At 38.3% G+C, this 72,089-nt stretch overlaps 1 protein-coding gene and 1 long non-coding RNA gene across 3 annotated transcripts; both read left to right on the top strand.

Moving 5' to 3' along the window:
* The first annotated feature begins 1,326 nt into the window (after positions 1-1,326).
* LOC308611300 lies at positions 1,327-44,695 on the top strand. 2 transcript variants are annotated; one of them, XR_014014830.1, is made up of 4 exons: positions 1,327-1,502; positions 38,891-39,111; positions 40,632-40,720; positions 44,319-44,695. It is a non-coding gene; the product is annotated as an uncharacterized lncRNA (long non-coding RNA). The 2 variants fall into 2 exon arrangements; XR_014014831.1 differs by lacking the exon at positions 44,319-44,695 and having other exon boundaries at positions 40,632-41,384.
* A 12,952-nt stretch (positions 44,696-57,647) lies between these two features.
* LOC308611295 (spermatogenesis-associated protein 31A6-like) lies at positions 57,648-62,875 on the top strand (the record flags this gene model as incomplete). Its single annotated transcript, XM_081260135.1, has 4 exons — positions 57,648-57,667; positions 59,966-60,048; positions 60,404-60,464; positions 60,693-62,875. The coding sequence occupies 4 exons, from the start codon at positions 57,648-57,650 to the stop codon at positions 62,713-62,715; spliced, it is 2,187 nt and encodes a 728-aa protein (XP_081116261.1). The 3' UTR covers positions 62,716-62,875.
* Positions 62,876-72,089: the final 9,214 nt, after the last annotated feature.

A 72,089-nucleotide genomic window follows, 5' to 3' on the forward strand; every position in this document is an offset into this window, starting at 1 on the left:
AGTCCATTTCTCTGGCCCCAGTGAATTGTGTGGTGATGGGCACACGACATGAAACAGTCCATTAGGAATGAATTCCATGACTTTGGACTAAAACTGTTGGGAAGAGAAGCTGTCTTTCTCCCAGGGTTACTAACCAGGTGCAGTATTTCTGGGGCTATCTTTAATCCCACTATTAGAGGATCTTTGAAGAAGGAAGCCAATATAGAGAAAACCAGACCCAAGGAATGGAGAAAGAAATTCTTATGTCCCTTTAAAAAGCCTGATCCGGGCTTCCCTGGTGGCGCAGTGGTTGAGAGTCTGCCTGCCGATGCAGGGGACATGGGTTCGTGCCCCGGTCTGGGAGGATTCCACATGCCGCGGAGCGGCTTGGCCCGTGAGCCATGGCCACTGAGCCCGTTCGTCCGGAGCCTGTGCTCCACAACGGGAGAGGCCACAACAGTGAGAGGCCCGCGTAGCAAAAAAACAAAAAACAAAAAAGCCTGATCCAACTGTGTCTGAAGCTGATATCAGGCTACACGTGTACCTTAGAACATACACAATTTCTGTCCTTCACTAAAAAGGACTACTGATTAAAATACTCACATGTGCAAAGATTCTGAAAAATACAAATTTCTGGTTTCCAAGGGTTTACAATAGATCAGAAAGAATAAAATAGAATCATATCAAGTTAGCATTACTCTTCAAAAGTATGCTATTTTTTCTCTCTATCCCTGAAATTATTCAGGATTGTTTGCATATATTCCTTTCTTCCAAGATAGATTGCAGAGAAGAGAGCCTGGTCTTCTATTCACCTCCTTTTTCTTAATATCTAGCAAAGTGCTTGTACATGGAAAATAGTCGATAAATTTTTATTGAATTTATCTGAAAAGACAACTAATGGTACTCAGGGATTTATGGTAAATGCCAAATGAGTAGTTTAGATCATGACATCCTATTTTATGTTAAATCACATTTTTTGTCCTCTGGGCCAGGTCTTCATTCAGATTGCTACCACTAGATAATCTGTGTTTTGTTTTGCTTTCTTGAGCAAAGCCATGGCTCAATACTAGACAGAGGCAGCTTTGTGGGGATAGAAGAAGGGGAATTGAGAAAGCCTCCAGGGATTTATGTTTTACAAGGAATATGCTCCATTATCAAAATAATGTTAAATTATCTTGTTCACTTAACTTTAAATTGATAAACCATAAAATTTTAATGAGGAAAAGAGAGAGGAAGATTCACTCCCAATAATCAAAAGTATATGCAATAATAACATCTTGATCATAATCATTGTTTTTGACCTTTCCTAGCTCAAATAACTCAGCCACTTTTACATAGTTGCAGTGTAGAACCATTTTGTCACTAGTTAATTAGAACCAAATGCCCTGACAAGGTCTGATTCTTTCTTTATTCTCAGAGCTGTGAATCTTTTTTCTTCCTGGACCAAACTAAAGTGAACTTCGTTCCTGTCTGATATTTATCCAGCTTCAAAAGTGGAAGCACCTGAAGCTACTTTGTTCAAGGTAAGTGAACTAGATATCTGCAGTTAATATTTGTTTCTTTTAAATTTTAATCGATACAGGCATGTGTGGTCTTATATGAGGATGCATATAAAACAATGCTCAAAACAATGCTTTTATTACAGTAGCTAAGATTCACAGAAGGAACTGAAAATGCATGAGTGATATTCAACACCTCTATCTTTTTCTCTTGGGTTATGTCATTCTATAGGATGAAATAATGATGGTTAAAGTTTAATTCGTTTCTATGTTTTTTTTAACAACTTTATTGGAGTATAATTGCTTCACAGTGGTGTGCTAGTTTCTGCTCTATAACAAAGTGAATCAGCTATACGTACACATATATCCCCATATCTCCTCCCTCTTGCGTCTCCCTCCCACCCTCCCTTCCCCACCCCTCTAGGTGGTCACAAAGCACTGAGCTGATCTCCCTGTGCTATGCGGCTGCTTCCCACTAGCTATCTATTTGACATTTGATAGTGTATATATGTCCATGCCACACTCTCACTTCACCCAGCTTACCCTTCTCCCTCCCTGTGTCCTCAAGTCCATTCTCTACGTCTGTGTCTTTATTCCTGTCCTGCTCCTAGGTTCTTCAGAACCTTTTTTTTTTTTTTTAGATTCCATATATATGTGTTAGCATATGGTATTTGTTTTTCTCTTTCTGACTTACTTCACTCTGTATGACAGACTCTAAGTCCATCCACCTCACTACAAATAACTCAATTTCGTTTCTTTTTATGGCTGAGTAATATTCCATTGTATATATGTGCCACATCTTCTTTATCCACTCATCTGTCGATGGACACTTAGGTCACTTCCATGTCCTGGCTATTGTAAATAGAGCTGCAATGAACATTGTGGTACATGACTCTTTTTGAATTATGGTTTTCTCAGGGTATATGCCCAGTAGTGGGATTGCTGGGCCATATGGTAGTTCTATTTTTCGTTTTTTAAGGAATCTCCATACTGTTCTCCATAGTGGCTGTATCAATTTACATTCCCACCAACAGTGCAAGAAGATTCCCTTTTCTCCACACCCTCTCCAGCATTTCTTGTTTCTAGATTGTTTGATGATGGCCCCTCTGACTGGTGTGAGGTGATAGGTCATTGTAGTTTTGATTTGCATTTCTCTAATGATTAGTGATGTTGAGCATCCTTTCATGTGTTTGTTGGCAATCTGTATATCTTCTTTGGAGAAATGTCTATTTAGGTCTTCTCATTTTTGGATGGGGTTGTTTTTTTGATATTGAGCTGCATGAGCTGCTTGTAAACTTTGGAGATTAATCCTTTGTCAGTTGCTTCAAATATTGGCAAATATTTTCTCCCATTCTGAGGGTTGTCTTTTCATCTTGTTTATGGTTTCCTTTGCTGTGCAAAAGCTTTTAAGTTTCATTAGGTCTCATTTGTTTATTTTTGTTTTTATTTCCATTTGTCTAGGAGGTGGGTCAGAAAGGTTCTTGCTGTGATTTATGTCATAGAGTGTTCTGCCTAGGTTTTCCTCCCTTTCTATGGTTTTATTAGATAACTAACATCATAGGTTTTTCATGAGACGGACCCCTGAAATAAGTTTGAATTTCAGCACCGCCATTTGTCAGAGCTGTTAATTGTAGACAAGTCACTTACCTTTGCCAGCCTGTTTTCTCATCTGTTCCTCATGGAGTTGCTGTGAGGACCAAGTATTCTAATGTACGTGAGGTCAAAGGACAATGGTAGTAGTAGCAAGAGCTACAGATTAGCTGGAGTGGTAATTCTGTACAAGCTTTCCCTATATCCTCCCTAGGAAACTTGATGTAAAGGCAATTCCATTTTTCCCCAATGTTGAATGGGCCATATGGCTGGCTAGGTCCCCTCTTTCTTCACATTCCGCCTGTGTCCCTCAGGGATGTGTATGCGGTTGAACTGGTATCCTTCCAGGATGGAGGGAAACTGTTCTTCAGTTCAGGGTACACCTCTAGGAGACATGAGAATGACAAATAATAAAAAAGAACCAGCCCCAAATGCTATCAAATTGTGAGTACAAAACTAATGTTGGTTTTCATGTCGCTGAATTTTTTGTTAAAGGAATTAAATTCTAACAAAACTAGCTTTGGTCAAAGAAGTTGACCCAATTTCATACAAGAAATAAGGATGTTACTGGGAATTGAACAGTTTATTGCTAGAATAATAAAGACGACAAGAGGAAGAATTATGGTCTCTTTTGTTCTCTCTTGAATCCCAGCTAGTAAAGTTGTGCCTGGACTATAAGAGGTGCTCAGTATATAATTATTGAATAAATGAGTGAATGCTGCTAAAAAAAAATAACAGGTGGACTTGGGCTGATTTTTAAGCATGATAAGTGTGCCATGTAAAATAAACTAGATAGAAGCAACATAGTTAAGCCAGGAAGCTGAAATTCCTCTTCTCTGAAGATCTCTAAGAGTAGGTTCAACTCCCATTTCTCCAAGATCCTGTCAGTTTACCTTTTGAAAAGAGGATAGGCCAGATATATTCTGAGGTTGAAAGGCTCTAGAACTCTCATGGGAAGTTCCACATATGTGTGAAAGGTCTTTCGTCATCTTGGAACTTGGAGAGCTTTGCCAGGCACCACAAATATTTATCCACAGTTAGTCTTTTACCCCCAATCATGCCTTAAGACAGATTTTCCTGCTACAGATCCATTTTGCTTCTGACACTCTTTTGTTGCAAGCCACCAGTTACCTGTGTGTGCAGGTGATAATGACCCCAGTGATATTTATTCATAGTTCACTTTTCCTTCACAGAAAGCAGGAAACAGTTCCTCATTAGTATCTGGGCCATATGTAAATAGCTGAATGACATTGTTGCTTTCTGTCCGCAAAGGAGAGAAATTTTGCTCAGGGTTTCACAGATAATACTGATTTTTTTGTGTCCCAGATCATGTTCAGGATATCATCATACATTGTGGTTCTACTTTCCTTTTGAAAATAATGTAGTAGATCAAAGTACTTATTTCTTTTATGTGAATAATGCTTTATTCATTTAAACTCCTAATATGAAACAAGAATATTTATTAAAAGATTTCATGGAAATTTGGGGTAGAAAACAGTGCTCCTTTTATAAGCAATTGGAAATCAAATGGTAATTATTTTGAGAAAGAACTTTCTTATTACCATGGTGGGCTACTGACAATTGTTTAGGATAAGGTAACTAATAATTAAGTGACTATATTTGTTGCCCAAATCTCTGAAAATGGACAGGTTTCATGTTAAATGGTCTAATGTATATGAAGCCAAAGCACAATTTTTGTTGTTTTTCTGGTTTGATTACTTAATAGATACAGTACCAGAAACAAACCACAGCCTAGAAGCCCCCATCATAGCTAGAATACGTCTCAGGAAGACATAATTGGAAGATAAGTTTGAACCAATGAAACCCACAGAGCAGAAAGATACCATTACTGATTTAAAGATCATATATCTTATACACTTTAAGATAAAGTTGATGAATCTGAAGGACCCAGATCAGTAAAACCAATTTAGTCACATTGCATATGTAAAGAAAAGACAATGGGTCTAGTGAAACTAAGATAACTAACATAACAAAAGACTTCAGTGCTCTCTAGTTTGCTTTGAAGGTATAATTTATGAAGATGCTTTAAGGTCATATGTAATACAAATGACAGTATTTCTAGAGATATATTTGTGCTCGGTAGGATTCATGAGTAATAATGCCTGGAGCACTCCAACAAAGGTAGTTGCATGAATTAATGGAGCAATCTGGGCATCAGTCCAATAAAAATGTTGGCTGAATGCTTCCTTGGGGGGAAAAGATGCTGAGAACAGGATAGTTATAAGCAATTGATGCGGGTTAAATAGAACATCTTCCTTACTCTTTTCAGCTTGCTTCTGAACTAAGTCAGCTGTGTGTCTTTGAGAGAGGAAGAAGAAGACTTTAAGGGGCAAGTTTACTTTAATGCAGAGTCAATTTTCAAGTAACGTACTTCTTTTTGGGTAGACTGACCTGAGTATGAAAACCCAGGCTTACTAGCAAGCCCTTAGTTATAAAGTCTCTGCATTTAATGCTGATATCTCAGATTTATGCTGCACACTTCCTATAAGATCAAAATACAATATGTAATTCTCAATTTCAATGCAACTACATATTTGAATAAATTTATTTTGTGTTGGGAACAGTGGGAAGAAATGGAATCAGTTAACCAGGTCTAATAGGAAGAGTTCCCTTCTCTCTTGGCTTGAGGTCTTCCATGGGGACATAAAGAAATAAAAACTCTAGGCTCATAAGAACTTCTGTGTCCCACTTGCCAATCAAAAATAGAAGGCAACTGGTTGTCTTTAAGTGATTGGTAGTGGGCATGGAAGAAAAGAGCATGCTGTGGAATAGCTGGGCTGGGTGGAGTGTCACATGCTTTTTAGAATTGGTCTGAAGGTCACTCTCTCCATTTATAGCCATGGAATGGATGGAGACCAAATTCAGTGTCAGAATGTTTGAAATCCATCCTTATTCTATAACTTTCTAGCCATGTTACTCAGGGCAGGTGGCTTAACTTCTCTGAGGAGAAGTTTAACTTTTTAAATTTACACAATTGGAAAAATAAAACTCTCCTCTGTGTCTTACAATCATTTCCTGAGACGCTATTGAAATAATGTATGCAGATGTGTTTTGCTGGTTGAGGAGAACTATGCCATTGTGAAGTGTGGACATTATTATTCTGTCTAATGGAAAGCTCCCTGAGGGTTTATACCGTTCATAAACCTCTTCCAGCTGCCTACTTTATTCCCCAAACCCTCCTCCTTTGGCTCTTCTTGTTGTTCTAATTACATCCAGGAGGACAACTCCATTAGGAATTAATGAGCTTGAGTACCTTCATTTGCCATCTGCTCCCCTCCCCCTTTTAACAAATGAAGGTGTGTCTCAGCCTCAAGACCTTATGTTGACTGTAGCCAGGCAGATGTAGCCAGCGTGATTCAGATGAGAAAGATTCTTTATTCCATGGTACCAAGGTCACATTTGGATTTGGTGCTGCTTTTGGAAGCCAGATGGCGACTGGAAGGTGAGAAGAGCCTCTGTTTAGAGCCCTGCTATGGAACACACTGGCCCCACTGGCATTCATTTATTCAAGCAGGCATTTATTCATTCAATTAACATTTACTGTGTCTGTTATATGCCAGACACTGTGCTAGATGGCAAGGATATAAAGTTGAATGAGACGGACTCTTTTCCTTGAATTGCTCACAGCCTACTGGAGGAGATAAATACATGTATCCAGGTAACTATAGTGCAATATTTGATGTGCTCTAATAGTCCTATAGCACTGAGTCTAGGTTCAGATATAGGGAAAGTTAGAAGAGCTGAATTGCTCTCACAATTGGGGCTTTTCAGAGAAAGGACTGTCTTCTCAGTTGCCTCCATGTCTATTAGCAAAAGGAACTGGTTTGTGGACCAGTAAGTATCTAGTTGATAACCCCCAATTGCACATCTCTCTTTTCCTTTATTCCTGTGTCTGCTGTGTCCAGTTTGGGAATCACCTAGGACATAACTGCAATACTGGAAAGATTTGCAAATGTAGAGAATAATAATCTCCCCATCTCTATTTATAATAACTGTGTACCATCTATTGTTTAATGAAGAGGGTGGTAATTAGGGTCCTAATAGATAACAGATGGCACACAAAACTGTTACAAGGGTGTGAGTACAGCCCCATAGGAGGGATTGTGCAGGAATCTGGGGCTAGGAGCAGCTGAGCTGAGACAATCTCTATGTCCAAAGGGAAGAAGAGAGGGATCAGTTTCAGGACCCCAGCAGAAAAAGGACCCCTGGAGAATTGGTCTTCTTGAGAGGTACAGTAACCTTCAGTAAAAGGTCATAGTTAGCCCACTTGGAGGCTATCTAGCAGGGAGAAAGCCAGGGAAACAAATCCCCTGCCTTCACTTTCCTCCTCCCTCCCTCCCTCACATCTCTCTGATGCTCTCCATGGCCCAGACCCAGCTAGAAGTCTCAGGGGCTGGGATCCTGTCAACCTCACCCTTCCAGTTCACCAGAGAAGGGTGGAGAGGGGACCTGGGAGGGCAAACAGAAGATAACCACCCAGGAGAGATCAGGATCCTCACCTGTAACATGACTGTGTAAGAATGTAGACTTGCCTGCCCCCAAAAGTTATGTTAATTATGTATATATGCATATATATATGTGTGTGTGTGTGTATATATATAACATAACTTTTTATGCACATTTTATTATGCCTATATATACACATATATATGCACATATATACATGTGTGTTTTCTTAAAATAATAGCACACAAGTTCTGTACAGTAAGTCCCCTACATACAAACCTTCAAGTTGTGAACTTTCAAAGATGCAAACATGCATTCTCATGTCCAATCACGTAAGTTCAAGTGTCTGGGGTAAATTGTCACGTGCATGCATCTTCTACGAGTGGTTGTGCTTTTGTGTAGTTTACAGAACTGTATAGAGGACAGTAGTACAGTATCTTTATTTCAAGCCCAGGCTGTCCAGAAGCAAGCGTAAAAGCATAGGTAAAGTAGCTGGTACTACTGTACTTTTCAGAGTACTGTACTGTAAGATTAAAAATGTTTTCTTTATTTTTTCTGTTTGTTTTGTATGTATTATTTGTGTGAAAAGTATTATAAACCTATTTCAGTCCCGTACTATATAGCCGAGTTGTTAGTTGGGTACCTAGGCTAACTTTGTTGGATTTGCAAACAATTTGGACTTAAGGAACGCGTTCTCGGAATGGAACTCATTTGTATGTAGGGGACTTATTGTTTAACTTTCTTACTTGAGATGCTTTACCAAACACTCTTTTTCTTTCCTTTTTTAAAATACTTTCTTAGTTATGGAAAATGTCAAACACACACATACATAATAAATCCCTAGATGCCCATTATTTTGCTTTAGTACTTATCAATTCATGACCAATCTTGTTTCATCATGCTCGCGTCCAATCTTCATAATCCTATGATTTTGAAATACATCCCATGTTTGGCTTTTGTTAGGCCAAAGGCATGTTAAAGCTATTTTTTAAAATGAATCCCCTTTCTCAATCACAAATTAAGCATATATTTTTAAGAGCTGAATCATAGGCAGTAATTAATATATTTTAAAAGGTCAGTCAGCCTCTCTTAACCCTAGATTGTTTTAAAATGATAAATGATTGCAAAACACAATGAATAACATGATTTATATAACTGTTTACTGTGTTATAGTTTAAAAATACTGGCTTATACCTTTTTTTTTACCTCTTTTTCTTTTCATTGTTTGGTAGTTAACTAAATTCCTAAATGACGATTTCTTCCGTTTTATTTATCCCCCACCCCTATATTGGGAACCTATCATGGGGTACCATTCAGTATATAGAACATTGTTCCCCTCTGATTTGTAATGTCCCATCTTCCATATATCAGATTTCAATACATGCATGGGCCTGTGTTGGGCAGCTCTTTTTATTCTGTTGGTTTATTATTTTTTAAATCATTGTGCCAACATCATACTTTATAATATACTATAAAGTATCACTTTATAATAATTCTTCATATCTGGCGTTTGGAGTCTTTGGACGTATCCTAGCCTTTCTTGGCCCGCTCTTCCATATAAATAGGTTCAGCTTGTCAAACTCCATGGGGAAAAAATCCTATTGGTCTATGGCAGTTGATTTCTAAAATGATCTGAACTACAAAACATATTTGTTGAGAACTTTGAAAGTTTTCTAGAAGTTTATGAACTGAAGGCTTCATGAGGCTTAAGACAAGCAGGAATAAAATATGATTTTCTCTTTGTGCATGTGAAGGCTTGATTAAAAGAAAAAGAATATATTTTTGTAATATTTGTGTGTCAAGCATAGGATCCATATCTTTTTGTTTAATGTAGTTTTCTACTCACTTTAAGATCTTTCTTTGCAATATGGGCTCTCAGTGACTAAAAAGGCAAGGTTGAGAAGAAATGAGAAATGATTGACAGAAGATCTCAAGAGCTCAATGGTCTCAAAAAATATGCAACATGGACCCAAGGGGCGATGCATAGAAGGAATATATTAATTGGCTGGTGATTTGAAGATATTAATGATGAAGACCATGGCTGCAATACAGCTGAGTCACCAGTCATTTAAAAATGTAGGATCTGAATGCTTAGGAATTGTATTAGTTATCTGTTTGCTGAGTAACAAATGAGTGGCTTAAAACAACCCAGGTTTTATGGGTCCGGAGTCCAGGCACTGGGTCCTGTGCTTGGGGTCTCACCAGGCTCTGATAAACGTGTTGGGTGGACCACATTTTCATGTGGACATCAGCCTGGGGGGGAATGCACTTCCATGCTCATTCAGGTCGTTGGCAGAATTCATATCCTGGTTGCTCCAAGACTGGGGTCCCCAGCTTTTTGCTGATTGTCACTGGAGGCCACCCCAGATCCTAGAGGCAATGCAGTTCCTCCCTGTGGGCTTCTTCGGTGTGGCTGCTTGCTTCAGCCAGCAAGGAGGGTCTCTGGCCTGTAGAAGGCCCGGTGCCTCTTTTATGAGCTTTCACCTGATTAAGGCCACACAGGATAATCTCCTTTTTGATTTACCCTTTTGACTTGGGACCTTTATAACATCTGCCAAACCCCTTCACCTTTGCCATACTCAATTGTTTAGAAAAAAGTCACAGGTCCTGTCTATGCTCAGAGGGAGGTGGTGATCATACAAGGTGTCAACACCAGGCGAACAGAGTCATAGGGCCACGCTAGAGGCTCTTTGCATAGGGCTAAAATAAAATGGCAGAAAAATTGTCATCTGTGGTCACAGTTCTGGCCACCTGGTTCTTTAAAAGGAAAGGGCGTTTCTGGGATGAGACCTGCAGAGGCAGAGGTGTTAGGGTGATGTGGGTGCAGCCCGTTTTGCCTTGTGTTTGTGAGAAGCAGAAGGAACACACATTGGCCTCCCCGAGCTTTCAGGGTATCTGTGCTGTAGGGCTTGGGAGCTTGCTGTGGGCTGTCTCCCCTTCAGAGCAGTAGATGTGGGGACGCAGCCACGTGGCTCTGACGGGCAGGCAACACGGATCTCCTTGCAGTCAGCAGCCCAGGAAAGAGTTAAGCCTTGGCTTTTGTTCCTGAGCTAGGAGATTTTGATTAGATGCTTAATTGCTATTGGAACCTCGTGTGTAGGGTACACGCTTAGCGACCTGAGACAGTCAGAGACCGAATTTAGTACCTACTCTTAGGCCTGCTCCCAAGGACGAGAAGAAAAGGAGTTGTGAGGTACATTGTTGGCACAAACGCTGGGTGAACAATCACCTTCCTGGCCCAGCAGCAGTTTCCTGGTGCAGGTGATTCTGTGGCATTTGTGCTGTACAGCTCCCTTCACCTTTCTGGCCCCAGCCTGCAAAAAAATTCTGGCACAGCAGGGAATTAGTGCCTAATGGCAAGAGAAAAGGAAATTAGCATTTCCTAACAGCTAACCAAACACAAAAGCGTCCCCCAGCCTTGCACGGAACACCTCTGACCATCCATCCCTCTATGGCCAAGCCCTGCACCTTACAATTTGTGCTTAATTATACAGGAAAAGAGAAATCTGTTTCTCTGGGAGAGCCTCTGAGAACCTGTTGGGGAAAGCTTTCAATTTTAATTACAGAAGAAATACTGGCTGAGGCAATGGTGAAAAGGAATTACCTTTCCTTTTCTTCTGATTTTGCAAAACAGCTGGCAGCAGACACTGGCACATAGAAGGTGTGTAGGAAATGTGGGTCCAATAACTGAATAAATATGTGAATGAAAAAACAACTGTGAAACACTTACACAAGAATATTCTTCTTTCAAAAGAATAATGAAAAATAATTTCATTCAATAAGAGTCATTCTTAGTTACTGATACATGACTCAGTAGTTCCCATTCAATTTAAAATGTTCCATTTTTTTCTGATACTTAACAAGTCATTAATTGAATGTTGCTCACTTTTAAGGCCAATCTGTGAGACATTATTTATCCTGTCTACTCTAAAGTTCCAGCATCAACTCAGGCGGGGCTTCACCATGTACTGATCATGGGACCTTGGCCTCTCATTGCCTCAGTTTTCTCATTTGTAACATGGGTATAATAATAGGCTTAATTCATAGGCCTATGAGGAGGAAAACCTCATATATATTTGTGTGTGTCTATATATATGTATTTAAACAGTGTCTTAGAATAGTGTCTGGCACATGATAAGCATTACAGAGTATTGACTGCTGCTACTAGTACTGTTATTATGAGAACTAGCTGTTGAGAATAATCCTTCATATACTGGTTTATTCCACTCAAGATAAAGGAAACTAATAGAATATTAGAAATCAGATTAAACACAGAAAGCCAGTAAAATATACCAAGACAGAAGATGATGAGAGTGTAAAAGCATAGAAGAAAAAAAAACGGTTTTTGTTTTTGTTTTTCTTTTTTAAAGAAGGAAAAAGCCTAGAAATAGGACAAAAACTATTCGTTGGCTATACTGACATGGAGATCGCTGGTGACCTCCATAAGTAAAATTTCAGGACAGTGGGAAAAGAGATTACGGTTAGAGAAGTCAGATGGATGTAACTTATAGAATAAATGGGACGTGAGGAAATGGAAACAATATATGAAGATAACAATTTTGAAAAGCTCAGACATGAATTGGCTAAAGAAGTTATGCAGGGATTAGGGGAGGAGGGAGGCTTTCATGTTGCACGTATAGTTTTTACCATTTTAAGTTGGAGTTACTAGTCTAGAATGAGGTTGAATTTTGGCAAGAATCATTCATAAGGAGTAGATGGGTTGTAGAAAATGCAGTGCTGTGAAGTACTTGAGAAGATGAGAGGAAATGAAATGCTATCTGTAGTGCACATGGACTTTTAACTTTAACTCCTGTAGTAAAAGGGAATACAAAGATCAACGCAAATGCTAATGGATTAATGGATTTGGCAGTGGACTATTTACTGACTTCTGTGTTCTTAATGAGTTATGAAGCACCTCACCGGCTCAGAATGAAGGAAGTAGAGAGGATGGAGGAACATTTGAGGAGGGCAGGTAAAGCTTCTCAGAAAATAGTCCTTAAGGAGAATTAGAAAGAACGTACTATAAGTCAGAGCACTATTTCCAGTCTTGAAAATCCATTTGAAGCTGGTGATTATTAATTTATTGGAATACCAATTTGCCCTGCCACATGATTTTTCTCCAGCTACCTGGATATAAGTTACACAGAGGCAGAAGAGAGTGAGAGATAACAATCGAGAGAAAATACAATTAGTATTTTTTTTACCTTTTTCTACTTCCCCGCTCCAACTCTGGGGAGCCTTCATGGACATGGCTGCCCTCCCAGCCTCCAGCAGCACTCTGTTATCAAAGAATTCAAAGAAATGGAACATAGGTTTCCAACTTATTAATTTAGCAAAATGAAAAATTTTATATAATGTCTTCTGTTGGCAAAGATGTTTGCAATATAATTTGGTTCCATCTTTTGACAAGTAATTTGGCAATGTCTAGCAAGATAAAAATGTTAATAGCTTTTTACACATTAATTCTAATTCTAGATGCTTATGCCAATAAATACTTTATAATCCAGAAAATTATTATATAAAGATGCTCATTGTCATGTCACTTGCAATAACAAAAAATTAGAAACACCTTTAATTGTTAACAGTAGGAAAACAGTTTAGGAAATTATATCCACTTAGTAGAAAATTACACAGTTACTATAGTATAATTACAAGATGATGGAGCAAAATAGAATAATGCTTAATAAAGAAAGAATGAAGAAAGCTGACCTAAAATTGTGTCTTCCTTATGACAGTAATTATGTAAACATATAAATATTTATTAAAACTTAAAACCAAAATAAGGTTTTAAAAGCTCTGTACCAGTAATGGGGATTTTATGTTTCTTTCAAAATATTTTTTAACATAACTCTTATAATTTTGTTTTTTCTACTCCTTTTCTTAAGAATTTCTGATTATTACCTCATTTTTCATTTCATAGTTTCAAATAAAGTCAGCAATTTTATCATCAGAGAAGATTAGACTTATTTGACAGTTCATAATTCCAAGTTATTTGGTTTAAAAAGACCATATACACTTGTAGGTGCTTTCAAAATAAAATTTCGAGAATTTTTTTTTTTTTTTTGCTCAGTCTTTCCTAGTATGGAGATTAAGCAAACTACCTAAAATTGCTAGCCATTCTTTTTTCATTTTTGGCATTTTATTCAGTTATTCACAGAAATGATAACCAATGAGTCTGCAGTTGCCTCTGCCAATTTCTTACATCCTCTATTATCCACAATATGAAACCATACTAATATGAATGCTTCCAGTATTTTCAGAGCTCTTTAGTTATTATACTTGAGCATTCTGTATGAAGTATCTTATGTAAGTGTAAAATTTAGACTCAACTTCTGGAAGCTTTTCATTTCTTAGTTCAAAAGTGAGAGATGCTTAATCCAGCCATATGATTAACAATTACTTGTAGAGTAAGAAGCTCCTAAATTATTGTTTTATGGATACCTGGCAGTTTTCTTGCCATTTCTCAGAAGTTCTCTATTAAACACATTCTCTCCCTCTCTCTCTCTATCTCTCTCTCTCTCTCTCTCTCTCTCTCTCACACACACACACACACACACAGTGATTAAAAGCACAGACTTTGGCATTATGAAGTCTAAGGTTCAATTTCCAGTTCTGTAGTTTCTGGGCCACTTCACTTTAGGCAAGTAACCTAATGTCTCTGAACCTTGTTATTTTCATCTGTAAAATGGACATTATAATCATATCAGACAATCCTCAAAACATCCGTAATGATTTTAGAGTTTCAGAGTCAGGTACAAGCAGGCACTCAGTAAATGGCTAGTGCTTTTATCACTTTATTATTATTTAGGTCTTGATTTTCCTTGAGTCTGTGAGTCCCCATAATGAAACGTAATTTCCAGTAGATTAACACCTGTTTTCACCAAAAATTTTAACTGAGTTCATTACTTTCTGTGCAACCCAGATTAGTTTTCTGCCTTTTTTTCTGTGCCGTACGTAGGTGTTCAATAGATTTATTTAATAAATGTATGAATGCATGAATGCATAGATGAATTTTTAAATGCTTCTTTTTGAGAAGGTAGAACAAATGTGACACAGTAGAACAGATAAGAAAATAGTCCATGGAAAAAATGGCAAAGTCACATATGTGCCCAGGGCCAGCTTAAGAAGAATTGCGTTTTTTTTTTAAGGGAAAATGTGTTGAATAGCTTATTTTAATTATTTTTAAAAGTTAAGTACAGGGACTTCCCTGGCGGTCCAGTGGTTAAGACTTCGCCTTCCAATGCAGGGGGTGTGTGTTCAATCCCTAGTCGGGGAGCTATGATCCCACATGCCTCGCAGCCAAAGTACAAAAACATAAAACTGAAGGAGTATTGTAACAAATTCAATAAAGACTTTAAAAAGTGGTCCACATCAAAAGAAAAGTTAAGTACAAAAATTTGCTGATGATTTACATATTTAGCACCAATAAAATAATGTGAGATTAGCTGTACTAAAACGGAATGTTGAGCTACATTCGCATTAAGTGACATCATATAGTCTAATTTTGTGGAAAACTTCTGAGATGGCTGATAAAAAGTAAGATGGTGAGTGACCTTTGAGCAGAAAAAGACAGAAAGAGAAATGGCCTTTTCTACATTCTATTGTGCCTCTAAGTAAAATGCTTGGTCATCTAGCTACAAAGCTATATGTCATTTGGCTTTAGGCACCTACTGTGATTTACCTTGTGAAGATCAGATTTTGCCATGGAGAGGATTTGTAAAAGTATCACACATTCCAGTACCATTGGCAACCACAGCTACCAAAAACGCTAATTTAACTTGATGAACCTAATGTCAGATGATAGTATCACTTCTTGTGGGTGTTTTCGGAAAAGGTGGGTAGGAAATGTATAAAAGTGAATACTTTGTTGACTGAAATAACAATTCATCATTTTGAAAACATTAAATACATTAAAGTTGTTATAGCATCAGGCGTTAATATTTCACTGTACTTTAGACATTGCCTACAATCAACGTTTTCTGCCCTTTGAAACAGAATCATGCTTGTGGTATGCATTAATCATATATAAGATTAAACAGTGAAAAGAAATTCAGCCTTTAAAGACAATTTGCTTTGATTTATTCAGTGGGTTCTTCCAAAAAGTTAATACCAAGAATTATTGCTTGTTGCATTGGAGTTACAAATTCTTTCAGGGTTACTTAGTATTTTCTTTAATATGAGTATCAAGGAAGGTAAAGCAAATTTACATATTTTTTAGGAAATACAGGCACATACTCATAAAACAAGAAACACGATGTTTTTATAGACTTTATTTTTTAGAAATGTTTTAATTTTACAGAAAAATTGAGAAGATAGTATAAAGTGTTTCCATATACACTATACCCATTTCCCTCTATGATGATCCACTTATATTAGTATGTTACATTGTTACAATCAATTAAGAAATATTGATGCATTTTCATTTATTATAGCCCATCCATTAGTCCAGTTCCTTAGTTTTTACCTAATGTCCTTTTTCTATTCCAGGATTTCATCCAAAACATCACATTACCTTTAGTTGCCATGTTTCCTTAGGCTCCTCTTGGGTTTGATAACTTCTCATATTTTTCTTGGATGACCTTGACAATTTTGAGTAGTTAGTTTTTTGTAGGATGCCCACTACTAGAATTTGTTTGATGCATTTTTCATGATAATATTGGGATTATGTGTTTTAGGGAGGAAGACCACAGAGAAGAAGGGTCATTCTGTCAGATCACATCAAGTGTACAAAGTATCAATATGCATTTTGAATGCTGAGGTCGACCTTGATCACCAGGCTGAGGTAGTGTTTTTCAGGTTTCTCCATCGTAAGATTACTGTTTTCCCATTTTCATGCTGTACTTTTTGGAAGGAAGTCAATATGCTCAGCCCACAACTAAGGAATAGGGAGTTATGCTTCAGATGGAGTACTACATAAACTATTTGGAATTCCTTTGCACTGGAGATTTATCTATTCTCCTGCATTTATTTATGTATCCAATTATTTATTTATATCAGAAGAACTCATGGATTTTTGTTTTATACTTTGGGTTATAATCTAATTCTACTTTAGTTACTTTGTTCCTCAAATTGCTCTAGTCCTGACTCTTGTGAACTCTTTTCAGTTGGCTCTTGTGCCACTCTGAGGTATCCCCATCCTGTATTTTTTTTTTTGAACTTCCTTACTTTCTGACACTATAAGATGGTCTTGTCTATAAATCTTGTATATTTACTGCCCTAGTCCTAGAATCAGCTATTTCTTCAAGGATAACTAGGTCTTTTTAGTGGAGAACGGTATTAGACAGCAGGATCTGGGTGTGGGGTGTGCTAATTGCTGCTTGGATGTCATTGCTTCTAGATCTTCTCAGCTGACAGAGCAAAGAGATAATATGTGTGTACATGACCCACGTATAGGCACATATCTATAAGTATCTCTCTACATAACCATGTGTATTAAGGTAATATGAAGCAATATTAAGCTAAACATGAACGTATATTGATGTTTCCAACTTTAATCTGTTACCACATAGATCATCTTAGCCTCATCTCTTGCTTATCTTTAAATTTCAACTCCAGCAAAACACTTGGCTTTTAGAAGTATGAAAATCAAATTGTAGCAACTTTGGGAAGCCACATCATCTAGCAGAATAATTCTTAAAGGGCAAGGTGTATATCATCAAATTTTAACTTACAGTCAGCAGTACTTTTTAACATCAGTAGGCCTCCAGACCTCTGCTTCCAAGAAGATGAAGTAGCCCATTTCTCCCAGGTTCTCCCACTTAAAACCCTGAACATAACAACAAACAAACATAGGAAGACGCTGAAAGGTGGAAATGAGAAGGCAGACTTAACTAGGGACTTTGGGACTTGAAGAATAACATGGTGATGAGTCCCCTGTGTTTCCTGTTGCTTCCCATACATCCTGGAGAGAGTATTACAGGAACCCCCAATCAATAACCACCAACAGAAAAACAGACAAAAAAGCTTCCGAAAAAAACACAAAACCCTGTTCCCCCTAGCCAAAGTATGAGGAAAGGGGTTGCTAAAGACAGAAGACCATTTGGGCAATAATATACACACTACTCGAGCCAAGTGCCAGTGGAATATTGCACCCATCCCCTACGTCCTGTGGTTTCAGTTGGGCCAAGCTAGGATTTGACCTTCCACACCACCCCACTCCTGCCCTCCAGAAGAGCCAGCGCTCTGATTCCCCACCAGGGTTGTTTCAGTGTGGTCCAGTGGTGAGCTGAGCCTTCACCCCTTTCCATTAGCAAACAGACTTTAAAAGGTGGTGCCTGACAGGCTAGTTAACACTGGGCTGCCCTCACACAGTCGTGGGGTCCAATGGTGGGACTTAGCCTCCGTCTCTCCCTGACATCAATAAGAATAGGATGTTACAGGTTGGAGGGAGTAGGCACCCCACTAACCCCCAACACATGGTGTCAGTGAGACCCAGTGGGGTGCTGAATCCCCATAACTATCCTGAGGCAGTAAGACAGAATGAGATGGCACAAGCAGGGCTAGTTGGCAGTTCTCTTCCTCTTACCCTGGTGTCAGTGGAGCCAGCACGTAGCTGACCCTCTACCCACACCCGGCATCAACAAGAAGGAATGAAGTGGGAGGAAGGACAGCAAACACTTCACTTCTCCCCTCCCCTGGTGTCAAGAAATCTACTGGGGAGATGAACTTCCACTCCTACTAAAAGGCAACACAATGATATTAATGTTCCCACTTTTGGGGGAAGGTGTCAGAAAGGCCATAGGATAGCTGAACTTCTACTGATCTGTTTGCAGTGAGGCAATGTAAGTGCCCACTTTTGCTGGGGTATTGTCAGTAGGGCCCAATGGAAATCTGTATGTAACCCCCCAGTCCTCATACTACACCTCAAATAGGATGATTTCCTTCTAAAATGTAATAATAAAATTAAATGGGATGCAGAGTCATATAATAACTCACAATGTTTAGAATTCAATGGAAAAATACTCATGACACTAAGAACCAGGAAATCACAGAATAAATGAGAAAAGACAATAAACATACACCAACACTGAGATAAAACATCTATTGAAATGATCAGACAAGGATTTTAAATAAGCTGTCACATAAATGCTTCAATTAGCAATTATGTGTTCCTTGACAGAAATGGGAAAAATAGAAAATGTAAACAAAGAACTAGAAGCTATAACAATAAAAACAAATGAGAACAGTAGAACTGAAAAATACAACAATCAAAAAGCTTTGCTCAAGAGTAGAGTGGAGATTACAAAGCATAGAATCATGAACTTAGAAGAGATCAATACAATCCACCACATGTACAGAGAAAAATAGAGTGAGGGATAGAGATGGGAGAAAGAACAGGATCTCAAGAACGTGTAAACAGTACCAAAAGCACGAACATTCATATCATCAAAGTTCCAGAATGAAAACAGAGAGCAAGTAGGACTGACAAAGTATTCAAAGAAATCATGACTAAAAAGTTCCCAATTTTTTAGAAGACATAAACACAAATTCAAGAATCTGAGCAAACCCAAAGAGGAAAAACGCAAAGATATCCTTGCCAAGACGTGTCATAATTAAACTTCTGAAAAGTAGAGACAAAAAAAATCTCGAAAGTGGACAGGCAGAAACGATGCATTACTTATTGAGAAACACCAATTCCAATGACAGCATATTTCTTGTCTAAAACTCTGGAGTCAGAAGCATGGACATAACATTTTTCAAGTGCTAAAAGAAAAGAACGCTCAGCCACAAATTCACACTTTCTATATCCACTTTCTTGTTTGACTTACATTAATGGACTACTAACTCATCTTTCTATATCCGGGACTGCCATCACCCTTCTCCAAAAATCTAGTCACAGTATTTCCAGAGTGATCTTTCTGAAAATGAAACAACTTTTTCTTATAAAAATACCTGATTGTGTTATGAAACTTTTCTGTCTTCTAAGTTACCAGTTAACATCCTTCAATGGATTCCCATCTTTCTTGGAGTAAAATCTCACATCCAAACTCTCTTTGTCCTTTTGGGCTGCTGTAAGATTATGGTGCAGGTTGGGTGGCTCATAAACAACAGGCATTTTTTTCTCACAGTTCTGGAGGCTGCAAGTGCAAGAATAGGGTGGCAGTATGGTCAGATGAGGGCCCTCTTCTGAGTCACAGACTTCTCATGGTAACCTCACATGGCAGAAGAGCTTCGGGAGCTCTGTGGCGTCTCTTGTATAAGAGCACTAATACCATAATCATTTCCCAAAGGCCCCACCTACTAATACTATAACCTCCAGAAATTAAGATTTCAACGTATAAATTTGGAGGGGAACACAAAGACTACACCATAGCACTTACTATACATACATGGACCATTCATGGTCTGGCTTCTACCACCCTCTCCATTGTCTTCTTTTCTTACACTCCAGTGAGCATTTGTTTCTTTTTTTTTTTTTTTTTTTTTTTTAGCGGTACGCGGGCCTCTCCCTGTTGTGGACTCTCCCGTTGCAGAGCACAGGCTCCTAACGTGCAGGCTCAGCAGCCATGGCTCACGGGCCCAGCCGCTCCGCGGCATGTGGGATCTTCCCGGACCGTGTCACGAACCCGTGTCCCCAGCATCGGCAGGCGGACTCTCAACCACTGCACCACCAGGGAAGCCCCAGTGACATTTCTTATACTGATTATGAATGGAACTCCTTTCTGGACTGATCCTTAACCATTCATTTTCTGGCAAACATGAATTTATCTTCTCTTTTCCTCAAAAATTCACCCTTCCTTCATGTTACATATCCATTTCCATTGCCTTCTACAGGAAGCCCTACTGATATCCCCCATATACCACTGTCCACAGCATGAATTAAGGTCTTACCGTGTCTTCCTATAGCACTCTGTAATAATTTTTACGGTAACTATGGATTTTCTTATTTGAGTGTCACAATACATTGACTTCTAGGTGGCACGATAATGATTTTAGTAACAGTAACACTGGTGCCTAGTTTAACCCATGGCCTACTTTAGGTGTTCAATAAATGTTTGTTGAATGAGTGAATGAATGAATGAATGAATGGTCAGTTTGAAATCTTAATCATGTTACTTTTCAAAAATCTGTTAAAAAGATACCCACAGTTTTCCAGAAGATTAGGGACTTAGGATCTTCAACTTGATTTAGTAGAGGAAATTTTTACTCATACATCATGCTTAAATACCTCAAAGTAAAACCATTAACCCAGGAATTTAAGGTTACCATTTGGACTTGCAAGCCAATAATTAATATCTCCTGCCCCCACTGTATTAGATGGTTTCAATGCTCCACTCATATCTCCCCAGCACTCATCATTCCAGTATATGCTGATAGACTCATGCTACCACCTGCAATTATCCACCTTAGGGCAGGCCAGAAATGTACAGGAGTTAATGTATCTGGGTGTAGCTTTCAACCAAGGACAGAGGGGACTGGAAGATAAGTACTTCAAGTTTCTCACCAATTCTTGGGATAACTCTGAGACATGCTCTATAGAGTTTCACAGAACTCCCCTGAAGTACTGGCAGCAGTTTCCTGCAGGAGTAATTGATTCAGTAATGCACCTCTGTTGGCTTCCTTCCATGGCTCCATTCTCAATTCCCACTCCACTTCTGAGTTTTCTGGAAGCACCTCCCAGATGCACAGTTGGCATTCAAATTATTGCCTCAGGTTCTGCTTCTAGGGGAATTCAATTTATAGCCTCCTAACAATCCAGTGCTCCTTACAGAGCCATCACTGGTACAAGTACCAAGGCATGGCACATTATGTATCACCCCTCCTAAATCCTAATATTTTGAAACAGATAGGAAAGAGCACGACCTTGAAGAGAAAAATTGTTTCTATGAGAATAGCCAATGGATAAAGGGAAGGAGAGGGCCTCCCTGGTGGCGCAGTGGTTGAGAGTCCGCCTGCCGATGCAGGGGATACGGGTTCGTGCCCCGGTCCGGGAGGATCCCATATGCCGCGGAGCGGCTGTGCCCGTGAGCCACGGCCGCTGAGCCTGCGCATCCGGAGCCTGTGCTCCGCAACGGGAGAGGCCACAGCAGTGAGAGGCCCGCGTACCGCAAAAAAAAAAAAAAAAAAAAAAAAGGGAAGGAGAGACAGTGCCATTTGTTTTCCATTAATGATAGTGTGAAATTTATGGGCAGATGGTCTAACAGGTGTGACTATAGTTTGAGGAGCCTGCTCCCTTGGTTACAGAAGACTGCTATTGTTATTATTATGGAAGCACAACCTCATGACTTTATTGCTTCACTTGATGTAGCCTTTTCCTTTACCCTTAAATCTTTCTACATCACTGAATTGCAGCCAATAGATTTATTTTCTCCCTATGGCTCCATCACACAAAAAAGACACACATGTGCACACACACACACACACACAGAGTTTTGTGTATGCCAGTGCTAGAAAAGACAAGCTCATGGTGCATGTATGCGATGGATATTGTACATTACAGGTCTCTGTGAAATAGTTTTCTGCAGGTTCGTATGTTTATTTTATGAATAATTAACTTTAGTAAAGTTAATTTCATGAAGATCTTGATGAAGGCTGAAGAAAGGAAGTAAATTTTAAAGAAAAAGACTTAGAAACTTGCCCTTTTTGCCCTCTCTTTGTGTCTTAATGAACAAAGGATAACTGGGCCTTTTTTGAAGTGTTTGCTTGGGTTGAAGACACAAAATGCAACCTGTGCTTTTATCATAATATGTTCAGTTTATGAGTACACAAACTTATAAACCGTGAATTTCTCTAAAGTTATTATACCATTTAGAAGATGTTTGCTGGGACGTATACTTAAAACCAAACAATTGAGGTCTATATGTCCAAATAATTTCCTTCTCTCTTGCTGTCTCCATTTCAGTTTCCTGAGTTTCTGGGAAGGCCTGGTTTCCCCAGAGGAACGATTTCTGGTAGAATTCTGGAAGTCTGACCCAAGAAAAATAATCCAGTATAGCCAATGAATTGAGGACAAGAAGGTTTCCAATCAGGTAGGAACATTTAATCTCATACATTACAATCACCTTAAATAAGGTGTGCTGATAGCTGGGTATGATATAACTGCTTGGAAAAAGATGCATATCTAACCTACCCCACAAGGAAGCTGTTCTCAATTCCCTTAGAGGTTGTGGTGTTTATCAGAGAGTGCCTTGGGGGAAAATGAATACAATAACAGTATGATGCTTTTTTTTTTCATTTTTAGCTCATTGTTGCCAAGTACACTTGGTGATCTTGGTGCCTGTGGTTTAATCCCAGGAGGTTAGACATGTGGAACAGCACATTAACCCTTTTTAGTATTTTCTCCCAAGACAAATCATTTTTATAGGTTGTCTCCATGGTCTTCTAGTTGCTTATCAAAATTAAGCATCATGTCTTCTAAGTGAGTAATAGCCCCAGTCAGTGTGAGGAAATCAGCTTGGTTCTTATTGGGGCACAAATTCTTGGTCTTGGCACAAAGTGGGTTCACATAGGGAGTTAGAAGGAGAAGAATGGGGCATGCGAAAGGGGAGTTCTATGTTCTCATTTACCTATGCATGTTGAAACTCCACTAACAGTTTTATTTTCATTAGCAATTTGTGATAAAAACTTAGGGTAAAGGGAATAATGAAGCTGTGCCATTATATGGCAGGACAAAAGATAGTAGTGACATCAAAATCAGGGCCTATCCATCTCATTTGCAGTTATATACTCAGTGTTTAGCCTAGCATTTGACCCCTCATCAGTATTCAATAAGAAGATGCGTGTTGAATGATTTAGGGATGAATTAATGAATGAAAAAAGTTAATATGGTCGAAAATGTGTTTTATCCTTGTATTTTCGTGTGTTGACTTCTGTATTTGAAGACCCAGCACTGTAACTGACACATAGAATATACGCAATAAAATTTGCTGAAAGAATGAATGAGTCCCCACAATTCTAAGAATAATTTTAAGACCAACACAGACCCCATATCTACCATGGTCTATGACAGAAGTATCCAGAGATGAAAGCCTGATCTCAGCTAGTGGTAGAGCTGACAAAATTTATGTAGTTTTAATAATTTACAGCTCATCCCATTACATCTAGGCATAGTACCTACGTGAGCCATACAATTAAATGTGGACTGAAAAAAAATGCACAACCTAAAAGTTGAGATTTATGTTTTATTTGGAGGACATACTGAGGACTTAAACAGGAGACAACCTCTCAGATAGCTCTGAGGGACTGTTCCGAAGAGGTAAGGGAGGGCACAGGATATTTAGGGGTTCTTGCAAAAAAAAAAACCCAGGTAGTTGGAACATCAAAAGATTACTGTTAATTAAAGAAACTAGACATCTTAATTAAATAAATTTAGCACTTTTCTATATATGGTGAGATGCAAGAATCTGGTCTCATGGAAATCATTCCCTTGATATGCACTTTAATTATCTAGGGCCAGTATCCTGTTTTCTCCATCCTGAATCCCCTCAGGGTGCAGCATTGGGGGTGGCTTCAGTGGCTGATGGCTTGATGGCTATAACATCCTTTGTACTGATACCGCAGGCTACATTCTTTGTCCACGTAAATGACTTGAATATGGATAGTAAATCTGTGGATTTGCAAAACATAATTCTTGGAGCATTTTTAGAAGGACAAAGTTAAGGGCACTTTCAGAATCACTAGCAGCTAAAATTGCTATTTATACTTTTCCACCGGTAGGTAGTAATCTGTTGTTGCTATCTTCAGTATTCCCAAGGGATAACAAAAGCCATTTAATTCTAGAAAGAAATGTAAACTTTAGCACAATGCAACTTCCATAAAACCAAACACACAAACACACACCCAACTCTCGCAGATATGAAGTAATAATCTAAAATAGAATCCTGGAACTAATTGCAAAAAAAGAGCAAATGTACTCATATTGGATTTTATTCTTTTATTAATGTTTGATATATGTATATATGTATTTATTAATAAAATTCAGAGTTGCTATATGGAGAAATAGCTTTGTACCAATATTGTCTTTGTATGTGTTTATCAGTAATGTATGAGATTGCCTCCTATGCTCCTTTTCCTTTATTCTCTTGCAGGCAGTAGATGTAGTTATCAGTTGTTTTTAAAATTTCTAGGCAGCCAAAGGACTAGTATCACTTAAATAAAGAAGGCAAATTGTCCTAAAGTAGGAACAATTTTCCTTCATTATGGAACATAAAGTCCTCCTATGAAGGGGGAAGAATTTCATAGCTAAAAGCTTTCAACTACAGAAGATGTATGGGTAACTATGTATGTTGTTTCAAAGTGGACTCTCTATAATTAATGTCTAGGGGTTATCTTTGGTATATAATGGATTTTGATTTTTTAAATATTATTAGATAATCTACAAAAGAATATATTTAATTCTATGTAAGTTATGAGAAATAATAAAAACTCCTGCAAACACACCACCAAAACTAAGAACTAGAATCAAAACTGCTGAGTCTTCTCTCTGTTCTCTACCCTGATCCCACCTTCCTGCTTTCACCAAAGAAATCACTCTGATCTTGGCTTTATGTTGAACATCCACATAATTTTTATCTGATTTTGCTTATTATTGAGATTTATAAAATTGATATCTGTGCTTCTGTGCTTGCTTTTTTTACTCAACATTATGTTTCTAAGGTTCATCCACTTTACTTTAACTAGTGTTCATTCATTTGTACTACTGTATAATATTTTATTGTATAAATACAAGAAAATGTGTTTATTATTCTATTAATGATATTTGGGTTGTTTGGGGCCTATTACGGACAGTACTTCCATGAACATTTATTTTAATGTTTCCTGGTACACATGTGCAAGATTTAACATAAGTAAAAGAGTAGACATACTAAGAGTAGAATTGCTGAGTTGTAGGGAATTCAAATATTCAACTTTAAAAATTCATGTCAAAATGTCTTCCAAAGTTATGGAATCAATTTTCAGCCCTTTTGCTCTATAGCTTCACCAGTTAGAATGGCCATTCTAGTCTTTTGTTCCTTGTATTAGTCTGCTCAGGTTGTCCTAGCAAAATACCTCAGATTCAGTGGCTTAAAAAACAAGAGATTTATCTTCTCACAGTTCTGGAGGCTGGAAGTCCAGGCTCAAGATGTTGGCAGTTTTGGGTCCTCCTGAGGCCTCTGTCCTTGACTTGCAGATGACCACTGCTTCCTTGCTATGTCCTCACATGGCCTTTTCTCTGTGTGTATACATCCCTCTTATCTCTTTCTCTTCTTACAAGGACACCAGTCATATCAGTTAGGGCCCCACCATTATGACCTCATTCAACCATAATTATGTTTTTAAAGTCCCTGTCTCCAAACAGCCACATTGGGAGATGGGGCATCCACATACGAATTTTAGGGAACACAATTCAGTCCATAACAATTTTAATTTGTATTTCTCTAATTACTGATAGGCTGAGAATCCTTTCATTTGTTTAACAGTTGCCTATGTTTCCTATTCTGTGAAGTCCAGAGAATATCTTTTGTCCATTTTTCTACTGTTTATCTTTTTCTTACTTATTTGTATTGTTTTTTAAATACAAGCAAATAATCTTTGGTCAGCTATATATGACACAAATAAGTTATTTCATACCTTCTAACATTTTTAATGTTGTCTTGTGATAAATAGCGGCTCTCAATTTTAATGAAATCAAATTTATCTTTTAGCTTAGTGTCTTTTTGTTCTACTTAAAATGTCCTTCCCTAGTGTAATGCTACCCAGATATAGTATATTTTCTTTTGAACGTTCTAGTGTATCTTTGTTTTCTATTCAAGCCATTAATGCACTTACAATCGACTTGTCTATATTATCCAATTTCTTTGTTTTCTTATGAATAATTAAGTTTTCCAGGACCATTTTGTAATGAATGGATTTTTTAGGTGTGTCTGAGCTGTTCTTGACCATTCACATAAATTTCAGAATTGGCAATCCTGTAAAACCTCTATTAAGTATTTTTATTGTAATTGTATTGACTATATAAATTAAGTTGGGGAAAACTTACACCATTATGATGAGTGTTTTCAATCCATAAACAAGATGTACCTCTCCATTTATTTAAGACTTCTTTAACATCTTTCAATAAGGTTTCATTTTCTCCATAAATGTCTTGCACATTTTTATTTAGATTTATTCCTAGGTAGTTTTTTTTTTCCATTTTAAATAATTTTTAAGCTCTCTCTTTGTTCCTGGATTATAGAAATCCAATAGATTTTTGCATCTTGAGTTTATATCTAGCCATCTTGCTAATATTGTTTTTTAGTAAGAGAGAGGATTTTCTTAGCAAAGAGGAATAAATGTAAAATTAAGTAAAAAGGTTATGGGTCAGCTCTGGTCAATAGAACTTTCCATGATAATGGAAATGTTCTTAGTGCTGTCAAAAACTACAGCCATTAGTCACATGTGTTTTTAAATTTTTAAATGTAAGTTCAATAAAATTAAAATTTCAGTTCCTAAGTCAAACTTGCCCACATTTCAAGTATTTAATAGCCACTTGTGACTAATGGACACTATACTGGACATTGTATCTCTAGACTATTAGACTGTGAAGCCATGGCGTCCCGGGATTTTATCTTTGTCAATGGCATAGTGAGATCTTTTATGTGACAGTTATTCTGTTATTAAAAAGAGAAGTTACTTAACCAAGTCATCCCTAACTTTTTGAAATAATCCAACATGGCTTTCACCATCCATGAATTTCTTGAATCATATTTATGTTTCTAAACTATTTCTTGTATCAGGTGTTCACTTTGTAGCAAGTTCATTGTCCTAAAATGGCACATACCTAAGTATCAAGAGGTTCCCTTATTCCTGATAAGCTGTGATTGGATGAAGAAGACCTTGTTACCCTGCCTGTCTGATTTTTATTATAATCAGATGTTAATCTGTACCAGTCTCCATATTCAAAATTCACCTTCAAAATTATATGTTATTTACATGATGGTTGTCTTTATTTCATTTAGCTAGTATCGTGACCTTATAAATGCAGTTTTGGTCATTTTCTACTAAAACCTCATATTTATCTGTGTGGAAAAACATCTCCTACTTGTTTGCCCTCTTATAAACTCTTCCTGTAATTTAATCCTCATGAGCTTTATTTCCCCTAATTGTAATTACTTAATATTTTGTAAAACATTTAAGAGATCACTGGTATGCTCTTTTTTTCAATCATCTATACATTTAAACAGTGTGTTGCAATAAGAAATAGTACTGGTAATCAGAAAATCAGAGTCCTAGTTCTACCCATAAAAATGAACTATATGTGCATTTAAATAAGTTTTATATAAGGTTATATAAGGTTTATTCTGATTCTAAAATTGTTATGATTATTTAGAAAATTATGTTTGAAATATGGCATTATTCAAAACCAATAGAGGTTTGAAATCTATTAAAAATCTACAAAGAATTCAACTATTTCACCTTTTTCCCTGATTTGATATTAAACTGTAATCCTTCATCTTTCACTTACAGCATGCTGTAGCTGCTGTTGACACAAAGACAAAATATAATGTCTAAATATTGTGTACTTGTTTTTTAAATGAATACTTTTGTTTAAAATTGTCTTTTACATAGATTCTTGATTCCCTTTTCACAACTTTTCCATTCCCCATGCTACTGCAATCAATCACTCATGATAGAAAATTATTCTCTTTTCTGTTTGCTAAAGCTCTTTTTAAAATACCAAGTTTCAAATGATCATCAATTCAAGAAACTTTGGGAAATGAACCTCATCATTTCCAGAATGAATATTTTGTTTCACTGGCTACCAGGACACCATACTCTCCTAGATTTCTCCCCTCCTCACTCACCATTCCTTGGCAGTCTCCCTTGGTGATGCCTCCCATCCCTCAATGTCTTTTAGAATGCCCTAAGGCTCATTCCTGGCCCCCTTCACTCTCCATCTACCTTAACTACTCATGAGTTTTAATCTAGTCCCATTACTTGAATGGGAAGATGACTTATGATTCCCCAATTCGTACTTCTAGCCCTAAGCACTCACCAAACCTCCAGACTCCTAATTCCAATTTCCCACTAAATATCTCCAATCTATGCATAATAGACATTTCAAACTTAGCAAATAAAACTAAATATTTTGCTTTGATCCATCCATTGCACTCCCGTTTTTCCTGGCTCCATAACTCATCCAGTTGCTCAGGCCAAAAATGTTAGATTCATCCTTAAACTCTCACTTTCCCACAATTCCTGTGTCCAGTCCATCAGAAATTCTTGCCAGTCTAACTTGAAAATACATCCTGAATCCACCTACCTCTCACCTTACTCTTGCCGTCTTTACTTACTCCAAGCCATCATTGCTTGCCTCATCTAATGCAATAGGCAGCCTCTTCCACAACCTCCTTGCTTCCTCCCCTCTTGCTCCAATCCTTATAGTCTATAACCAATACAATAGCCAGAATAATCACACAAAAAAACATGAATCATATCACATTATTTCCCAAAACCTGTTCCCATCACTTTAGAATAAAAATTAAACTTTTTACCTGTCCCACATGCTTTATTCAGTATTTCTTCTGCCCTACTCTCCAAGCTCGTTTACTACTACTATTCTCTCACACACACATCCAGATTTTCTTTCTGCAGTGGCTTTCCCAACATCAGGGCCTTTGCACTTGCTATTCCCTAAAACCTGGAAGATTTAAAAAATCTGTAAGGTTCCTCCAAGCAAGATCTTAGAAGGTATTTACATTTCATTTTGTAGAGACATTTGGTAGAAGACATTTTTGCAAAAGATAGATACATTTTACTTTGGCGGCTATTCACACATCTGGCAATTTCCAAGTTGGTTAAATAACAAATGTGAATTGATGAAGCTAAAATAAAAGAACTGTAGTTGGTGAGACCTATGTGTTTTAAACCGTGAACTTTGAGGAATTGTAGACATGCAAACTCCACCATGGTTTCAGTGTTAATGTGTGAGAATTAGCTAAGGTATTTTCCAAATACTCATTACTCTCTAAAGAGCTTCTGAGCAGGAAATCAGAACAGGGCCTGTGGACGTGAATTTTATCTAGTACCACAGTTGATTCTGTTGCAGGTGGTTTTCAGTCAGCCCTTTGAGAGACACCAAGCTGGGGTATTTGCCCAGATATGATTACCAATGGTCATGCAAGTCACCAATGAGATACAATCGAGAATCAACAAATGACTGAAAAGAGTGACAAAAGAAGAAGAGGATCCAGTAAGGATCAGTAGAGACGCTATCCCAAGCACTCTTGGCTAGGAGTTTTACACATCCATTCATATAAATGGATGATAGTTAACAGCCAAATGGCACTGCACATTTTTTTAAGTTGCTGAGTATTAAAGTGTATGGCTAAGCATCATAAGTTTTGTTAAATTATATTTTGGTTGCTATAAAATTAGGTGTACATTGTGTGTCATAGATGTAGGGATACAGATGTGTAAATATATGTCATTGTTTCAGTTCTTCAGCTGCTACTTCATAATGTCTTTGCAACTTCTAAATGAAGGGCCTCTTCAAATATTGTTTAGAAAGGAAAGATACCTGTTCATCCCTGTCCACCTCCCTTTCTTCATCCCCTTCCTTGTCCCTTCCCTTTTTTTATATATCTTTATTGGAGTATAACTGCTTTATAGTGTTGTGATCCCTTCCCTTCTTGAACAAATTAGTCCATTAAGTGAGGTAAAATAACCCTTTGTCAGCATGGGGGAGGTGGGCATTCAAGGGACCAAATGACTTGGCATTGGGTCTCAGAGTCTGAGAAAGGGGAGAGGATGTCTGCATAAGGGAGCCTGGAGTTGACTGCTGAAGTCTGATTCGTGTGAAAGGGCATCCACATGAGGAAGTGGCCTTGGCAACCACTGTGTACAGATTGTCCTAACCCGTGCCAGGTGGAGAAAATGTGCGGATGGGAAAGTGGCAGCTACAAGAATTTACTTAAATACAGGAAGATTGATCAAATAATTAAGGATATTAAGAATATGGTAATCAGTGTTATTTTAATATCTGTGGAGGGAGTTAAAATATGAAAAGGGCAAAAACTAGAATGAAAGGGTGTTGAAAGGGAATGGAGGATGTTAATGTGAACACATGATTTTCAATGTAGAGACATTATAGAAAAAACATAGACTATATGTATGCATATGTTTATGAATGTGTTTGTGAATATGTGTAAATGGTTATGAATATGTGTTTTCATATGTGTGTATGTATATATGTACATAAATCCCCTAGCTCTGCCTATTGAGAGTACCTGGGACCACTGCTTCCCAAGAGCAATGAATACACCTAGTGTCCAGATCTTGGTTTCTAAATACAGCTCTCCAACTGAAGGAACTAAAGGTCTTTGGAGAAATGGCTGATTCTAGAACCGCTACAGGGAAAATATAAGATGACCCTAGAACATATTATTGTTTCAAGAAGTAAGGGATCAGCCATAAAAAGAAGCGAAATTGAGTTATTTGTAGTGAGGTGGATGGACCTAGAGTCTGTCATACAGAGTGAAGTAAGTCAGAAAGAGAAAGACAAATACCGTTTGCTAACACATATATATGGAATCTAAAAAAAAAAAAAAATGTCATGAAGAACCTAGGGGTAAGACGGGAATAAAGACACAGACCTACTAGAGAATGGACTTAAGGATATGGGGAGGGGGAAGGATAAGCTGTGACAAAGTGAGAGAGTGACATGGACATATATACACTACCAAACGTAAAATAGATAGCTAGTGGGAAGCAGCCGCATAGCACAGGGAGATCAGTTCGGTGCTTTGTGACCTAGAGGGGTGGGATTGGGACGTTGGGAAGGAGAGCGATGCAAGAGGGAAGAGATATGAAGATACATGTATAACTGATTCACTTTGTTATAAAGCAGAAACTAACACACCATTGTAAAACAAGTATACTCCAATAAAGATGTTAAAAAAAAAGAAGGGAGATATCACAGAATAATTGGGAAACATCAAAGGATATAGAAGCCAAACTGAAGGGGTTTCCACTGGACAAATCTTGAACAATCTCAGCCTCAAAATAAATAATGGCAGAAATGTATTATACTCAATTGAATAAAATAGGAGTCTATGAGTTCATACTGATTTAAATAATTAAATTGAGTAAATTATGTTTGATGAGGAACAGGATATTTACATAATTACAAAGTGCCTTACCACAAAAATTATTAATAATGAAGGAGAAAAAAATAACTTTACAATGGAGAAGACTGGGTGATACACCTTAATCAAATGAGTCACATGATATTCCAGTAAGGTTACAGGTTAAAAGTTTGCCAAAATTGTTTGATAGGAAGCAGTGAGAAGAACAGAGCTTCACCACTGTGTTATTCCTGCCAACTACACATATCCTGAATAATCATGAGACAAATACAAACAGCTAAATCCTACAAAATAACTGATCCATATTCTTTAAAACTTTCTAGTTCATGAGATTCAAGGGAAGCCTGAGAAAATTTTCCAGATTAAAAAACTAAAGAGACAGGACAACTAGATGCAACATGTGACACTGGGCTGATCCTTTTATTATGAAGGACATGATGGGGATAATTGACAAAACTTGAAAGGGGTCTGAGGATTAGTAGCTCTGTGGTCATGTGTCAGTGTTAATTTTCTTATTTTCATGATTATATTTGGATATGTGTTTGTAGGAAATACTAGAGGATTTGGGGGAGACATTGCATTGTGTTAGCAACTACTCTCAAATGGTTTGGGAAATAAATTATTTTTATTGTCATTTCAATCTTTCTTTAATTTTCGAGATTGTTAAAAGAAGGCAAAAAAAAGAGGAGTAACCCTCCTTTTCCTGGCGACTGCCATAGTTAAAAGCTCAGTTTACAATGGTGGTCAGTTTTTCAGTCTATTTGTGCTAATTTCTGTTACTAACAACATAGCATCTTATTTTCTATTTGAGGTTTTTGGATTTTTCCGAATTATGCTTTTGCTTTTTATTCTATCAAATGTCTATGAATTTGATAAAGTCCTCGGTATTAACACAAAATCAGTAAGATTCATAAAAATAAAAATAAGTTCTTGGAGAAATTTATAAATTTCTACCTGCATTCAAATTGGAGTAAGTTGGCAAGAAATTTATAAGGGGAAAATACTATAAGGAGCACTCCCATTCAGAAACTCAAAATGGTTGCACGTGTTTATCTTGTAAGAGGTCTGTGATGAAACAGCAGGATGAAGGCTATATGTCCAAACTTAAATGCAATCTTTTACATCGCCTTTCGTGTCAGGCCATGTAAGAACTGGGCAATTCAAGAAGTAAATTAGAACAATTCTTATTTTCAATAATTTCTTAGGTCAACACTTAGAATAATGAAACACTTATCTTTAACTCCAAGAAATCTGGACAGTTATTAAAGCAAATGTGTTGTCCTACTGGCCTACACCTGGTTACAAACAGCAGTACGACTTCAGAAAACCCTGGACACTGAGTGGGCTTTCTAACTATAGCTTTTTCTTTCTATGAAGGTGTTTTACAAGAATGCTATCTTTTGTGAAAATGTGGCCTTTAGAAAGGGTACACTAAGGTCTGTGACTTTTAGACCTAGAAAAGATTTGAAATATTTTCTTAGCCTGGGAATCCACATTTGAGAGGCATAGAAAGAGAAACCCAATGAAATTAAATATTTTGCCCACCATCAAATGGCAAACAAGTAATAACGACAGCACTCAAGCCTCTGTCTTCTAAATCCATTGAATGCAGCATAAATAGATTTCAATAACTGCTGATTTTCATTGTCCTCAACACTACATTTCTTCTGTGCCTTATCCCTCTTCTTTTAAGAGGGATGACAACATTATCTGCAAACTTTATCTATAACTATTTTTTTTTAATTTTGCTGTTTTGTAAACTTTTTGTTTCTATGTTGAAAACGTGTAAGGACATTTACCTTCTTTCTTGAAACACCTTTGCCTGCATTTATCACATTTTATTGTTGAACTATCGTGTAGCAATAAGTACAAAAGCGCCTCTAGTAGAGGAGATAATATCAGAGGCAACAAGGTGTGTGTATGGGGGGGCGGGGTTAGAGTTGACATACCTTAAGGGAGATGAGGAGAGAGGGAAGAGAATAGAAAGTTTATTTATTTGAAAAAATATGGCAAGTTAGAGAATTTTGGCTAAACTTAATACAATATAGCTTTCCTTAACTTAAATTCCGGGTTAACTTCCACTCTTTACATTGCCACAGACTAGGGAATAAACAAAGCAAAAAGATTTTTGGTACCACCATTTTGTGTTAATTTCATAAAGATTTCTACAAGACTTTTAAAAAATAAATTGAAAAACGAAAGTCTTGTCTTTAGCTTATTTTCCCTGCATGCTTGCACTTTAATAAGTTGATAAATGGCATTTAAACTCAATAGTTATGATTAATTCTGTCCCACAATTTTTAAAAGCACTGGGGATTGTGTGCGTGTGCATGTGCCCACCTTTACAACCAGTAAAATAAAGTTCTTGATCCAAAAATTATTATCACTTAGACTATTGAATACAATCAGATATGATAGAGGGGCCAGCTGTTGGTAGGTTTAAAAGTCACCCTAGGTGATTAATTCATGCAGCAGTGTTGCACGTCTCTCTTTAGATGAAGCACTTAGAAGTAGAACCAAGCATGGATCTAATTTCATATCTGAGATGTGTTTTATTTAGAGTTCTTTGGCAAGTGCTTGCTCTATGTGTTTTTATAGTCTTTGGTTGTGCTATAAAAATGTCAAAATTATGAATTAACAGATATGCAAAAGTGAAATCCTAGAAGATAGGATAAACATGAAGTCCTCTAATTATCACTCAAATAAGTTTGGTTGACACAGAACTGGGAATCAGATAAAGACATTAATAATTCATAATGCTGAAGTTAAAATCTTCTAGTTACAGTACAAAAGAAATCCTAATTTGTACCACAAGGTAATGAATTCAGTACTTTTCATTTGTTAAACATTTGCTTATTACCCTGCACCGTGCATATAAAACTGTTCCCAAATTTGGAGGGCAAACAGGAAAAACAGACACTCTCTACCCTCAAGTTGTTTATACTGCAGTCAGTGAAATTTCTCTACTTTGAGATCTTTTAATTCCTCTGCTCATTGTAACATCTTCTTCAGATGAATTGTTTTTTATTTGTTAAAACCAATGTTTAGCACTTGAAATAGTTTCCTCAATGTTCCTGATAGTGAAATAGAGTCATCATGGTAATTTCCAATACTAATTATAGAGTTGATAGGAGAAATGCTCAAGATTGATAGTAAAGTGATTTCAATAATCTACAAAATGTCTTGAGGTTTCCCAGATAACAACTTGTCTCCCAGACAAAAATGCACTTATTATTTATCTTCCAAGCTTATAAAAAGTTTTGTACTTTAATCATATAGAGATTTTACAACATCTTTTCATTCATATTTTAAGATATTTTGTTCAGTAGATTATCTCATTTAGAAACTATTGATTTTTATATACATACTATGTAAATATTAGTATACATTTCTCAATGACTAGATTAGTGCTTTCTTAACTACTTAAATTTGTTTAATTCATATTGTTGTTCTTCAGCATTTCTTTTACTCACTGGAGCCTATCCTGCTGACTTCAAAAAGCCTGAAAAATCTGAAAATCCCATTTAAAGTAACTGTATGGAAAATCTTTAAAATAACATATAATAATGGTAGAGAAGAAGTGTATTGAACATTGTGCTGAGATTATTCCATTAATAAAGAGATTAATCAATAATTCTAATATTCAGACATATAATCAAAATGAAAAACAATCATAATACTGAGCAATGACATTTTCAATAAAGGGAGATATTAAATATTGTATAGGAAACTAGAATCTGCAAAGCAGACAAGTTGGCAATGATTATACATATATTTAAAATATGTTGAAACAGTCATAGACAGTTTTTCTTTTTGGCTGAAAAGAGGCATATTGAAGTGTTGAAGCACTACTTCAACTGGAATAGATATTTAGACACTATACAGAAAACACGATTGCAGAAGAGCAGATATTAGCAGGTGTGTGAATGTGTATGTCTTTTTTGTGTGTGTGTGGTACGCGGGCTTCTCACTGCTGTGGCCTCTCCCGTTGCGGAGCACAGGCTCCGGATGCGCAGGCTCAGCGGCCATGGCGCACGGACCCAGCCGCTCCGCGGCATGTGGGATCTTCCCAAACCGGGGCACGAACCCGTGTCCCTTGCATCGGCAGGCGGACTCTCAACCACTGCGCCACCAGGGAAGCCCGTGTATGTCTTTAATTAATGTATTTTCATTCATTCAAAAAGGGAAGAATGCCAAATTTACTTTAAAGCTGGCATTGTGATATGTTAAAGTTCCATTCTTAGACTTTTGCTGCTGTTGCTGTTCCTTTAGTATTCACCAAAGAGTACCGTCCTGTCATTTATCCAAGTTAGAAATCTAGGAGCAATCCTAGGATTCTCATTATAGGGTCCACTACCTTCATGCTCCCCCCTCAATAAGTAACACATTCTTGGCTCTCCTATATAGGAAAGCTGTCTCCAATGTACGCCTGCTCTGTCACTCTCCGGGTCCAGCATCTCTGCCTCAGCCTCCCATTGAAGTCACTTCTAGTTCATTCTGTGCAGGGCCATTTTTAAACCTTCCTCAGTCCTAGGCAATTGCCCTTTTAGAAGCTTTACCCTAAATGTTATCAAATGCATTAAAATGTGCCCAAGTCACATATCCAATATAATTTATAGATAACTATATGAAAGCTGAGTAACATTGCTGTTGTAGTAATATTAGTTGAAAATATTAATTACACAAGTTTTGATCTCCATTTTGCAGATTTGTTTTCATATTCTGGAGCCCTTTTTTTCAGGTTCCAAACAATTTTCTAAGTCCTTCTCAAACTCCTAGTCCCTAGTGAGTGTGCTTTTACTGTCACAGGGTTGAACAGCCCAGACAGCAAGATGTCTGAAGATGAAGACCATCACAGGGATGAGTAAATCAGATACGTGGAAGTTGGAATGCAAAGTGTTTGTAGAAAAAAATATACAAATCAAGGAAGAAATTGCAGTGTCAATTAATATGATGTATATCAGATGATAGTATTAAAAAGCCAGGTGAAAATAAAATAACTTAATAATGTACCTATTTGTCTGATTGTTTACTAGTGATATACTGCTCAGTGTAAGGTGAGAACCACAGATATTATCTTCTGGACAAAAACCCTTTAAGCCCTAACAGTTTCAGTTTATAAATTTCCTCTCTAATAAATGAGGAATAAAATAATTTACAATAAATTAATTATTTCCTCTTCTGAAGGTACCAGTACCACAAATTCAGTCAGAAGATGGATCAAGTTTTTCATACATTTCTCTCATTTCACATTTTTTAAATAAATGAGACTATATTTTGTCTAATGACTACCAGAACAACTATCTGGAAACTGTGACTTCATTATATGTGAGAGAGTATTTTAGGAGATACAGATGTATATTTAGATGGAGATATAAATACATAGCATATATACACAATATTTAATCAGACACAGGAAATGTAGGATAGCTCCAGAGTGGTACACCCTATGTTCTGAGCTGCTCCGAAATGCAGTTCCTTTTTTTTTTTTTAACATCTTTATTGGAGTATACTTGCTTTACAGTGGTGTGTTAGTTTCTGCTTTATAACAAAGTGAATCAGTTATACATATACACATGTTCCCATATCACTTCCCTCTTGCGTCTCCCTCCCTCCCACCCTCCCTATCCCACCCCTCTAGGCGGTCACAAAGCACCCAGCTGATCTCCCTGTGCTATGTGGCTGCTTCCCACTAGCTATCTGTTCTAATGGGAGTTCTCTGGGCACAAAGGGCACTATTTTCTGTAATGAGATTAGAAGAAAGGATTTGCTAATAATTGCTTCTATAGCAACTAAAAATCTTGGAATCCCACCTTTCAGCATTTTGAAAATCTTAAAGGGGATGTTGTCAGTAACAAAAAAATTGAAGACTGATTATGTATTTAAATTAATGATTCTTTAAATTCATCTTTTAAATTGATTCATGCTTCTCAGAAAATAAAATATGCTAATCCGTATATCCTTTTTCCACTGCGTAGGGCAACTATATCTAAAAACAAAAATACTATCATTTTACTTTCCTTTACTATATTCCTCCACAGCTTGTGTTGCACTTTCATATTTTCTTTTCATTCTGCTAGTGAGATATATATCCATATATGTATGTATACATATATGTATATATACACATAATATTTAGATTTTAGATATTTGCATTATGCAGGGCAATCCATAAAATGGATAGATGCTTAATTTTAATACCATTGAATACAATTTTCATAATTTTATACTTTAATTAGTTTTGGAAGCACAAACCAGAAAGGGTAAAGCAAACTTGAAATGGAAAAAGATGACCAAGCTGGCATTTTGCATTTCAGACTTTATATTTGGACTACTCAGTGGGACAGATTATAATAACAAACTTTTGCTTTTGCAGGGAGGTCAATCTTTGCTTCTGCATTGCCTCATCTCTTTTAATCCCATCCAGTTTATTTTTCATCTCAGAAACTATATTTTTCATCTCTAGGAACTCAATTTGGGTTATTTTTATATCCTCTGTATGTCTATTTAAGATGTTGACGCTTTCCTTTAAACTTTTTGAACCTATGAAAATTAGTTATAATAACTGTTTGAATGTCTTTGTTTACTGATTGTACCATTTTTCAGTCTGTTTTCATTAATTAATTTTTCTCCTTGTTATGGGTTATATTTTCCTTCGTCTTTGCATCCCTAGTAATTCTAGATTGCATGTCAGATATTGTGAATTTTACTTTACTGGTTGCAGGGCGTATTTGTATTTTTGTAAATATTTGTAACTTTGCTCAAAGAGGTAGTTAAGAAATAGTTTGATCATTTTGAGGCTTCCTTGTAAGCCTTATTAGGCTGCAAGTGAAACAATTTAGTCTAGGGCTAATTTGGTCCCACTACTAAGCCTATACCCATTGAATACTCTGTGTACTGAATACTCTAGTTGATGCTGCATGTATTAAATTATATCAAGACATATTTGTATAATCTTAAAGCAATAAATGCAACACATAAAAATATAAAAAATTTTAAAAATTAACTTTTATTAAATAAAACAAAAATGTTTTCTTCTAGTAATTGTAGTATTTTAACATATTTAAATACTGCATCCCTATGAAATTCATTTTGTTAATAAATATGAAAAGAGAATCCACCTTTATTTTTCACAGGTGACCAGGGACTTGTTCAAACACCAACATTTAACTGTATTACACAAAACATTATGCCACTGGTTTTTATGGGTTATCATTATAATTAACAGCTTTATACAACCGTTGTCTTGTGCTGTTTGTTGTTCAATGTCTAAAAGTATTGTTTAATATATATATATTTTTTTACTTTTAGCAGTTTAAGCCAGGAGAGTAAATCCAGTTCCTGTTACTCCATCCTGTCCAGAAGCACAGGTCTTAAGTGAAATTTAATACCAAAGGAACAGTTCCAAATTTTACAACGGATCTATCACTGGTTGTTAGCATATCTTCCCACACCCAAGACACCAAGATACCTTCTACTCACTGTTAAAGTTTATGATGAGCAAAACTTCCACCACTGTGCTTCCTTAGCATGTGAGTATATTTTTAACTTACTGGTTATATATATTCTCTAATTATCCATTATTTTGTCCTTCTTTTTTATTAGATATTGATATCCACATTTTTTTCTAAAAGCTCACAGAAATTTCTCTCATTAACAACACCAATAGAAATAACAATAAAAATCGCCTTGGGGGACCAAATTTATATCACATTATCAAGTTTTTATTTTGCTCCCATAAAACTTCTGCAAAATACAACCACTGTCTATCATCAGTATCATTAGAACAAAACCAAGTCATTCTAATCTCAAAAGCACAATATTTTATTTAACTTAATAAATTTCACATTATAAAAATTTTCTCATAGCATCATCCTTATTCCTCAGTATTCACTAATTTTGGGGGATTTTTCTTTCAGTTATTTGAGACTAAGGATGATTTTATTCATCTCTACAACCTGGTATATATATATGTACAATGTTTGTCAAAAGGTGGATATTCAAAAAAAATTCTTGACTAAATTATGGTAATTCATGTGATCAGTTCTGCAGTTCTTAAAACTTTAAATTACTTGTTAATTCTAAGAGAAAGTCAGATAATTTTTAGAAGGATTTCCAAACCATGCTAAAGTGTCAGCCTTCATTTCCTTGTGTGAGGGAAACAGGAGAGAAATAGATGGTTTTAAAGTTCTCCAAGCTTCTGTGTCCTTTATACATCCACAATTTTAATCCTTATCATTTTCAAGATTTGCTAAATTATTTGAGGTGATCCATTCTCTTATTAAAGTTACATATTTTATGTCACATACTGCGCATATTAACAAATAATTTACTGATAAATGACAATGCCCATAACATCAGGTTAATCTGATTTCCATGAAATGAGCTATAACTTCAAGAATATTAATTCATCTAATAAGGGTGATGATTTACATAATGTTGCCTAAAATATTTCTCTTGATTATTTAAGAGAGTTTTCCTAGGGGAAAATAGCTGGGAAGTCTATACAAAAAAAAAAATAACAACCATGATTAATTTAATTCCAGTCTAAGGGACTCCATATATAATGTATTTGAGAAAACCAAGTCACTATTATAGATTCAGATAAATGGTTGTATATTTGAGATATTTTTAATGTAACCCAAATTATAAGAAATAGTTTTTTGGTATAGAAGCAACCACTCTTTTACCTAAAGGAAAATATAAAATCTGAGTTCATTGAAAATTTGCCTCATTGCCCTCTGTTAGTTTGTGCCTGCCCCATCCTTAGGGGCCCAGTTAAGGACTATTCTATCATCCATACATCAGAAGAGAATGTCTGTGTTCTATGTTGATAGTCAGTCTAAACAAATATTTATACAGTTGAGATCAGAGATATAAAATGTCAGTTCCAAATCCACCCATGATGGCACATATACCAGACAGATGACAAAGGTTATAAAGGCCTGTGAAATACTTGAATCATATTTTGCAACCCTTGAAAGAATTCAAGTTGGAGATTAGCAGAAACCAGGCTCAGTTCTGTCCATAATCCCCTTTATCTGTCTTCTAGCCAACAATATGAAAACCTGAAGCCAAGCTGACAAATAGAGTGTGAAGGGCCTTCTACTGCATTTAAGAAAAAACTGAGACTTGCTATAGGTAGAAATTATCTTTTCTATTACTATTATTGTTGATGTTGTTGTTATTCATAGAAATAATGAAAAAAAACCCTAAATAACATTATTCTGCTGGATTCTTTACTATATGCAACACAATAAATTAACTCGCTTCATATTACACTGGGCATATAACATGAAAACATGTGCAGAGAACAGAAATCAGTATCTGTACAGACAAATGCCCCTGTGATAGAGAAATCTATTATTTTAAGTCCAGACAATTAGATCTATTAAGGTGTAAGAGTGTTTCAGTACAGTCCTGCTAAAAGTAAACCTTAAAAGTAAATCGAAAAAAAAAAGGAAAACTGATGCCAGTTAGATACAAAATATAAGATTATGCTATGTATATGGGACAGGATAGAACTCTGAATGCACTCACATGTAGGGAAAGCAATATTAGTGACAAATCAACTAATGTCCTTATTGAGCATAGACGTTCCAAGAAGGGTGAAGAGTACTGTATATTAGATGTAAGACTCATAATATTCAAGTTAGTTGTAAAAGAAACAAGGTAAATGCTTTCAGTCAATAGGATAGGCTGAACTGATATTGAGAATCCTTTCTTGCAATCTGAACACACAGTTTGTTATACTTGTGTTTTCTTTTATATGTTGCTTTTACATGTAGCAACACATAAAAAGAAAATGAACAAGCTTACAAAAAATGGGGGGGGATCCCCAGTCTCAGGATTTAAGGAGAAAAAACAAATTCAACATTAGAATAGTGAGGAGGAGTTGAAACCAAGAAATTCAAGGGGGCCCTGGAAATAATAAGCCTTGTTTTTGAGGGCTGGCTTTAAATATCTGTTGTCTTATCAGAAAACAGGTAGATGCTGTTACAGTCTTATCAGAAAACAGGTAGATGCTGGAAAACAATAGAATAATATCTTCAAAGTACTGAGCACATATAGCTGTCCAAATTAAAATTCTACACCTCATTTTAAAAAACTACTCAAGAACAAGAAGTAAAGAAATTTTCATTCATAGACAAAGAGGAATTACCACCCACAAACTGTAACAACAACAACAACAAAATGACTAAAGCAGTAGCAGCAGCTATTGGAATTGTCTGAAGGCATTAAAAAATATTCTGATGCCTGAAGCCAATACTTGGAGATTTTTTTTTTTTTAACCAGTGATCTAGGCGGTGTTTCAATAATGGGAGCTTTAAAAAGTTCTCACATAATTCTCATGTGTTTTAGGCAAGATTGGAGACCATTGTACAAAGAATGTTCTTCAGTAAGAAAGAAAATAAGCATAATAAAAAGAAGTAGGAAGGTGCACTGAACAGTGACCAGCAAAGAAATTTGTAATGTTGGAATGAATCTGAATAACGGTTGAGTGTAAAAAATAATAGCCAATGGGGGTATGTACAAAGTAAAACTAAAACACTAGATAATATACTGAAATACTGGAGATCAGATTTAAAATTTGAGGGGTCCATGAACTGCTTAGGAGGAAGATGAGATAATTAGTTTTAGACTTTTTCAAGTTAGAAATATATGTCAAATTTTTCAGAAAACACTAAAAATGAAGACTTCATATATGATTCATAAAAAGGTAGACCATAAAAAGAGAATGAAAAATGTGTTTAAACGAAGTTAGTACCGGGAGGGATGAAACATGGAAAAATAAAGGAGAAATAGATCAATAATCACAATACATTTGATCACAGAGACAATAAAAATAAATTAAAAAATTCCAGTTTATGCTGCTTACAAAAGACATATATAAACTATTTTTAAGATGCAATGCAATACTTCACTCGAAATAATTAATTATATACATGATAAATGATTTTTAAGATTACATATTTGGCATGATGACATGTCTACAAATTTTTAAAACTCAAAGCAATCATGTGTTTTTCATGGATTCATTTGCATATAGTAAAAAGTTCAAGCATGGATTCAAAGTATTTATATTCAATTCATGATACCAGTTATCTAAGAAGAGGAAAAATGGGACTGAAATGAGAATAGAGAGGAGAGAAAAGAAATGTGTGTGTATCTGTGTGTTTGTGTGTGTGTGTGTGAACACACGTACAACAAATGTGTGCTTCTTTCACAGCATGATTCACTGTATTCCATCACAATATTAATAAGATTTCACACAATATGGGCATCTCTGCAGAAATTAAAATTGTCCCATGCTTATGTGTATTGGGCAATGAGCTCACCTTACTATTTCCATCCATTCTTCAATTAAAATCTAGAAATGTGAATGGGCTGGTAGAATTTAGTTAGTGAGCCAATTATCTTTACAGAACATGCTAGTTATGCACAGCTTTTCCTTGGCTTAACTATGTTTTAAAATAGCAGGCATTCATTTTACGTCTTTAATTGATGGCTATCACACACAATTAGTTTGAAATTTCTTATCAATATGCTTGAAATATACTTGGTTGAATCATTGGAGTAATCTTTTTTGAACTTACCCAAAAGTATGTGTTTAGCCTTCCTAAACACAGTGGCACATTTCCAAGTACAAAGTAGTTGCATTAGAATTATTCCTAATATGAAGACATTCAATATTTGTGGCAACAAATTTTCTCTTGAAAACTTAGCTTCCAGATGGAAGAAAAATAAGGGTAGAAATGTATTTAAAGGCAAATTTGAAGATGAGAAATCAAAATTCACATTCCATAGTGAAAGAAAAAGGGTTAGTAATTACAGAGAGAAAGGCAAATACAATGCAAAAATTATTGGAACATATTTTGCTCAATTACAAACAAACTTACATGGTAAGTTGTAGCTTCCATTATTGCACCAATTTGTAGCATATTTTAATATTTTCATTTTGAAAGGAAAATTTTAAAAAGTCATCTATTGTTTTTTTAGAAAGTATCTAGAGTGGTTGAAGTGAAATAACTTTCAGAAAATGTGTTAAAATGGGGCTACAAAAGACTTAGGAGGACATAAGCTTGGTTCTTATTATGGACAGTTTGCAGATCAGCCATGGGGATACACATTATTTCCAGTTTAAAATGAATGATGATTCTATATACATATATATGCATCTTATCATATTGATTATAAACCAAGTAAAATCTCATGAAATCTAAGTATGTTTGAAAAACTTAAACCTATTTTTATGTTTTCCCAAACACTAGAAAATGAAAGCAATTTCTGTTGTTTGTCATTTTCTTTTGGACTCTCTTGGCTTCCTGAAAATGATTATGTCAAGATATTGGAGAAATATTCATAGGAAGCAACAGAGGCCATGAGAATAGAGACCTACACTGCTTCCTCATTAGAAAAAATAAAATAAAAATTCCTGTCTATCCATTTCAAATTACACTCAGGGATGCTTATAATATAGAATTTGAAAGTTGAATACATACTAGTTGTCAAGTAGTCAGCCCCGTTGATTATTCATGCATTCCCTCCTAAGTATGTTGTTCTTAGAATTCAGAGGGGTCCTTTAATCACACCCCCCATCTTGACCACTCACATCTCCAGATTTTCCTACTTCACGGCATATTGGTGTTTAACTTATTAAACAAATATTTGTTGAACAATTACTATGCATGCTAAGCAAAGGGGATCAAAGATGAATGAATATTCATTTGTCTTTAAGGAGACACAGTCTACTGGAGAGAGGCAGAACTGTGAACAGATGACTGCATAAAGAGGCAAAGTCAAGTCTTATTTATTCAGAGGAAGAAGTCCCCGTGATCAAGCAACAAGTAAAATCATTTCAGTGTGCAAGACATGGATTTGTGATTGAAAATGCACAAGCATATTTATTATCCATCATAGATGATCACCTATTATAATCAGGGAGATTTCTTAATGGCACAGCATCTAGAGGAGGACGTCATGCATGAACCTGTCATATTCAGAAAGTAAGGAAGTGGCACAGTGGGAACAATTCAGGAAAGTAAATAAACATGACAGTAGGTTTTAAATCTACTTTACCTGTTCTTACTATTATTAATCTATTTGGGCAAGTGGTAGTTTTCATTGATGTTAGCATTTTTTCATCCATGACTTGAAATCAGACATTAAATATTAATATTATAAAAATATTACAAATGGAATTCATTCACAAATTTATAAAAATAGATCAGCACCAGAGACCTATTTATTGGAAACAAAGTAGGTAGAACAATGAAACTCATTTATAGTTCCTCCTCAACCAAAGTGGACAGAAGTTTTATATGTAGAGGTCAATCCTGGGCCAGAGGCTATTTAATATTTTCATCAAGTCTAGGATGATAGAAAAGCATGTGGATTTAGTCATTTACAGTTCTCTTTAGTTGATAAAACTGATTAATACTTCGTCAAGATCAAAATTCAACATGACCGTAATATGACCTTGACAAATTGGAGAAGTGGTTTAAAACAATGCAATTTAATAAGTCTAAGGGTCAGGTATGGGCTTTAGAGGGATTGGGAAGGAAATGGAAATTATAATGTAGGTGATACCATGCCAGTGAGAATGCATTTGTGTGTGTAATATAATATGTAACAAATAATATTGAGTATGACTTGAGTCAAGAATATAGCAATAGCTTTTATTTTTTTTTCTCTCTCTCACCATGGCATAGTGCTTACTCACTCACAAATATTTCTAATACATTTCCTCAAAATTTCATCATTAAATCCTGTATCCCTGCTGATAAAAGTAATTCTAAGATATATAAATGAAGAGAAGGGTATAAAGGTACAAATAAGTGGGTGAGTATTAATGAAATTACTTTGTATTGTGCTTTACAAATACGATTTATGCATTTATCTTGTTACTAACACATTCATTCATTCATTCATTCAGCAATCGTTACATATTTATAGAACTTCTACTAGGTCCCAGGCACTGCATTAGGTGCTGGTAATACAAGGTGTGGAAAAGCAAGCATTGTCCATATTTCTTAGAGCCTGCAGTCTAAAGAAGAATTACTAATTGTAGTAAATATAGACAGGGTACTGTGAGCCATGGAACAGGGAGCCTTTCTCACCTGGAAGGATGAGGAAAGGCACCCGTTGTGAAATGTCTTCTTAACTGAAGTATGACGTAGGTAGCCTAAGGGGACAAGGGAGTAAAGGAGTAAGTATTTCTTGCAAAGGGGAAAGCAAGTGTTAAGAATTTGAGCTTCAAAAAAGGAATGCTTCACGTTGATATTACAGTCTCAACAAATACAATTAAATTTCTGGTTGTTAATACATTGCATAAAAGTGGAGGAGTGGATTTCTGCCCAAATTAGGGCATATAGTTAGGATTAGAAATGTGCTCTGTGATATCAGTGACTTTAACATTGCAGTGAGACTGGGAGAAAAAAACGTACAAAGAGGCTATCCTCTGGACCCAATGGCACTGATGTACATCAAGGCTTTTGCTGAAGTAGAAAACCTGCTATTGATATTGAGATGCTCTTGAATGAAACAATGACTTCAAATAAGAGTTCCAAACTGAAACTGAGAAAGACCACCAATCTGACATGACTTAAATTTGAACTGCTTCTCAGATAGGCAATTTATACTTTGGGGTAAATGGAAACTGGGCTTGGGTTCACTCATGATATCAATGACATTTTGCTATTAAATTTGGTTTAATACTTTCATTTTACAAATCCCTAACTTCAGAAACTCTCTAAGGGAAAGTAAGGGGAAAAGGATAGGACTAACTTGTTTAGTTACATTACCTTGAATTTTACATTTAAATTGAGCCTCGCTATCTCCACCAATGCTTGACTAGAAGCCTGCACAGTGAGTAGTTGTAATGGAGGAGATTGGCTCATTTTAATGGCCACATCTGATGGATCTCAAAGAAATTCAGGTAAAACAACTCTCTGCATAGTTCATAGTCAATTATTTATACTTACAGAAAAATGCCAAAGCCTAGAAAACTTTAAATGGTGGATAATCGGCAACATTCACATTTTTCCTTGAGGTTTTCAGGATCGTACAAACACATTTAGGCTTTGAAAGACACGTTTTGGAACTTTACTGGAGGTATTCTAAGAAATACCTTCATGTTAAAACAATCTCCAAATATTTTAGGAATAACTAGTATCTCTCCGTAAATAATTCATGCCTTAATTAATTATTATCATTGTTAGAAATTAATACTGAAGTATTTCAGAAAAAGATGACATATTAAGAATGTGACACTGCTTCCATGTCATATAAGAGCATGAGGATATCTCTATTATGAAACTTACTGCATTTTGCTACAACATTTTTGTCTATCTTCTCTTCCAGATTACAAGCTTCTTAAAAAATAGACTGTGCACAGATCTAACTTTCTGGCCTACATTTGCAGCACTGGAGACTACTATTGAAATATTAATTCAAAGCATATTTTAGAAAACATTATAGACAGAACTCTACCATAAAAGAGCATATATAAATATAGCATATTTTCTGATGTTATTGAATCATCTTAAATATTGGTTAATGCAAATTTCAATCTCTAAGGCACTTCTACAACATACCTGAAAAATGATCGTCATCTTGTACTTGAATGTCCTCACTGAGAAACAAATTGCCAACTCAAAATAAGTTTGTTTCAGTTTTAGGAAGCTCGAATTGTTAGAAAACTCACTCTTAAAATAAGTTAAAATCTCTCTTCCTCAACTTCTATGCATTTTCTTGGTTTTTAAATTAGGGGCAACTTGATCTTTTTTTGATTTGACAGCTCTAACATAGCTAAAGCTGGCGTTCAGGTCCTTTGCCCACTTACCTACTCTTCATAATTATTTTATTAAAAGAAATATATTGTGGTATAATATAAAAAACATACTAACTTGAATGTCCACTTTAATGAATTTTGACATATGTAAATATTTTGTAACTCTGTTTCCATCAAGGTAGACAATTTTCCTATTACCCCCCTTTGCAGTTTTCCCTTTCCTCTTTGCGGTCACTCTCTACTCCATATTTGATACAGGCAACTGCTGATATGTTTTCTGTCGCCATAGATTCATTTTTCCTTTTCTAGAAAGTCATATAAACAGAAACATAAAGTACATACTCTTGTGTGTCTAGCTTTTTTCTCAGCATAGTGTTTCTGAGATTCATCCTTGTTGCATTCCTCATAATTCTATCCTTCTACTGCTGTATGATATGACATTGTATGGATAGACCACAACTGGTTCACCCATATAAATCTTGTTGGAGATTTCTGATAATGGCCATTCTGACCGGTGTGGGGTGATACCTCAATGTAGTTTTGATTTGCATTTCTCTAATGATTAGTGATGTTGAGCATCCTTTCATGTGTTTGCTGGCAATCTGTATATCTTCTTTGGAGAAATGTCCATTTAGGTCTTTTGCCCATTTTTAGTTTGGGTTGTTTGTTTCTTTGATATTGAGCTGCATGAGCTGCTTCTAAATTTGGGAGATAAATCCTTTGTCAGTTGCTTCATTTGCAAATATTTTCTCCCATTCTGAGGGTTGTCTTTTCGTCTTGTTTATGGTTTCCTTTGCTGTGCAAAAGCTTTTAAGTTTCATTAGGTCGCATTTGTTTATTTTTGTTTTTATTTCTCTAGGAGGTGGGTCCAAAAGGATCTTGCTGTGATTTATGTCATAGAGTGTTCTGCATATGTTTTCCTCTAGGAGTTTGATAGTGTTTGGCTTTACATTTAGGACTTTTATCCATTTTGAGTTTATTTTTGTGTATGGTGTCAGGGAGTGTTCTAATTTCATACTTTTACATGTACCTGTCCAGTTTTCCCAGCACCACTTATTGAAGAGGCTGTCTTTTCTCCACTGTATATTCTTGCCTCCTTTATCAAAGATAAGGTGACCATATGTGTGTGGGGTTATCTCTGGGCTTTCTATCCTGTTCCATTGATCTATATTTCTGTTTTTGTGCCAGTACCATATAAATGCTGGAGAGGGTGTGGAGAAAAGGGAACCCTATTGCACTGTTGGTGGGGATGTAAATTGATACAGCCACCATGGAGAACTGTATGGAGGTTCCTTGAAAAACTAAAAATAGAACTACCATACGACCCCACAATCCCAGTACTGGGCCTATACCCTGAGAAAACCATAATTCAAAAAGAGTCATGTACCAAAATGTTCACTGCAGCTCTATTTACAATGGCCAGGACATGGAAGCAACGTAAGTGTCCATCATCGGATGAATGGATAAAGAAGATGTGGCACATATATACAATGGAATATTACTCAGCCATAAAAAGAAACAAAATTGATGTATTTGTAGTGAGGTGGATGGACTTAGAGTCTGTCATACAGAGTGAAGTAAGTCAGAAAGAGAAAAACAAATACCGTATGCTAACACATATATATGGAATCTAAGAAAAAAAAAAAAAAGGTCATGAAGAACCTAGAGGTAAGACGGGAATAAAGACACAGACCTACTAGAGAATGGACTTGAGGATATGGGGAGGGGGAAGGGTAAGCTGTGACAAAGTGAGAGAGTGACATGGACATATATACACTACCAAATGTTAAATAGATAGCTAGTGGGAAGCAGCCGCATAGCACAGGAAAATCAGCTCGGTGCTTTGTGACCACCTAGAGGGGTGGGATAGGGAGGGTGGGAGGGAGGGAGATGCAAGAGGGATGAGATATGGGAACATATGTATATGTATAACTGATTCACTTTGTTATAAAGCAGAAACTAACACACCACTGTAAAGCAATTATACTCCAATAAAGATGTTTAAAAAAAAATCTTGGATATTTTGGTCATATCCAGTTTTACCTATTATGAATAATGGTGTTACACATTTTTGTGAACAAATTTGTGTGACCTAAGACTTCATATCTCTTGGATAAGTATGAACTATTAGGTAATTGCTTGGTCATATGTAAATGTATATTTAACTTTAAAGCTTTCATGCTACAAGCCCATTAACAATGTATTCATGTTTCTCTAGGTCCACACCAAAACTTGATATTAACAGTTTTTTAAATTTTAGACATTATAGTGGTATGTAGTGGTATCTCATCATAATTATAATTTGTACGTCTTTGATGGAGCAATCTCTAATATATATAAATAATATATAGTTAATATATATGTTGTATACAATATATGTAAATATTTTAATTAATTTTTTTGGAGTATAGTTGATTTACAATGTTGTGTTAGTTTCTGCTGTACAGCAAAGTGAGTCTGTTATACATATATCCACTCTTTTTTAGTTTCTATTCCCATATAGGTCATTACAGAGTACTGAATAGAGTTCCCTGTGCTATACAGTAGGTTCTTATTAGTTACCTATTTTATATGTAATAGTGTGTGTATATATATATAAAATGTAATTAGGCACTTAAAAATAAAAGGAAGACATGCAAATAGCCAATAGGCATATATTCATGGATACATATACTTTACATTTATATATATATAACATATCCATAAATATATTTTTGCCATTTTCTCCCATTGGATTGTCTTTTTATTTTTGAAGTGTAAAAATTCTTTAATCTGTATATGAGTTCTTTGCCAGATATTGATATTGCAAACATTTTCCAAGTTTGATCTTTCCTGTTGATTTTCTTAATTTTGATTTTTATTCAGCAGAAGTTTCCCTTTCCTCTGTGGCAGTCACTGCCTTGTCAGGGTTGGGTTCTGATCCCTAGTCGTTGGAGCAGAGGCCCTCAGGTCTGTTTCTTAGCTGTGTTTCTGATCTGCGGTGTGAGGTCGGGAGGACTGGAGCACCCCCACTGGGATAGAAGCCATTGAGTATTCCTCCTCTGGAGGTGTTCACCTGTGGGTATGCTCTGTTTTGTCTCCTTTCCGCCCATTGTGTAGGCTTACAAAGTACACTGCTGTTGGTACTGCTCTCAGTCCCACCTTAACCGTGGTTATGGCGGCAACTGGCCCTGGTGACTCAGGCATCATTTTCACCAGGCCACTGGCCCAGATCCACTGAGGTCAGGTCCCAGGACTGCAGTAATTATGTACCTGGACCCACTATGTGAGATACGGAGGCAGCTCAGACTCTGGCCTGGCCAAACCCCAGCATGTATGTGCCCACAAAACCCACAGCTGCTAAAGCCAGACCTGTCTCAGCTGCAGGAGCACTTGTCCATTGGGATGTTCCCAGGTGCTGAATTTAGGAAGCCATCAGAGGAAGTGTAATGCCATGATTTGCACAGCCATGAGGAGAGATTTCAGCTCTTCTTCCTTAGTTGCATGTTCCCTGGAACTCAGCTGTGGCTTCAGCCCCGTCTCTGCATGTGGGCCACCCACTGGCGTCTGCTCCCAAGGCTGCTGGAGCACACGAGCTTGTCAGGCAGGAGGATGTAGAAGCGGCAATCAGGGCAGGCAGGCTGCCCAGGTGAGAGGGTGCTGGGTGGCTATGGGATGTACGAGCCTGTCAGGCAGGAGGGAGTCAAGGTGGCAAGCTGGGCAAATGGGCCACCCAAGCAGGAGAGTGCTGAGGTGATGATGGCTGGGGGCCCGTGAGCCACTCTGGCAGGAGCCCTTCCTAGTGCCTGTGGAGGCAGGGGCCAGTGCGTGAGGAGAGAGGCTGCAATGGGGGCCCCGCCCTTTGTGCATCACGCAGCAGTGGCACTTTGCTTCTCTGCTGGTCTGGGCTTCCTCCAGGAGCATTCCTTGTTGTGGAGCTCCTCACTCCTATCCCCTTGAGCTGTCTCCTCACAGCCAACATCATTCCCCTTCCTGGGTCTGCTCTTCAAACCCCACATTCCAACACTCAGCCCCCGTGTGCACCAGTGGTCCCCAGTGCCTGGGGCATGCAGAGCTGTGGCCAGACCACTTGTGTAGGCCTCACTCTCTCCTGCCTGCCACAGACTGGTTGCTGCACTGTTCTCTGAGCCACCAAATTTCTCCTTCTGCCCCAGCTTCTCTCCCCGCTGCTTCCCCAGATGCGGGGAACCTCTTCTCACCTTCAGCTCCGCTCCCCCGCCCAGGGTCACAGGTCACGTCCCACTTCATCTGCTCTTCCTTTTCCCTTCTTTCTTTCGTCCTACCTGCTTACGTGGGGATCTTTCTTGTCCTTTTAGGTGCCTGAGGTCCTCTGCTAGTGTTTATCAGGTGCTCTCGGAGAATTGTTCCATTTGTAGATGTATTCTTGATGCATTTGTGGGGAGATATGAACTCCACATCTTCCTACTCCTCCGTCTTCTTGACTGACTAATCAGCAGTTTGAGTTTTAAAAGGCCACTTTTTCCCCTTTTTTAACCTTGGTTTCAGGTTCTACCTAATTTAGCTAATTAGGCTCAGTCTCAGGTCATTGTGGTCTGTATTTACATTTCTGATTTGTACCGATTTGCGAGACAAAGACAGTTGCTTTTAATTCCCCAAAGAACTGGCCTGTCACCTAAATAATATTAAAAGATTGATTTGCCCAACTACGTTTTCTTTAACTTGCTTTTCTGTATCAGTGAGAAGATTTCCAACTAGACTGAAATTTCAGAATTCTATAGTCTAGAACTTTATGGTTTAATTGATCATACCTTCTAAACTTGCATAAGGCATTCAACAAAGACCCTCTTTCTGAGTGCACAGGTTAGACCCAGAGTAAAGTCTCCATTATTTATTTTTATTATCCCTTAAATATTAGCTGTCAGTTCTTACTTTATATTGTATAGGCTCAGGTAATCCCACTGGTTTCCTTTAGTATGTTTAATTAATATTTCCTTCATATGCCGTCTTATAATATCAGGCAGGGGAAGAATTCCCCAGTGAAACCTGTCTATCCCACACAATATAATTAGGCAAAAGAGAGGTAATCATCTTACACAATGCCCATTTAAACATACCAATTTTTATAAAGACTCTGGGGTCCCCAGAGAGTGGTTGAACCAAGGGACTCAGGCACTTTTGTCAGTCTTTTAACTTGATTAATTGGTCTAACTTTTGCCCCAAGTAATTGTTGGTCAGGTATCTCAGTGTAATTTTACGTGTATAAAATTTACATGTAATAAAATATACGTACTTTAAACTGGGGTAAATAGGGCAGACTTGTTTGGGTCTGGCCCTTTAATGTTGATGACAAGTAGGAGATCCCTTTGGCCCATCCAATCTTAGGTAGTATTGTATCCAATCTTTGATTTATCTCATTAATGTCTGTTTTATTTATCCCACTTTAAAATAACCATCTAAAGATTTCTTATTCATTTAGGAGAAGTCCCTTTAAAATTTCCACCTTGTTGGGAAAAAGTTTTTAGGCTTTTCCTTCAGTTTTTTTCCCTGTTACTTAACCTAATTAACAATAATTATTCTAATGTTTTTATTAGCATCTGTAAGACCCATTTAGGGGAAGCAGAGACCACAAATAAGGTTTCCCAAACCAATTTTTTGGGTTTGTTTGAAACTAAAGGAGTTTTTAGGTTAACCATTATATGACTAATTTCCAGCATTTCTGCCCCCCCATAGGAGCCAATGAAACAGCTGTTTATAATGAGAGCTCTCTAAAAATTTACCAATTTAGAAGTTTCTCCAATTTGAAGGATCCATCATCTGGCCATAAATGAGGTATACCTTAATAGTGACTCAAACCAATAAGACGCAAGAGGCTTCCCCACAAAAGAGTGTAAAGGATGCTGTCTAAATAAGATGCAGAAAGTTTACTCCCAAAAGTAGTTTAAGAAAGTAATGGTCTTTGTTGTACAGGCTGACACAATGAAGGTTAAGATGGCAAAAAGCCCCTGAGAGTCGTACAGTCAGACAAAAGACTGCTCAGAATCCCAGTCTATTTGACTGGCTGCCAAATGTACACCATATAAGTACTTTTGGATGGTAGTGACCAAGTTCTCAAAACACACACACACACACACACACACACACACACACACAGAAGAATATCAGAACACTTACATTTCAAAGACACAGGAAGAGAAATGCAAGTCTCCCCTAGAAAGCCTTTTGTTTTTTTGAAGTCAGAATTCTGAAAAGATGTTTTTATCGAGCCAGCTTTTTCTAACTTAACTGCATATGCAATAAAAGAGTCCTATCTTAGTCATTTTTAGGGCAAGATTTTCTTCAAGTCCCAAGTAAGTAAGCACTTGTAAATGTAAATTTTGTATGGACATAAACCTGGCCAGGATATCCGTTGGAGGCTGGAAATCTGTTGTTCCCTTTTCTTTTGTATTGAAAGCTAAGTTCCCCATTCTGAGTTCAATTTGTGAAGATCACTTTTATTTTGACAAACTCTATTAAAGTAGCCAATTCAAGGAAGACAGGTTAGTCTTCCACCTAATTACCCAGTCCAACTTTTACTCAGTGTCTTTCACCTGAGCAAAGTCTCCCCAGTCTTTCAGCTGAGGATAAACCACAGTGTCTACACTGAGCAAGATCTTCCCAGTGTCTTTTAAGTGAGGCTAACCCACTTGAGCAGAAGTCTTCCCAGTGTTTTTCTACTGAGGATAAGCTCTCAGTGTTTAAACTGAGTAAAAATCTTCCCAGTGTCTTTCACTGAGGATGATCCAAGTACTTCTTCTTGAAACCAAGTTTCAAGGATAACCTACTACTCAAGAGAAGAGTTGAACACCACTGAATAAAACTTAGGATCATCAACCAAAACTGGAGATCCAAGAACCAGGAGATACTCACTCAAATTCGTCTGGACTCTCTGAGAAAGCGGACAGGCCCAAGAAGCCTCTGCTGGTGCCAGGACTCTGGATCCTCATAGAGTTCAGGCAAAGAAGAAAAGTCTGCTCTGGGCCCCTTCATTGGTTGCCAAGACTGCTGACTGAAAACTATGCACAACCCAAAAGGAGAATTATGTTTTATTTGGCAGATTTTCTGAGGACTTAAGCCCAGAGCACAGCCTGTCAGATCACTCTGAGGAACTGCTCAGAAGACCTAAGGGAGGAGTCAACCAAAACCAGGTAGTCAGAACATCAAAAGGTTACTACTAATTAAAGAAAACTAGACATCTCAAGTTAAGGACTGTAGCACTTTTCTATGTATGAGATGATGAAAGAATCTGGGCTCCGTGAAATCATTCCTTTGATATGCACCTTAACTCTAGAATCAGTACCCTGTTTTTCTCCATCCCGAATCCCCTCAAGGTGCACAGTTGAGGGTTCCTGCTTTGACATCTGACTTGATGGCTGCAACATCCTTTGTCTACTGATATGGCAGGGAACATTTTTCATCCACGGGTAAGAAATTGAGGAGAAAATTAACATAATTCAAGGTATAAAACCATCACAATATTAAAAATTCCCAAATGTCAAACAAACATAAGTACCCTTGACCTGTAAAATGGAAGATGCCAAAGAAGGGAAAAAAAGAAACAATAAAGAAAATGTAGAAAATAAAGCATAAAATAAGATGGCAGAAATCAATAACAGTAGAACAATAATTAAAGAAATCAAGGTAAATGTTATAAGATTTTTAAATTTCCAAAAAAAACCCCCATCAAACAAAACATATTGAAAATAAAGTAATAGAGAAAATTTAGGGAGCAAATATGAATGCAAAGAAGACCTGTTAGGTAGTTAGTCAGACATTAGCAGCAAGGAGGTGAGGGTGGTGAGAAAGACAAGAAGAAGAAATTGAGTCACACGCAGCCGTCTGGGGACTCTCCCTTGACTCCACCCAGAACGGGAGAGACTATGGTCTGGTGGTGGGCAGCTTATCCTGATAAAGAGAGGCACAGTAACACAAGGGGACTTCTCCAGGCTGTGCATGCCCAGACCAGACAGGCGTATACCCTATAGTAAATCCAAACTCATTATACCATAATTACCATAAATTACATGTGGTTTTGCCCCTCCCCCCACCCAGTAGGCATTTCTTGGGGATTCAAGGATGAGAGCATGCGCAGCAGGAAACTTGTTACATAGCTCAGGACTGTCAGTCAAATAATGATCCTTGTCACTCACCCCCGCCTCTCTGCAAAATGCTCCTTAAAAGCGCTCGTAAGGGGCTTCCCTGGTGGCGCAGTGGTTGAGAATCTGCCTGCTAATGCAGGGGACACGGGTTCGAGCCCTGGTCTGGGAGGATCCCACATGCCGCGGAGCAACTAGGCCCGTGAGCCACGACTACTGAGCCTGCGCGTCTGGAGCCTGTGCTCCGCAACAAGAGGCCGCGATAGTGAGAGGCCCGCGCACCGCGATGAAGAGTGGCCCCCGCTTGCCACAACTAGAGAAAGCCCTCACACAGAAATGAAGACGCAACACAGCAAAAATAAATTAATTAATTAATAAAAACTCCTACCCCCAACATCTTCTTTAAAAAAAAAAAAAAGCGCTCATAAGCCTTTATAGGAATTCTGCTTTCAATTTGCAGAAACAGTACACCCATCCCCCCGCCCCATCCCGACAGTGTACCTTTGCTTCGATATACTTTGCTTTGGGCTTGCTTCACTTCGCTGAAATAGCCTGTTCTCAGAAACAGCCTGCTCTTGCTCTCTCCTTCTTTCTCTCCCTCTCTGAGAGTGTACCTATGCTTAAATCAACTTTGCTTTGTGCTTAAGCTTAACCTGGTAGTTTGCGATCCTTTGCTTACTATCATGGAACCAAGATAGCTGGTCCAGGCCTTCCACTGACCTCCTCGGTTGAAGCTATTTTGTTACAAAGCATGTCCACATGGTGACAGACCTAAGTCTAAATTTTGATAAAAGGTTGAATTAAGGTGAGAATATCATATGGGAGGAAAAGACTGTAGGAAAAATAGTAGATGTAGGAGATATGTTTGTGAAAGTGCACATTCATGGCAATATAGCCAAATAAACTCACATGCCCACGTTCCCACTAAAACTGTATAAAATTATGACCAACAAGCAGAGAATACACATTATTTTAAAGCCCTCATGGGGCATTAAGACATATTTACCATGTGAATCCTTCAGTGAATCTTGTGTTACTGCTAAGGGATGTCATAAGGGAATTTTGTGTAAGACTCAAAGCTCCCTTTCTATATGGTTCAGGCTGGACTTGAAGCTTCAGGGGCCTGGGAGGATGGGGCAGGAAAGGCAAGGCACACTCAGAAAAGAGAATACATACATAACACACTAGGAATATCTGAAGAGGCTGCTCAAGACCTGGCTCAGCCCCAAGGGTTTGACCCCTAGTCCTACTCTTCACCCTACAGCCCTTTAGGGTCAGGACCTTGGCTCACCCTAACCCATTCCTAGCTTCCGGGTATAGAATGAGTGCACATGTCTGAATGTTAATGTTCTCTCAAAATTTACATGTTGAAATCCTACCTCTTAAAGATAGGAGGCGGGGCCGTGCAAAAGTGCTTATGAGCTTTCATGAATGGGATTAGTGCCTTATAAAAGAGACTCCAGAGATATCTCTAGCCTCCTCCCATCATATGAGGATACAGAGAGAAGGCTCCAGCTGTGAACCAGGAAGAGAGCTCTCACTACGAGGTGGCCATACTGGTGACTTGATCTTGGGCTTCCCAGCCTCCAGAACTGTGGTAATAAATGTCTGTTGTTTTTAATCTACCCAGTCTATGGTATATTGTTATAGCAGCCCTAATGGATTAAGACCACATATTTCAAAATTTATCTGGAGAGTGGGGACTGTCTTATCATTGCAAACTAAGAAGTTGGGTTGAGACAACATATGAAAGATTTTCTTTTAAGTAGAAAATTATGGATTATTGGATTTGAAAGTACTAGATTGGTTAAGGAACATGAGTACATGTGTGTGTGCGTGTTTGCACTGTGTCCCAAAAGTTTTTGTGCAGTTTAAAGATTTACTAACTCCAGAATTATAAACACTACAAACTTACAGAAACATCATTTGAAGGTTTAACTGTTACCAGATGCAAGTCTGTGTGCCTGATGCACAGTGAGGCTAAATACTGAAACATCAGAGTTTGAAGCAGAGAAAGGTTTACACAGTGCCATGCAAGAAGACATGTAGCTCATGCCCAGGAAAAACCCCAAACTCCCTGAAGGCTTTCAGCAAAGCCTTTTTAAAGGCAAGGTGAGGGAGGGGCATGACTAATTGTTGCAAATATCTTGGTGTTGGATACTTTGTTCTAGGGGCTGGCCAGATGGGTCAGTTCCTGGTCAGGTCATGTGTTCCTGTAAACGTCCAACAAAACAATTATTATTCTCTGTTGTGCAACTTTTTATCTCCATGAATGGGCTCTTAAAAGTCAGAGCCGGGGCTTCCCTGGTGGCGCAGTGGTTAAGAATCTGCCTGCCAATGCAGGGGACATGGGTTCGAGCCCTGGTCTGGGAAGATCCCACATGCCGCGGAGCAACTAAGCCCGTGCGCCACAACTACTGAGCCTGCGCATCTGGAGCCTGTGCTCCGCAACAGGAGAGGCCGCGACAGTGAGAGGCCCGCGCACCACGATGAAGAGTGGCCCCCGCTCGCCGCAACTAGAGAAAGCCCTCGCACAGAAACGAAGACCCAACACAGCCATAAATAAATAAATAAATAAATAAATAAATAATTTATTTAAAAAAAAAAAAGTCAGAGCCTTAGAAATAGTCTATCCTGTATATTCCAGGCTCTAGGCAACATTGTTTTACAAAAAGTGCAGAGCCAGCCTGGATCACAGGGATGGACAGAGTTAGCTCAGGCAACAAAGCATAAAGATTAAAGTAAAAAAGATCTCATGTGGAGGCAGATTGGTTCTTCCCTATTACATAGTTATTTATAATTCTTTCATACTTATGAATATTGAAAAATAAATTATTTTAATTTTTGTGTGTAGTTCCCTCTGATAGAAAATGAGGCAAAACATACACTATTCAAAATTCACAAAACTAAATAAGTGTAAAAGAAATTCAAGTTCTATCCCTGGGTTTACACAAGACCCATACATGATGTGGGAAAGTTGGAGCTGAGGACAAAGGAAATCCTGAGTAAAAATGTCTGTGAAACAGCTAGTCTTCCAGGGTCAGCTTAAGATGTTCAAGAGTTATCAAGTTGGTGGGCCTCAAGTAAAGGTCTCTAATGGATGAAGGAGCCAGGTTCCAGATGGAATGAAGAGAAAATTGGCTAAGGTCTCTCTGACAGGATGAGAGTAGTTGGAAGGAGGGATCTGGAAGCCCCAGGAGGGTGCAGGTGTCTGTGGGTCTGGATGGGAAGGAGGGGCAGTGATTCAGCCTATTTCTCTTATTGCCCCTCCCCCACACTCAGGAGCCCTTTGTGACAAGGCCACAGCTCTGTGATGCAGGCCTGGTGTTCTGCCATCAAGTGAACTCCCAGTGCTCTGTTGCCTGAGGGCAGCAATGCAGTTCAGAAGATGGAGAATCTCTTTTCTTTGAAAGACATTGTTGCTATCTGGCTGAGATCCAGCCCAACTTCCTGGGTGATTGATATCATCCTTGGGTTCCTGTGTGGACTGGGGCTCTTCCTAATGTTACTCCACTGCTTCCAGAGTAATGTATTCTTAGCACCACCTAGGAAACATAGAAACATCAGGAAGGTAAGAAACCTTTGGCTTAATCCCAGCAGAGATTCTCTCTTTTTTTCTTATTCTTATTTCCACTTTTCTAAACCACGTAGAGAGACTCCTGAGATGGGAACTCTCAGAAAAGTATAGAACATCATCCTTCTAGGGAAAAGCCAGGCCAGAGAGGGGTTAGAGTGGGCATGAGGATTTCTAGCCTAAGATCTTAGACCAGGAGTTCAGGTATGGTAGAGGGCTCCAGGGCAAGTCCCAAATGCAGTGACTAATGGTTAAGGACTGGATTACGAAGAGTTCAATCTCTGCAGGAAGGCTGACCCCTGAGCCCTGGTTCACCAGCCACCTTCCCACAGCGGGTGTCTCAAGTGAGACCTTCCTCTGTGTTGGGGCTGAGCCCCTGAGAGCCTGAGAGAAGAGGCTGGAGTGGAGGTCTGGCCTTGGGAAGCAGAATCCTATCTGACAAAGCTCACGTGGGCATTTAGGTCTGAGGATATGTGTGTTTCTTGATCAGAGGAACAGTGACAGAAGAAATCTATGGTGATTAAAACTTAAAAAATCCTTCTTGGGCTTCCCTGGTGGTGCAGTGGTTGAGAGTCCCCCTGCCAATGCAGGGGACGCAGGTTTGTGCCCCGGTCCGGGATGATCCCACGTGCCACGGAGTGGCAGGGCCTGTGAGCCATGGCCGCTGGGCCTGTGTGTCCGGAGCCTGTGCTCCGCAACGGGAGAGGCCACAACAGTGAGAGGCCCGAATACCACCCCCCGCCCAAAAAAAAAAAAAAAAAACCTTCTTTGCACTCTTCAAAGAAGAAAAACTGAAAAGATTGTTATCCACTTTAAAAATAAGTAAAAGGGGAAAAAACCCCACAGAGTTTTAGTTAAATGTAGAAAGTCATGTTGTTCATGAACACAGCTTGCCTAGATAGAGGACAGTGAGAGTTGGGTGTTAGCCCCTCACTTTTTCTTATCTCTCAGCATCAAGTAAAGCTGAAGGGGAGGAGCAGGAGTAGGAAGAAAAGTGGATCTTTGAAAGGTAAGCCTTTGCCATTCAGCCCTGCGCGACCCGAGAGTTAGCTTCCATCTCTCCTAATCCTGAGGGCCCAGCTTCACGGTCTCTGAGGATGCCAGGGGCAGAGCTTATTCCTCAGGAAACAGAGCCTGAGCCTAATTAACAGAGCCTAATGAACGTGGAAGCACTTTGCAAAGGACAAACCCTTTTCAAGTGAGACTTACCATCACTGTCAGGGACATGTGGCCTTGGACACTGATACTTGGGCTCCAGAGTCTAATCCTCCAAAGATTTCCCTTAAAGGGTCATTGCACTCAGCCTCCTGAAAGACTCTTAGGCCTCTGCCTTCACCACCATGACCCAGTCTCCTGATTTCCAGCTTTCAGAGATTGCCTGGAAGAACTGGAGGGGACTCACGACCTGGTTTCACTTCTGCAAAGGTAAAGAACCTTTCCCCTTCTCTCCTGGGTCGTCCTTCCTCCCAGAGCCTCTAATGTGACCCCAGCCCTGGGAGGGGGAGCCATGGGAGGGCGTGGCTAAGGCCCTAGGGTGAGGGAGAGCAGGAGCATTAAGAAGTCAGTGTGGGGGCAGAGGAGGGTTCTTGGGCTGCAGGTGCCCACCCATGCCTGTCCTGTCCGGCCATCCTGGCCCCATCTGCTCTCCTACAGCTGCCTGGGGAGGCTTCCTGGCAAGGGCAACTTTCATCAGCTCTCATGTCAAGACCCTCCTGGTGAGACGTGCAAAGCCGTGCCTGCTGGAGCCTGTGGAAGATACTGCTTGAAGGGTTGGGAACCCTGCATGAACACCTCCTGTAGGGTTTCCTTCCCTGATCCAGACACTCGAGAGGTGCTGGAAGCACATATTAAAAGGTTTTGGGTAAAGCACAGGTGGACCCTACCCCTCAAGGTCCTCAAGCCCATAAATCTCTTTAAGTCGAAAAAGTTCCAACCCTCCACCGTTCTGCAGTTGGCCACTTCCCCTTCAGCCACCTGTGTGTCTGGGTCCCACTCAACAGTCAAGTTTGCTGAGTTCCTGGAGAAACCTCCTCGGGCTCATTCAGGAGAGAAGGTGATAACAGAAGAGTCAGTTCCTACCCTGAAGAGGCCTCTCCTTGTCCCCTCAACTGTGTGTAAGGAAATCCAGAGTACCCTGGCAGCAGTTCCATCTATTGACTACCATGGGCCCTCAAAGGCTTCTCTGACTGGACAGGAGGGCAGGCCACCTTCTCAGTCCCTCACACTCAGCCTTGTGGGCAGAACCTGGAAGAGTGAGAGTGTGGAAGGGGTCAAGAGGGACAGCCTAGAGCCAGGTCCAAGTTCAGCAATGGTCAGGAATGAGCCAAGAGAGGAGAGTGGTGGTCAGGCCTCACGAGACCCCTGCCATAGGGTAACAGTGATGGAGGTGAACTTAGGATCCCCATCTTTGAGAGGTGAAGAGGCCAGGGAGGCTGTGGAGGCCAAGGAGTCTCCTGATCTTCAACCACAGTCTAGTGTTATCTTGGAAACCAAAGTGTTGACAAAATCCCAAACCACAAATGTACATATGAGGAGTTTAGAGGTGCCAGGGGCCAGTAGAAGTTTCCTACTACCTAGACTGTCTGTTTTCCAACATCCAGGTGAGCCATGCCTTAACATGGAGGTTGCCAGTGAGTTTAACTCCAAAGTAAAGGTACAGTCAGACAACCAGCTTCAGGACTTTCCCAAACACAGGTTCCTTGCTGCAGACAACTTGGCTTCTCAGGTGCCTCAGTGCCATCCCCAGAGAGTCCCCACCAGAGACAGGTTAGCTTCCCAGGAGCCAAGTGGCCTTATGGAAGCCCAAAGGAGCCACCTAGGGCAGCAGGAGCCCAAAACTTCAAAACTCCAAGACTCATGGAGGAGCCAGAGCAAGATGATTGCCCCTACTTACAAAAGAGAGGACTGTAGGAGGCATAAACCAGGAGAGCATGAAGAAAGGTTTAAAGAATTAGGGACCTCTCAAGCTGGAAGTATGAGCCGCCCTGCCCAGGTCAGGGGAATAACAGACTCTATTGGGAGCAGATGTCTCCAGCTCATGCCAGAGAAGAAACATAGCCCTCCAGAAAGCCTCTTCAGAAAAAGGATGAGGCTATTTTTAAAGTGGATTTTCCCCAAGAAAAAAGTCAAGGGTCGAGATGCTCTGCCAAAAAAAAAGCCCATATCAGCCACTGCCCAGAGTCACGGATCAGTCAAAAGCAGATCAACCTTGAAGAGTGAGACTGCTGAGGGTCGGGCACGCATGACAGCTGTTGGACAGATCCCAGAAGAAAAAAGAGCAATTCACCATGGACTTCATGCCACAAAGTTAAATGAACACAAACTGGAATTCCAAGTCCCAGTATGTGGGTGTTTCTGCTACCACAGGCTTACCTCCTACCCAGAGCAAGGGAGAATGATGGGTTATACAGCCTGCAGTCATAAAGCCACCTCCAAGGGCCAGAGTTGTTCTATCAGGGAAAGGGAAGTCAGACACCAACATAGTTTGAAAAGTGTAAGGTTCAACGATGAGCAGCTGGGCCTAAGGTGCCTCCCATCCTTGCCCCCCAAGAAGAGTTTGTTTCCAGTTAGTACCTGCCAGTATGGGCCAAGGATTCCAGGTGCCCCAGCCCGCCATCAACACTACTGTCCAAGGCATTGTCATCTTTGGGGAGGTGTCTTGCCTGGTCGACAGTAAAATCCTTCTTTAGTCTTCCCTTTAGTAGGAAAACATGTCTCCAAGTAAAAATTCAGTCCATGTAGAGAAAATGATTTTCTCATTAGCACATCCAAGATATTTAATGTTCCCCAATACATATATATATATACATATATTTTTTCTAATAAAAGCATAGTGTAATGGCTGCTGTCTGTGCTGTGCACTTTGTCTTCTAGAAGGGAGGGGCATGGAGGGAGGTGGACAGTAGCATCACAAGCTTGGTCCTTGTCTCGTGTCCCTTCATTGCACCTTATGATACTGTCATTACACAAACCAAAATTACTCTAACAATGAGATGGGAAAAACCTATGAAGCCCACACCCAAGGATCTGGTTCAACCAGTCTTTCTCCTTCTTCTATGCTACTTTGAACTTTATGCAAGTGTAGTGGATAGGTTTACACGATAGGGCCAGACATTGCAATTCAGGCTCCAGGAAGTGTCAGAGCCAAGTGGATGGAAGTTTGGGGGGAATAGAGTATGGGCTCTGAGTTCAGAAACAGGAGAAATCTTGCCCCTGGATCTCTTGGTAGGGAATATCCAACATCTGCTCTTAAGAGTTCCTTCTCTCTCTGCTGAAGGCTGGGATTGAGATATGCCCTATGAACCCCTTTTAGCTTAGGCATAATAAAATGTACAGCATCACCCTCCCCCACCTCTGTTTTTCCTAGACTTTAGAGCAGCAGCAAGGATGGCATTTCCAGCTCTGTGTGTGTAGGTGGGGGGAGTATCAGGGAGGCTGCTGAGGGCTGTGTTGAGTGCAGTCCCATATAAATGAATGGCTATGTTCATGGGTCTCCTACCTTCCACTCTATGTTAACCCCAGAGAAGGAGTTTTGGATGAATGGAATAGGGGTGTGACTGTGGGTAGTAACTATCTGATGGTCAAACACTGTGAAGTTAGGGTGGGACGTAGGTGTAGAAAAATCCCTGGATCGAAGGAAGGAGGCAAAGTGGTACCAGATTCCCATAAATGTGCAGTTGTGAAAGAGCAGCCCCCTGACATACAAGCACCATCTAAAGGCCTAAAGGGGAGGAAAAGTTAAGGGTCCAGTAGCTCATCATGACCCCACCCCAGGGTCTCTACCCTATTCCAACTCTAAGATCACAGACCTAGAGAAACCACCTTTAGGTCAAAACAGAAGGTCAAACTTATAGAAGTAAAGCAAATCAGGGAAGGTTAATCTCTTAATACTATATTTAATAAGCTTACACATCCTCACCTCTTGACTTTTAGGAAGGGTAACATAACAATAGGTGTAAAAGCCAGGACTAGGGAACTTGGGATGTGACTCCTAGTCTGGTGACCTTCACGTAAAAACATGGCCCAAGGACTGCTCCAGGGGAGAGGTGGGGACTGGCCTGTGATTGTGTAGTAAGCCTTGCCTGTCTCCCAGTCCTTGATCACCCCAGAGCCTGGCAGGTGAAGAAGCAATCAGACAGGATTTGTGGTGGTGTGGAGGTGACCTGGCAAAGTGGATGGGGCAGGGTGCAATTCAGGGGTGTTCCACTGATCTGCTTCTGGCACAGCTTTTCTTGTCTCCTGACCCCCATCCATATGGAAAAGCAGGGAGACGAGGAAGAATTTCTCTAGAGTGATTTGGTGCTTTCTGCCATGTGCAGGGCGCGTGGTGGACACAGCTCCAGGTGGTGTGTTTCTCATTGTGGAGATTTCTGTTCCAGCTGATGCCCCTGATCCAGATGACAACAGAAATGGACCCCATCCCCCATCCCTGTCAGGCCCCTCAACACGTGGAAATGCTGTGACCTGGGGTGGAGGGGGCAGAGTGAGCACAGGACTGCTCACACCCCTGGTTTCTCCCTGGAGCCAGGCCCTCCCTCTGGGCCCCAATTCCCAAGGCAGCCTCCAGAATGGGCAGAGCAGTGAGAGTGGAGCCAGGACTTGTGGGAGGGGTCGGTACCCAGAGGAAAGAGTTGACAGGGCTGGGACCTGAGCCTGGCTGCTGCTGGGTGCTCTCAGGGGCACCCAGAAGTGAGTTCTGGGAATATGGGGAAGCTGGACTTGGACCCCCCTGGCTCCTGCTGGGAGAGTGCCACAGACAGGTGATGCTGATGGAACAGCAAGAAAACAGAAAGAATCAAGTCCCTTTGCCTTTCTCTTGCTGCTCCGTCTTCCATAAGGTACAGTAAGACAAGAAATGGAGAGACCAAAAGAAAAAAAGAAATGGAGAGACCCAGAGACAATACACAAAGACTTCACCGACAGACCTCTCAAGAGAGACTTCTCACACAAACACCTTTCTCAGAGATCACATACTGAGACCTCACACAGGGACCTCATGTTGCTTCACAGACCCTCAGACAGAAACCTAGCACAGATTTAACAGATTTCCCAGAGACACCTTCCAAAGGGACCTCGTACAGAGACTTCACACACAGATCTCACCCAGAGACAACACACAGAGACTTGGCACAAAGACCTCACAGAGACCTCACATCTATTCTTCAGTATCCATTGACAAGTCTTTCTTAGTGAATATGAAACCACTTAGCAAACTGGCAGCATGATAAATATATTATCAGTTGTGCCCCTCTGAGATCCACCAGACACTCACTGTCAGCATTACTCTAAATGGGGACATGTTTGAGAAGTTTTGTTCTTTTGGAATGTCACTGCCTCTGAACAAAAGAATTATACATTCCAAATGTAGATTTTCAAATTTCTTTCTTAGGTGTTCATTAGCTTGAAAATCACATATTACATTATTTTATTTTTATTTATTTTAGAAGAATAAAGAAAATAATGTTTATTTCTTAGAAATGCATGTAGTACTGTATTTTTTTATTTTAAAAGATTTTTATTGGAGTATAGTTGAGTTACAAATTTGTGTTAGTTTCAGGTGTACAGCAAAGGGAGCCAGTTATACATATACATATGTCCACTTTTTTAAAAGATTCTTTTCCCATAGAGGCCATTACAGAGTACTGAGTAGAGCTCCCCGTGCTATACAGTAGGTTATTATTATCTATTTTGTATATAGTCGTGTGTATATGTCAATCCCAATCTCCCAATTTATCCTTCCCCCCTTATCTCCTGTTAACCATAAGTTTTCATTTGTACCTTTTTTTTAGGAGAATCACAAATTTTAATCACAACTAAAACACTGTCAGTCTCCAGTGAGAGAAAATATTTGTCCAGTTTTAGTTATCATCCAGTCAAATGGTATCTGGCACATTTTTTACTTTATTGAGGACAAAATTTAAACTTGAGATGGCTTACTTGTTTCCTTTGGGAACATAAGAAAACCTGCAACAAAGGTACTCTAGGAATGAAATAAACCAAGAAAGAAGCATCCGGACTCACATTCACTTCCCAGAGGTCTGTGTAACTAGCACATTATTTTGCACATAATAGCTTGCATCAGGTTTGTGGGCTTTGCTTTATTTTTTAACAGGCCAATAATCATGTGAGGATTTTTCACAAGTCAAATTTCTGCTTTTAAATTTTACATTCTGGCAAAATTATGCTTCTGAATATTAGTTTATTTCTTAAAATGTGGTAATGCCCTAAAATGATATTACACAATCATAACGTTCAGCTAACATACTTAAAAAGATGGGCTATTAAGGATTCATTCTTAAATAATTCTATGAAATGCACATTTTCTAAGACATGCAGTTAGGATCCACTTTATATTCATTATAGGGTTAACACATTGCTTAAAAAATTTTTGGAAGATTATAAAATATATGACTTAGCCTATGCTTGACATTCTACATGTTACCTCATAAAATTACTGAGGGAAGGATATCTTAATATCTGAATTGAAGGTAGTGTACATTTAATCTACATTTGGCTTATAACAATGAATAATGAAAGGCTTTCATTTATTATATATCTCACACTTTCCAAAGGGTACACTTCTAAAAGACTACTGATTTCTCACTGCTAATAAGCAACCTATTGCCCTTGCCTTGGTAAAATCTATCTTAATGACAGCTGGTTGTCTCCCAGATTATCCATTGGTATTACAGCGTCACGGTCTTTTAAGAGGAACAGGGCTGACACGAGGACTCTTTGGGCTTATTTCTACAAGAAATTTAGTTTTTCTATTCTCCTAATTAAACAATGTATAATTATTAATTTTCCCTTTACTCCTTTATGTCGTTGAATCAGAAAGCAATGGACTCTGGTCCCGTATGTCATCTAAGACTCTATCAGATCACTTTTTTTTCAATAGTGCAGCTTACTCAGGTAAGTTTACTGATCAGAACCAAATGGGGTCAATTAGGGAAAAGTTCATACAGGAAAATATCCTTTTCAAAGTTGACTATTTTAACACAGTTAAATAAGCGATTATTTTTTAATCCTTTGAGTTAAAATTGTTCAGGGTGGCCAAGAAAGTCTGGAAACATGAAAAATGTCCATAAAAGCACTTTATTACTATAATACGTTGAATGTGTTGCTCCTCATTATTAATTCACAGTTCATTAAGCTGGGCAAAATTACAATGAACAATGTGCATTAAAGCAAAATTCCCATCAACCATTTTCCATCTGTCATACATTGTGTCAGATGATTTGTGTGTCTAATTTTCATGGAAAAACTTGTACCTTTACTCCAGAATAAGAAATCAAGGGGGATCAATCTATTAAAAAGATATTAATATTCCCAGACTCTGTGACCTTCCGTATTTTCTTTTTAAGAAGATTCACCTAGTGCAAATCTTATAAATATTTTTACCATTTAATATGCCCAGACAAAATGGATACAAAAATTAGATCAAAGAGAAAACAACAAAAACAGATCCCCTTTGTTTTCAAAACATTTGATGTTTACATCAAAATATTTTGTTGAAAATGAAGTGATTTTTAATCTAGAGTTAAAAGACACTACAATGATATTTAGAACATATTACAGATCTGGATTTTTACAAATAGATTTTTATTTAAAACAGGTCTCACACTGATATCAAGAAACCAGGCACTCTAGAACAAAATGTGGAGAGATGGCAATTATGCGATGACTTCTTAATACTCCAAGGGAAAAAGATTGTTTCCAAAGTAGTCCATCTACAATATTAACCCTTAAGATCTACTCCCCTTGATAGGTTTCAATATTATTTTCTCTTTTATACACATTTACTTTATAATTAACTCCTATAGGAGGACATTTCTGGAAATGTTCCCAGATATCTACAGCCACACTTTCTGTCATGATCACACCATGGAAAAAGTAGGGAACATCCAGATCCTGATGATCCAGGGGTTTCATAATTACCCCTTTGAGGTCAGTCAGAATCATAATCATTCCCAGAACAGGGTCAGTCTTTACATTTGTGCCCCTAGACATGCAGATTGTAACACTACCCACCCAAAGGCAAGTTGTCTTCCTTACTCAGGTTTGCAGGGGCACCACTCACTGTGGTAGCTAGAAAAGTCCGTTGCCCCCAGCCCGGACCTGCATTCTCTACTCTCCACAGACACATCGTACTACAGATATACCAGTGGTGCTGATGAAACTTCCAGAAAGCTATAAAATAATGCATGCCAGGCACGGTAGATGAGGATTTAGAAAATGCTAACATCTTCTCTAGGAAATAAAGGTGACATACCTATGTGGCTTTAAGCATTTTTGTGCATTAGCTGGCGCCCTGGATCTGGGAAAAAGCATCTGATTTTAAAGTTTCTCAGCCTCATTCTCTGCAATGAAATCTGAAGCTCTTCCTTCCTTCTCTGAGTCCAGAAGCTGGAATTGATACAGTCTGCTCTCTGTGATTTGTCTCTACCATTTGTTTCCAGTGACCACTTCAACTCAGATATCTCTCAATTCAGGGATCACTCCTAAACTTCAGGACGAAGGTCACTGCCCTTTTTATTCCCACCACAATTTTATGCTAGTAACCCTTTACAGTGTCAATAAATTTATTTTGTAGAATGTGCCCCCTGGACTCCACCAGCTAAATCTGTTTTGTGGGCAAATCATTTGTTACTTAGCTAAACAAATTTTATAAAATCATATTTCATAAAATTGTATTTTATAAAATGTTACTTTCTTATTTTATAAAATTGGTAAATCCAGGGATTTAGGCTTAATTCTTATTTTTAAAAATGTTGATACTCATTTTGCCAATTTTTCTCTTTTTACATGTATCAGAAAATATGTTAAGAACTCAACTGTGAAGATACCACTATTTTTATTTTTTCTCACTTTTTGTACTTAACTTTTATAACAAACCTTTATTATTGCACAGGAAACAAGAAAGTTTGTTCCTTGGAAAACATCAGTCCTAAGAACATACTAAGTTAAAGCTTAGTATGTTAGATCTGCGAGTAGCCTTGTCTTTTTTTTTTTTTTTTTTTTTTTTGGTACGCTGGCCTCTCACTGTTGTGGCCTCTCCCGTTGCAGAGCACAGGCTCCGGACACGCCAGCTCAGCGGTCATGGCTCACGGGTCCAGCCGCTCCACGGCATGTGGGATCTTCCCGGACCGGGGCACGAACCCGTGTCCCCTGCATCGGCAGGCAGACTCTCAACCACTGCGCCACCAGGGAAGCCCAACCTTGTCTTTTTTTTAATGATGCTTTTTTCTGAATTGGTTAAAAAAAAAAAAAAGCCTTAAGGCTTAGGAACAGAAGCAAATTGAGAATTAAAATCCAAATCATTCAAATGAAGTTTGTCAGAACAGTTTGTGTGTGGAGAGGACAGCTTCTGGGCACTTCAGAGAAACCAGCAGGACAGAATTGAGAATAGCCAGCACCTTACAGGGCTTCCCACAGAAATGCTTTAATGCAAAGAGGTGACTAGATTTCACAGGGAGACCAGGGAGAGGATGCAGAGATAATCAAATCACATTCAAGCACCTGTTTACCTGGGAGGTAAGTTCCTTCATATTGTGGTCAGATGCTGTTTAGGGGGACACTGGTGCAGGGGAGGTGTTGGGAGGATGAACTCTTTTCTGAGTGATTTTGCAAGTGTGAAAATTCATCCAACAGAGATGCTAGAAAAGTTTGCTCCTAGTAGCGAGCGTCCAACATGATATTTTGGGACAAAAATGTGTATTTGGAAGAATTTTTCACAAAAGAACAGTGATGGGAGGAAAAGATTCATATGGGCCTGGCTAGTAATATTCTTCCTTCACAATTTTCTTGTGGGTTCCTGAGGCCTGTTGTGACTGCTTGGAGACCTGGACCCCAAGCAATGGCCCTCTTTGTCATACTCAGGGCAACCCAGGAAGTTGCTTGTCTGAAGCAGAAAAGGTTCTCCCTTCCACTCATGTCCTCTTGCTGATCAGATGAACACATGGCATCATCTACAGCTGAGAGGTGTTTGTTAACTTCCTTTGTTTCATAGGACACAACTCATATATACTCTACAGTAATGTTTATCACTGTCTTTTATAATCTCAAGGTAAGAAGTAATCAGTGTTAAAATCATTCTACTGGAATAACAAAGCACATGATTTTTTTTTTTTTCCCTAATAGTGATTGTATTTGTTTGCTAGGGCTGCCATAACAAAATACCGCACTGGCTACTAGGTGGCTTAAACAACAAAAACATATTTTCTCATAGCTCTAGAGGCTAGAAGTCCAAGATCAAAGTATCAAGTTTAGTTTCTTTGAGGTCTCTCTCCTTTGATGGCTACCTTCTCGCTGTGTCCTCACATTGTTGCCCCTCAGTCTGTGCATGTCTGTGTTCTAATATTCCCTCCTTATAAAGATACAAGTCATATTGGATTAGAGTCCATCCATATGATCATTTTACCTTAATTTTCTCTTCCAAAGCAGTATTTCCAAGTAGAAGTTAAGCTTACTGTACAAGCAATCAGGTATTTAAAAGGAGGCATTGTGGGCCTCCCTGGTGGCGCAGTGGTTGAGAGTCCGCCTGCCGATGCAGGGGATACGGGTTTGTGCCCCGGTCTGGGAGGATCCCATATGCCGCGGAGCGGCTGGGCCCGTGAGCCATGGCCGCTGGGCCTGCGCGTCCGGAGCCTGTGCTCCGCAACGGGAGAGACCACAGCAGTGAGAGGCCCGCATACCGCAAAAAGATTAAATAAATAAATAAATAAATAAATAAATAAATAAAATAAAAAGAGGCATTGCTATGGAGACAAAAAAACAATGGTTAATAATTGAGGCAAATTTCATATCAGTTTTTGAGTTCTGAGGGTAGACAGTTGAGAAGATCTCTAAATGTCAGGGTTAAAGCATCTTTTGTAGTTTGAATGTCCATCAGATGTTCAGGTAAGCTTTCTGAGTTGTCCATATAGCAACAGGAACGAAGAAGACTGTCTAAACATGAGCTGCTGTGGAGATTTCTCTGAAGTTTATATTAAGATATCTACCTTCAGTATGCAGGACTTCAGAAAAAAAGGCAGTTTTAGTTTCAATGGTTCCAAGTCAAAAGGGTGGGAGAAAATTTAGAAACACTAGTTTGGAGAGTTGTAGTCAGGTAGTGGAGGAAACTAGAAAAATTCAGGATACAGTCCAGTTTTCAGGTAATTAACAAAACTTCAAGGAAAATTAATAGCACTAGAGTCTAATATCCACAATACGTATTTTGGTTTCTATCGAAAGATAATTTTTCTCTCTAAAATCACCCTCATTTCTATCAAAGATAGCCAAATTAAGACAAATTTGTTTGCAAAATAAGTCTAGATTCAATACAATTGGTCTTATTTATATAAGTATAGCAAGGATCATGATTGACCATATAGGCTTGTTTTTTATTTTTATTTTTTGCTTTTATTAAGAGAATTTATTGCCTCTCTCTCCTCCCAATAGCTCAAACATGAAGAAGCAACATCAGAGGAAGACAGACAGAAAATGGCTCTTTGAGTTTGTCCTTCTTGGCATTGGTGAAGGAAGAGGCAGCTTTCTCAAAGTTTTTATCTGCTTAATAGGATGTAGTGGAGAAAGGGAACAAGGAAAGTCAGAGGATAAGTGAACAGGCTCTGCACCTACCAAGGATGTGTTATCCTCCTAATCGTCCCAGTAGGAATATTCCATTCATGTTCTTTGATCTGATCCTTGCATTGGAAGACACTTCTTTTTTTAATCTCTTTTTTTAATTTAATTTTTATTTTATATTGAAGTATAGTTGATTTACAATGTTGAATTAGTTTCAGGTGTACAGCAAAATGATTCAGTGATACATATACATATATCCATTCATTTTCAGATTCTTTTGCCGTATAGGTTATTACAGAATATTGAGTAGAGTTCCCTTTGCTATACAGTAGGGTCTTGTTGATTATCTATTTTATATATAGTAGTGTGTATATGTGAATCCAAACTCCTAATTTATCCCTCCCCATACCTTTTCCCTTTAGTAACCATAAGTTTGTATTTTAAGTCTGTGAGTTTGTTTCTCTTTTGTAATTAAGTTCATTTGTA

The sequence above is a fragment of the Mesoplodon bidens genome (assembly GCF_964165515.1).
Source record: "Mesoplodon bidens genome assembly, contig: HAP1_SCAFFOLD_179, whole genome shotgun sequence".
NCBI lineage: Eukaryota > Metazoa > Chordata > Mammalia > Artiodactyla > Ziphiidae > Mesoplodon > Mesoplodon bidens.